Source organism: Lolium perenne, chromosome 1 (assembly GCF_019359855.2).
Source record: "Lolium perenne isolate Kyuss_39 chromosome 1, Kyuss_2.0, whole genome shotgun sequence".
Taxonomy (NCBI): domain Eukaryota; kingdom Viridiplantae; phylum Streptophyta; class Magnoliopsida; order Poales; family Poaceae; genus Lolium; species Lolium perenne.
In genome coordinates, this window is record NC_067244.2 from 196,787,353 (window position 1) to 196,859,441 (window position 72,089).

Below are 72,089 nucleotides of genomic sequence, written 5' to 3' on the forward strand. Positions count from 1 at the left end.
ATATGTGTTATGTATAAGATATCCTATAAGTTGCAAGCCTCATGCATAGATTACCAATAGTGCCCGCACCTTGTCCTAATTAGCTTGGATTTACATGGATTATCATTGCATAACATATGTTTTAACCAAGTATCACAAAGGGGTACCTCTATGCCGCCTGTACAAAGGTCTAAGGAGAAAGCTCGCATTGGATTTCTCGCTTTTGATTATTCTCAACTTAGACATCCATACCGGGACAACATAGACAACAGATAATGGACTCCTCTTTAATGCATAAGCATTCAACAATAGATAATATTCTCATAAGAGATTGAGGATTGTTGTCCAAACTGAAACTTCCACCATGGATCATGGCTTTAGTTAGCGGCCCAATGTTCTTCTCTAGCAATATGCATACTCAAACCGTTCAACTCATGATAAATCACCCTTACTTCAGACAAGACGAGCATGCATAGCAACTCACATGATATTCAACAAAGGTGAAATAGTTGATGGCGTCCCCAGGAACATGGTTACCGCTCAACAAGCAACTTATTAAGAAATAAGATACGTAAGTACATATTCAATACCACAATAGTTTTTAAGCTATTTTTCCCATGAGCTATATATTGCAAAGACAAAGAATGGAATTTTAAAGGTAGCACTCAAGCAATTTACTTTGGAATGGCAGAGAAATACCATGTAGTAGGTAGGTATGGTGGACACAAATGGCATAGTTTTTGGCTCAAGGATTTTGGATGCACGAGAAGTAATCCCTCTCAATACAAGGTTTTGGCTAGCAAGGTTGTTTGAAGCAAACACAAGTATGAACCGGTACAGAAAAACTTACATAAGAACATATTGCAAGCATTATAAGACTCTACACTGTCTTCCTTGTTGTTCAAACCCTTACCAGAAAATATCTAGACTTTAGAGAGACCAATCATGCAAACCAAATGTCAACAAGCTCTACGGCATTTCTTCACTAATAGGTGCAAAGTACATGATGCAAGAGCTTAAACATGATCTATATGAGCACAAAAATTGCCAAGTATCAAATTATTCAAGACATTATACCAATTACCACTTGTAGCATTTTCTGTTTCCAACTATATAACAATTAACAAAGCAGTTTCAACCTTCGCCATGAACATTAAGAATAAAGCTAAGAACATATGTGTTCATATGCAACAGCGGAGCATGTCTCTTTCCCACACAATGAATGCTAGGATCCAATTTTATTCAAACAAAACAAAAACAAGAACATAAAGACGCTCCAAGTAAAGCACATAAGATGTGACGGAATAAAAATATAGTTTCACTAGAGGTGACCTGATAATTTGTCGATGAAGAAGGGGATGCCTTGGGCATCCCCAAGCTTAGATGCTTGAGTCTTCTTGAAATATGCAGGGATGAACCACGGGGGCATCCCCAAGCTTAGAGCTTTCACTCTCCTTGATCATATTGTATCATCCTCCTCTCTTGATCCTTGAAAACTTCCTCCACACCAAACTCAAAACAAACTCATTAGAGGGTTAGTGCATAATTAAAAATTCACATGTTTAGAGGTGACATAATAATTCTTAACACTTCTGGACATTGCACAAAGCTACTGAAAGTTAATGGAATAAAGAAATCCATCAAACATAGCAAAACAGGCAATGCGAAATAAAAGGCAGAATCTGTCAAAACAGAACAGTCCGTAAAGACGAATTTTTCCGGGGCACTTAACTTGCTCAGATGAAAATGCTCAAATTTAATGAAAATTGCATACATATCTGAGGATTACTCACGTAAATTGGCAGATTTTTCTGAGTTACCTACAGAGAATACTACTCAAATTTGTGACAGCAAGAAATCTGTTTCTGCGCAGTAATCCAAATCTAGTATCATCTTTACTATCAAAGACTTTACTTGGCACAACAATGCAATAAAATAAAGATAAGGAGAGGTTGCTACAGTAGTAACAACTTCCAAGACTCAAATATAAAACAAAAGTGCAAAAGTAAAATAAAACATGGGTTATCTCACAAGAAGTGCTTTCTTTATAGCCATTAAGATGGGCTCAGTGATTTTAATGATGCTCTCGCAAGAAATAAGAGTTGAAGCAAAAGAGAGCATCAAAAGAAAATAACAAACACTTTTAAGTCTAACCCACTTCCTATGAAAAGGAATCTTGTAAATAAACAAGTCATGTAAGCATAATGCAATAAGCATAGGAAAACTAGACAAGCGCAACTTCAAGATTTTCAGCAAAAAGAGAGGTGTTTTAGTAACATGGAAATCCCTACAAACATATTGTCCTCTCTCATAAAGATTTTCAGTAGCATCATGAACAAACTCAACAATATAACTATCACATGAAACATTCTTATCATGAGCTACATGCATAAAATTATTACTCTCCACATAAGCATAGTCATTACTATTAATTGTAGTGGGAGCAAATTCAATAAAATAGCTATCATTATTATTCTCATCACCGTAATCATCATATATAGGAGGTAAAGTATCATCAAAGTAAATTTTCTCCTCCATGCTTGGGGGACTAGAAATATCATGCTCATCAAAACCAGCTTCCCCAAGCTTAGAATTTTCCATAGCATTAGCAACAATGGTGTTCAAAGAATTCATACTAATAACATTGCCATTAGCACGCATATAAAGTTCCATAGGTTTTTAAATTTTCTCTTCAAACACCTCATGTCCTAACTCAAGATAAATACTATAAAGATCTCTAATATTTTTGTTGTTTTCCATTAAGCCTAACTAGTGAAATAAAAACATGCATGGAATTAAGTAAAGTAAAACAAGTAACTAATTTTTTTGTATTTTTGATATAATGAACAAACAAAGCAGTAAATAAAATAAAGTAAAGAAAGACAAAAACAAAGTAAAGAGATTGGAAGTGAGAGACTCCCCTTGCAGCGTGTCTTGATCTCCCCGGCAACGGCGCCAGAAATTTAGCTTGATGACGCGTAAAGCACACGCCCGTTGGGAACCCCAAGTGGAAGGTGTGATGCGTACAGCAGCAAGTTTCCCTCAGTAAGAAACCAAGGTTTATCGAACCAGTAGGAGTCAAGGAAGCACGTGAAGGTTGATGGTGGCGGAGTGTAGTGCGGCGCAACACCAGGGATTCCGGCGCCAACGTGGAACCTGCACAACACAATCAAAGTACTTTGCCCCAACGTAACAGTGAGGTTGTCAATCTCACCGGCTTGCTGTAACAAAGGATTAGATGTATAGTGTGGAAGATGATGTTTGCGAAGAACAGTAAGAACAAGTATTGCAGTAGATTGTATTCGATGTAAAAGAATGGACCGGGGTCCACAGTTCACTAGTGGTGTCTCTCCAATAAGAAATAGCATGTTGGGTTGATGCTAGCACGCAGTCGACGTGCCCGTTGGGAACCCCAAGAGGAAGGTGTGATGCGTACAGCGGCAAGTTTTCCCTCAGTAAGAAACCAAGGTTTATCGAACCAGTAGGAGCCAAGAAGCACGTTGAAGGTTGATGGCGGCGGAGTGTAGTGCGGCGCAACACCAGGGATTCCGACGCCAACATAGAACCTGCACAAAACAACCAAAGTACTTTGTCCCAACATAACAGTGAGGTTGTCAATCTCACCGGCTTGCTGTAACAAAGGATTAGATGTATAGTGTGGATGATGATGTTTGCAGAGGACAGTAGAACGAGTATTGCAGTAGATTGTATTCGATGTAAAAGAATGGACCGGGGTCCACAGTTCACTAGTGGTGTCTCTCCCATAAGAATAAGCATGTTGGGTGAACAAATTACAGTTGGGCAATTGGCAAATAAAGAGGGCATGACCATGCACATACATGTTATGATGAGTAGTGTGAGATTTAATTGGGCATTACGACAAAGTACATAGACCGCTATCTAGCATGCATCTATGCCTAAAAAGTCCACCTTCAGGTTATCATCCGAACCCCCTCCAGTATTAAGTTGCAAACAACAGACAATTGCATTAAGTATGGTGCGTAATGTAATCAACAAATATATCCTTAGACATAGCATTGATGTTTTATCCCTAGTGGCAACAACACATCCACAACCTTAGAACTTTCTGTCACTGTCCCAGATTTAATGGAGGCATGAACCCACTATCGAGCATAAATACTCCCTCTTGGAGTTACAAGCAAAAAACTTGGCCAGAGCCTCTACTAGCAACGGAGAGCATGCAAGATCATAAACAACACATAGATGATGGATTGATAATCAACATAACATAGCATTCACTATTCATCGAATCCCAACAAATGCAACATGTAGCATTACAGATAGATGATCTTGATCATGTTAGGCAGCTCACAAGATCCAACAATGATAGCACAATTAGGAGAAGACGACCATCTAGCTACTGCTATGGACCCATAGTCCAGGGGTGAACTACTCACACATCACTCCGGAGGCGACCATGGCGGTGAAGAGTCCTCCGGGAGATGATTCCCCTCTCCGGCAGGGTGCCGGAGGCGATCTCCTGAATCCCCCGAGATGGGATTGGCGGCGGCGGCGTCTCTGGAAGGTTTTCCGTATCGTGGCTCTCGGTACTGGAGTTATTCTCGACGAAGGCTTATGTAGGCGGAAGGGTAGGTCAGGGGGCGCCACGAGGGGCCCACACCACAGGCCGGTGCGGCCAGGGCCTGGGCCGCGCCGCCCTAGTGTGGTGTCGCCTCGTCGCCCCACTTCGTTTCCTCTCCGGAGTTCTGGAAGCTTCGTGGAAAAATAAGATCCTGGGCGTTGATTTCGTCCAATTCCGAGAATATTTCCTTACTAGGATTTCTGAAACCAAAAACAGCAGAAAACAGCAACTGGCTCTTCGGCATCTCGTTAATAGGTTAGTGCCGGAAAATGCATAAATATGACATAAAGTATGTATAAAACATGTAGGTATCATCAATAAAGTAGCATGGAACATAAGAAATTATCGATACGTTGGAGACGTATCAGCATCCCCAAGCTTAGTTCCTACTCGTCCCGAGTAGGTAAACGATAACAAAGATAATTTCTGAAGTGACATGCCATCATAATCTTGATCATACTATTGTAAGCACATGTAATGAATGCAGCGATTCGAAGCAATGGTAAATATAATGAGTAAACAACTGAATCATATAGCAAAGACTTTTCATGAATAGTACTTTCAAGACAAGCATCAATAAGTCTTGCATAAGAGTTAACTCATAAAGCAATAAATTCATAGTAAAGGTATTGAAGCAACACAAAGGAAGATTAAGTATCAGCGGTTGCTTTCAACTTGTAACATGTATATCTCATGGATATTGTCAACATAAAGTAATATAACAAGTGCAATATGCAAGTATGTAGGAATCAATGCTCAGTTCACACAAGTGTTTGCTTCTTGAGATGGGAGGAAATAGGTAAACTGACTCAACATAAAAGTTGAAGAAAGGCCCTTCGACGAGGGAAGCATCGATTGCTATGTTTGTGCTAGAGCTTTTATTTTGAAAACAAGAAACAATTTTGTCAACGGTAGTAATAAAGCATATGTATCATGTAAATTATATCCTACAAGTTGCAAGCCTCATGCATAGTATACCAATAGTGCCCGCACCTTGTCCTAATTAGCTCGGATTACCTGGATTATCACCGCAATACATATGTTTTAACCAAGTATCACAAAAGAATACCTCTATGCCGCCTGTACAAAGGTCTAAGGAGAAAGCTCGCATTGGATTTCTCGCTTTTGATTATTCTCAACTTAGACATCCATACCGGGACAACATAGACAACAGATAATGGACTCCTTTTTAATGCTTAAGCATTCAACAACAAATAATTTTCTCATAAGAGATTGAGGATTGTTGTCTAAAACTGAAACTTCCACCATGGATCTTGGCTTTAGTTAGCGGCCCAATGTTCTTCTCTAACAATATGCATGCTCAAACCATTCAACTCATGGTAAATCACCCTTACTTTAGACAAGACGAACATGCATAGCAACTCACATGATATTCAACAAAGGGTAGTTGATGGCGTCCCCAGGAACATGGTTATCGCACAACAAGCAACTTAATAAGAAATAAGATGCATAAGTACATATTCAATACCACAATAGTTTTTAGGCTATTTGTCCCATGAGCTATATATTGCAAAGATAAAGAATAGAAATTTAAAGGTAGCACTCAAGCAATTTACTTTGGAATGGCGGAGAAATACCATGTAGTAGGTAGGTATGGTGGACACGAGTGGTATAGTGTTTGGCTCAAGGATTTTGGATGCATGAGAAGTATTCCCTCTCGATACAAGGTTTAGGCTAGCAAGGTTGTTTAAAGCAAACACAAGTATGAACCGGTACAGCAAAACTCACATAAAAAACATATTGTAAGTATTATAAGACTCTACACCGTCTTCCTTGTTGTTCGACCCTTACTAGAAAATATCTAGACCTTAGAGAGACCAATCATGCAAACCAAATTTTAGCAAGCTCTATGTATTTATTCATTAATAGGTGCAAAGTATATGATGCAAGAGCTTAAACATGAGCACAACAATTGCCAAGTATCACATTATTCAAGACATTCTACCAATTACCACATGTAGCATTTCTCGTTTCCAACCATATAACAATTTAACGAAGCAGTTTCAACCTTCGTCATGAATATTATGAGTAAAGCCTAAGGACATATTTGTCCATATGCAACAGCGGAGCATGTCTCTCTCCCACACAATGAATGCTAGGATCCAACTTTATTCAAACAAAACAAAAATAAAAACAAACAGACGCTCCAAGCAAAGTGCATAAGATGTGATGGAATAAAAATATAGTTTCATTAGAGGAACCTGATAATGTTGTCGATGAAGAAGGGGATGCCTTGGGCATCCCCAAGCTTAGATGCTTGAGTCTTCTTGAAATATGCAGGGATGAACCACCGGGGCGTCCCCAAGCTTAGAGCTTTCACTCTCCTTGATCATATTGTATCATCCTCCTCTCTTGATCCTTGAAAACTTCCTCCACCCCAAACTCAAAACAACTCATTAGAGGGTTAGTGCATAATCAAAATTCACATGTTCAGAGGTGACATAATCATTCTTAACACTTCTGGACATTGCACAAAGCTACTGAAAGTTAATTGAATAGAAAAATCCATCAAGCATAGCAAAACAGGCAATGTGAAATAAAAGGCAGAATCTGTCAAAACAGAACAGTCCGTAAAGACGGATTTCTAAGAGGCACCAGACTTGCTCAAATTGAATGAAAGTTGCGTACATATCTTAGGATCACTCACGTAAATTGGCAGAATTTTATGAGTTACCTACAGAGAATTATACCCATATTCGTGACAGCAAGAAATCTGTTTCTGCGCAGTAATCCAAATCTAGCATGAATCTTACTATCAAAGACTTTACTTGGCACAACAATGCAACAAAACTAAGATAAGGAGAGGTTGCTACAGTAGTAACAACTTCCAAGACTCAAATATAAAACAAAAGTGTTGTAGTAAAATCATGGGTTGTCTCCCATAAGCGCTTTCCTTTAACGCCTTTCAGCTAGGCGCAGAAAGTGTGAATCAAGTAACATCAAGAGACGAAGCATCAACATCATAATTTTCACAACTTGTCACATTAGGTATCTTAGATGCTATATTATCTATAATGGTATTAAGGGCTTTGTCAATTTTAGGCCTATAATAGTTTTTTGGTTTAGGCACTTTAGAGACATACATGAACTTTTGCTCCTTACCCACATAAGCTTTCTCCTTAAATTTAATAGAAGAAAAAGTTGAACCCAATGTTCCCATAGCCTCTTCAAGTTCACTAATCATTTGGGTTTGATTATCATGAATAGCACAAGCTTCTAAGATGGCAATTCTCTCATTAATTCCACCTAGAGATTTATCAAGTTTGTCAGTGCTATCAAGTAATGCTCCCAAATTAGTCTCAATTCTCGGAAGATTTTGCTCTATTGTCTCCAACTTTTTCATGACATCTTCAAGAGAGATTTCAATTTTAACTTCATTAATAGGTGGTATTCCAAATAGACTCTCAATTATGCAACTAGCTTCTAAAGCGGGAGTGCCTAGGAAATTACCCCCCGCAAGACAATCAAGAACATACCTATTCCAGCTAGAGATAACAACATAAAAATTCCTGAGTAGGATAGTGGTGGAGTGTTTCTTAGTGCACCTATTATGAGCATCACTAATTCTATATACCAAGCATTTTTTAAACATTCTCCCCCTTGTTGCTTAAACGAACGAACTTCAACTTCAGGATTACTCATTTTAGCAATAGTAAATAAAGCAAACTAGATAAAGTAAATGCAAGTAACTAATTTTTTTGTGTTTTTAATATGGAGATTGCAAACAAGACAGTAAATAAAGTAGAACTAGCAACTAATTTTTTTGTGTTTTGTTTTAGTGCAACAAACAAAGAAGTAAATAAAAGTAAAGCAAGACAAAAACAAAGTAAAGAGATTGGAAGTAGAGACTCCCCTTGCAGCGTGTCTTGATCTCCCCGGCAACGGCGCCAGAAAAAGTCTTGATGCTAGCACGCAGTCGACGTGCCCGTTGGGAACCCCAAGAGGAAGGTGTGATGCGTACAGCGGCAAGTTTTCCCTCAGTAAGAAACCAAGGTTTATCGAACCAGTAGGAGCCAAGAAGCACGTTGAAGGTTGATGGCGGCGGAGTGTAGTGCGGCACAACACCAGGGATTCCGGCGCCAACGTGGAACCTGCACAAAACAACCAAAGTACTTTGTCCCAACGTAATAGTGAGGTTGTCAATCTCACCGGCTTGCTGTAACAAAGGATTAGATGTATAGTGTGGATGATGATGTTTGCAGAGAACAGTAGAACGAGTATTGCAGTAGATTGTATTCGATGTAAAAGAATGGACCGGGGTCCACAGTTCACTAGTGGTGTCTCTCCCATAAGAATAAGCATGTTGGGTGAACAAACTACAGTTGGGCAATTGACAAATAAAGAGGGCATGACCATGCACATACATGTTATGATGAGTAGTGTGAGATTTAATTTGGCATTACGACAAAGTACATAGACCGCTATCCAGCATGCATCTATGCCTAAAAAGTCCACCTTCAGGTTATCATCCGAACCCCCTCCAGTATTAAGTTGCAAACAACAGACAATTGCATTAAGTATGGTGCGTAATGTAATCAACAAATATATCCTTAGACATAGCATTGATGTTTTATCCCTAGTGGCAACAGCACATTGATGGCGTGTAACTCACACGTTCGTTGGGAACCCCAAGAGGAAGGTATGATGCGCACAGCAGCAAGTTTTCCCTCAGAAAGAAACCAAGGTTTATCGAACCAGGAGGAGCCAAGAAGCACGTTGAAGGTTGATGGCGGCGGGATGTAGTGCGGCGCAACACCAGGGATTCCGGCGCCAACGTGGAACATGCACAACACAACCAAAGTACTTTGCCCCAACGAAACAGTGAGGTTGTCAATCTCACCGGCTTGCTGTAACAAAGGATTAACCGTATTGTGTGGAAGATGATTGTTTGCAGAAAACAGTAGAACAAGTATTGCAGTAGATTGTATTTCAGTATAGAGAATTGGACCGGGGTCCACAGTTCACTAGAGGTGTCTCTCCCATAAAATAAACAGCATGTTGGGTGAACAAATTACAGTTGGGCAATTGACAAATAAAGAGGGCATGACCATGCACATACATATTATGATGAGTATAGTGAGATTTAATTGGGCATTACGACAAAGTACATAGACCGCCATCCAACTGCATCTATGCCTAAAAAGTCCACCTTCAGGTTATCATCCGAACCCCCTCCAGTATTAAGTGGCAAAGCAATAGACAATTGCATTAAGTATGGTGCGTAATGTAATCAACAACTACATCCTTAGACATAGCATCAATGTTTTATCCCTAGTGGCAACAGCACAACACAACCTTAGAACTTTACATCCTTTGTCCTGTGTCAATGCGGCATGAACCCACTATCGAGCATAAATACTCCCTCTTGGAGTTACAAGCATCTACTTGGCCAGAGCATCTACTAGTAACGGAGAGCATGCAAGATCATAAACAACACATAGACATAACTTTGATAATCAACATAACAAGTATTCTCTATTCGTCGGATCCCAACAAACGCAACATATAGAATTACAGATAGATGATCTTGATCATGTTAGGCAGCTCACAAGATCCGACAATGAAGCACAATGGGGAGAAGACAACCATCTAGCTACTGCTATGGACCCATAGTCCAGGGGTAGACTACTCACACATCACTCCGGAGGCGACCATGGCGGCGTAGAGTCCTCCGGGAGATGATTCCCCTCTCCGGCAGGGTGCCGGAGGCGATCTCCTGGATCCCCCGAGATGGGATCGGCGGCGGCGGCGTCTCTGGAAGGTTTTCCGTATCGTGGCTCTCGGTACTGGGGGTTTCGCAACGGAGGCTTTAAGTAGTCGGAAGGGCAGGTCAATTGGCGGCACGTGGGCCCCACACCACAGGGCCGCGCGGCCAAGGGGGGGCCGCGCCGCCCTAGGGTCTGGGCACCTCGTGGCCCCACTTCGTCTCCTCTTCGGACTTCTGGAAGCTTCGTGGCAAAATAGGACCCTGGGCGTTGATTTCGTCCAATTCCGAGAATATTTCCTTACTAGGATTTCTGAAACCAAAAACAGCAGAAAACAGCAACTGGCACTTCGGCATCTTGTTAATAGGTTAGTTCCAGAAAATGCACGAATATGACATAAAGTGTGCATAAAACATGTAGATAACATCAATAATGTGGCATGGAACATAAGAAATTATCGATACGTCGGAGACGTATCACACATCCACAACCTTAGAACTTTCTGTCACTGTCCCAGATTTAATGGAGGCATGAACCCACTATCGAGCATAAATACTCCCTCTTGGAGTTACAAGCAAAAACTTGGCCAGAGCCTCTACTAGCAACGGAGAGCATGCAAGATCATAAACAACACATAGATGATGGATTGATAATCAACATAACATAGCATTCACTATTCATCGGATCCCAACAAACGCAACATGTAGCATTACAGATAGATGATCTTGATCATGTTAGGTAGCTCACAAGATCCAACAATGATAGCACAATTAGGAGAAGACGACCATCTAGCTACTGCTATGGACCCATAGTCCAGGGGTGAACTACTCACACATCACTCCGGAGGCGACCATGGCGGTGAAGAGTCCTCCGGGAGATGATTCCCCTCTCCGGCAGGGTGCCGGAGGCGATCTCCTGAATCCCCCGAGATGGGATTGGCGGCGGCGGTGTCTCTGGAAGGTTTTCCGTATCGTGGCTCTCGGTACTGGAGTTATTCTCGACGAAGGCTTATGTAGGCGGAAGGGTAGGTCAGGGGCACCACGAGGGGCCCACACCACAGGCCGGCGCGGCCAGGGCCTGGGCCGCGCCGCCCTAGTGTGGCATCGCCTCGTCGCCCCACTTCGTTTCCTCTCCGGACTTCTGGAAGCTTCATGGAAAAATAAGATCATGGGCGTTGATTTCATCCAATTCCGAGAATATTTCCTTACTAGGATTTCTGAAACCAAAAACAGCAGAAAACAACAACTGGCTCTTCGGCATCTCGTTAATAGGTTAGTGCCGGAAAATGCATAAATATGACATAAAGTATGTATAAAACATGTAGGTATCATCAATAAAGTAGCATGGAACATAAGAAATTATCGATACGTTGGAGACGTATCATGGGTGAACAAATTACAGTTGGGCAATTGACAAATAAAGATGGCATGACAATGCACATACATATTATGATGAGTAGTGTGAAATTCAATTGGGCATTACGACAAAGTACATGGACCGCTATCCAGCATGCATCTATGCCTAAAAAGTCCACCTTCGGGTTAGCATCCGCACCCCTTCCAGTATTAAGTTGCAAACAATAGACAATTGCATTAAGTATGGTGCGTAATGTAATCAACACAAATATCCTTAGACATAGCATTGATGTTTTATCCCTAGTGGCAACAGCACATCCACAACCTTAGAACTTTGCATCCTTTGTCCCAGATTAAATGGAGGCATGAACCCACTATCGAGCATAAATACTCCCTCTTGGAGTTACAAGTATCAACTTTGCCAGAGCCTCTACTAGCAACGGAGAGCATGCAAGATCATAAACAACACATATATGATAGACTGATAATCAACATAACATAGTATTCCATATTCATCGGATCCCAACAAACGCAACATGTAGCATTACAAATAGATGATCTTGATCATGATAGGCAGCTCACAAGATCTAACAATGATAGCACATGAGGAGAAGACAACCATCTAGCTACTCCTATGGACCCATAGTCCAGGGGTGAACTACTCACACATCACTCCGGAGGTGATCATGGCGATGAAGAGTCCCCCGGGAGATGATTCCCCTCTCCGGCAGGGTGCCGGAGGCGATCTCCTGAATCCCCCGAGATGGGATTGGCGGCGGTGGCATCTCTGGAAGGTTTTCCATATCGTGGCTCTCGGTACTGGGGTTTTCTCGACGAAGACTTTTTATAGGCGGAAGGGCAGAGTCGGGGGGCTGACGGGGGCCCCACACGCTAGGGCGGCGCGGCCCCCCCTAGGCCGCGCGGCCCTAGTGTGGCGGCGCCTCGTCGCCCCGCTTCGTATCCCCCTCAGTCTTCTGGAAGCTTCGTGGAAAAATAAGACCCTGGGCGTTGATTTCGTCCAATTCTGAGAATATTTCCTTTGTAGGATTTCTGAAACCAAAAACAGCAGAAAACATCAACTGGCTCTTCGGTATCTTGTCAATATGTTAGTGCCGGAAAATGCATAAATATGACATAAAGTGTGTATAAAACATGTGAGTATCATCAATAAAGTAGCATGGAACATAAGAAATTATAGATACGTTTGAGACGTATCATCCCCCATTACCATTTAAAACACAAACATTTGCAATAGATCATAGATAGAAAATTAAACTTAACACTTGCAACAAACAAATGGTTGAGCAACAAGTAAGAGGCACCATAATAAAAGGCTCAACCAAGAAGATATGTGAAAGGCATGATAAAGCATATTATAAGACTATTACAAGGATGAGCAAAAAGCATCATCATAGTCTTCAATGAATTAAATTGCTTAGCATGACCAATCAACACGCAACAAATAAATAAGATATCAAATGGACATGTATCATCTCATATGTGTATAAGTTTCACTAAGTGGACAAAATCACTAAGATGTTTATCCACAAAGAAACATGTACACACAAAATAGATACGCAAAAAATATAGCATGATATCCAAAATGAAGTCATGCAATATACCAATAAGAATTTTTGCTTAATAGCATGGCCAAAGGCTCAATTTTATCTTATTGTACATTCATGAACTTCAACCACAAACATCTAAAATACATCACAAATATCAACAAGGGATAGAAGATAGTTGGGATGCATTGAGAGAGGCAACAAGTATCACAAACGAGGATACCAAAAGAATAACTAAATTTGCACTTTCATCTATAGTGCACACGTGAGAGCCTTGAGGAATTGATATGCAATAAAATTGCTAGATAGGCATAGTTGGGATGGATGAATCATGATCATGATTTAGTATACTTCCCAACAAATGCACTCATCTCAAATTACTCACATTCACAATAAAGAGGTTTCATTAAGACTTTTGCAAGAAGAACAATATTTGCAAATCAAGAGATTCATGCCAAGATGCAACCATAAGGTTGGATACAAGAAAAGTATGAATGAGAAGATACTTGTTACCAAGATAGCATTGGTGTGGATGTAGTAGATATGTGTTCGTTGATAATCCTAGCTTGCCTCAAGTTACCATTGAGTCACCACTTCTTTCCAAGAGTGAGACAAGCATCCAAAGCATATCCATTGTACCTAACACAATGGTAAGTACAAAATGGTCCCCAAACTAATTGGTTCCGAAGTAGTTAGACACACTACAACATATAGGACAAACTCCACAATACTATGTGCATATAGATATGAAATTGAATTTCATGCACATCTTAACCAAATTAGGATTTGATGGAGTTTACCCTATATATTGGATCAAAGAAAGTAACACATGCCATAAGATATACATATATTAAATATGCATGCACAATACTTTCAAGAACCAAAGGAAGATACAATTTGGACAAAACACCGAATAAATCAAGAGACAATGGTTGTCCAAATTATATCAAAGAATCAAATCAACACAAGATTGACTCCAAAGACTTATCTCATTATAAGAAGCTAATTAGACCTAAACACAAAGGAATGAGATAACCAACTCCCAAGATATCAAGGTTTCAACAAATAAACCAAACCCTCGACACTTTTTATGATGGCACAAAGTATCAACAAGAAAATTTATGTCTCCCAAAACCAAATTTTTGATAATGATCAAGAGATGTTAAGCATTATAACAAATATAGGAGAGCTCCCCCAATATTAGTGCATTATCTAGGATTTATCATATGGACACAAAATGCACAAAACTAGGATCATCACGCTACCTATATCTACTAAAAATACAAAGAAAGTTTGAATAGACAAATTAGATACATAAGATGCAAGGAAGACACATGGGAGTCAAAGCACAACAAATTCATGGCAATAAATAAGGAAATTGAAACATAAGAGAAAATGTAAATATGATCAATAAAAATCTACCTCATAATAGATTGCCAATTGTCCTAGGACAAGAGGTATTAGGAAATATTTTCCGGTGGTAGTTTGTAAGTATACATAAGATCATATTTACACCAAATAAAGCATATGGTAAAAGATAAGAGTTAACCATCATGCAAAGAGAGTTTCTTGATAGCTTCAATTAGTCATACCAACATGCAAAGTAATTAATAGCATTCATGCCAACATGCAAAGCAATTAATAGAATGACTTGAAGCACATGGTTTTCCCAAAAGTGTATTGAGGGACACGTTGTGAAAAACCATGCCAAGAAAAACTTTCCAAATAAGATCCACAAAGATATTAGAAATCAAGCCATTTAAGCAAATTGGAACTTGTTTGAGCAAACATGCCACATAAGAGAGAGATAATTTACAATATCAATTTTATGTGAGACAACCTCAAATGTTCACATTTTCTAGACTTGTAATATGCACAAAGCTTATTACTCCCCATAATGTGATAAGGAATTTATTTTCACAAGAGGTAAATAAGATACAACTAGAGATATTAATGGACATTAGAATTTGAATTTCTCATGAAGATGACATACCACATAGCGACTAGATAATCTTGCAATATCAATTCTAAGTGATATTCCTCATGTACACACATTGTTACGATTATGAAATTCCCAAAGGAATATCACTCCCCCAAAATGTAATAGTCCATTAATCGCTCAAAGAGCCATATAAGATACAACAAGATGCAAAGAGGCTCCAACAAAAACACAAATACATGGTGTGCAACCCAACATGCATAGACTTGATTTCTCAAGAAAAGCAAGTAGGAAGCACAACATATACAAAAACATGTTAGGAAAAAAACTAACACATGCAAAGGGGCGAGTAACTTTCAATATAAATGAGTTGAGCACATGTTACCGCAAGGAGGAATATTGGATATATGATATAAGCAAGATAACCAAAAGACTTGGCTTGATATAATATAAATGATGAAGATCCCTTAATTCTTCATGACGTAGCCAAGTCTCCAATGCCCTCCAACAATTACCTATTGATCAAGTTTGGATTGTTGGTCCCCAACTATGTTGGGTCCAAAGAGGTTAGTCACAATAGGCTTGGCAACCCAAATGGTTCTTTTCTTGACACCACTTTGAGCACCAACATATTTGGCAAACACATTGCCACCCTCATCCTTACGAAGAGAATAAACATCATCAATGGTGATAGAGTTGGATGAGGTACCAATAGTTCAAAAGGAGGATATGTGGCCCTTCTCGCGGCATATGTAGCAAGTTCTTTTCTTCTCCTTCTTCTCACTAGATTTCTCCACAATGGGAGCATTGGCTTGATTCTTCTTGGGAAGTGGCATTTCTTCAACTTGAGGTTGAATGTGAGTTTGAGCTTGAGGCCGCTTCCCTTTTTTGCTTCTTCTTCAAAGGGCAAGATCTAACATGATGCCCTTCAATTTTGCACTTGAAGCAAACAATCTTGGTCGGGTCTTTGACTTGTAGTTGGCCCTTCTTAATCTTGTTGTTCTTGGACTTGTTCTTGTTGTTGGAGTTGAATCCAAGTCCACTCTTGTCATTGGGGGATTGTTGCACACTCAACATCTTGTCAAGTTTGCAATTCCCTTCATGACTCTTTACCAAGTCGTTCTTCAAAGAAGTGACTTGGGCCTTGAGCTCTTTGATTTCCTCTACATGGTTAGTAACAACACAAGTACTAGAGGAAGTAGAACCTTCATTATTAGAGCAACAAGGCAAGGAAGATAATTCATCACAAGATTTAGCAATACTATGAGTGGATGAATTACTAGGACTAGCACATGGCAATATAGTATTTTGATTACTAGTGCTAGTATCCACATGAGGCTCACAAGGTGTTGCCTTTGATATGATAGCCTCATGAGCTAACTTTAGCCTATCATGAGAAGCTAGAAGATCCTCATGGGAGCTAGAAAGCTTTCCATGATTTTCTTCCAATTTCCCATAATTGCTAGTTAGCAATTCAAGTTGAGCCCTTAGCTCAACATTCTCCTTCAAGATAGATGCTTCACAAGAAGTAGAGTTAGTAGCACAAGCATCATTATTAATAGCAAGTTAGCATGCTCTTTTAGATAAGAAGCTTTAAGTTGCTCATGCGACTCGGTGAGTTTGGTGAGCGCACTCTCAATGACCCTTGAGCCCTTTTTGAGTTGCTCAAAATCCTCAAGGAGTTTAGCATTAACAAACACAAGCTTATCATTTTTTTAGCTTTAGTTCATTTGCCACCTCAAGAGCTCTATCATGGTTTTCCTTTTCTCTAGACAATTCTAGAGCAAAGGTCTCCTCAAGAGCTTCCTTGGTGGTTTGTTCTTCTTCAAGTTCATCCTTTAGAGATGCCACATCATTGGCGTACTCACGTTCAAGAGCACCCATTTTATCAATGGTGTTCTCATGCAACCAAATACATTTTTGGCTCTCAATAGTGGTAGTCAAGATTTCAAAGAAGTGAGTGCTAGCAATTTTATCTTTGCAAAGAACCTTGAATAAACTCTTACACTTATCGCGTAGAGAGACAACCCAATCCTCTTCTTCATATTCATCCTCATCCTCATCCTTATCATCACGAGACATATTAGGTTCCATGGTAGGAGGTACCGTGGAACCCTTGGCCATAAGGCATATATGAGGACCGTGAGATAAAGATGAGGAGTTACTTGAGGCTCCTTTTAAGATCTTGTCTTGACCAATAGAATATTTGGTTTCCTCTACATTGTTAGTCACATAGAAACTAGAGGAAATATAAGCATTTTTATCATGGCCACAAGACAAAGCAAGCATATCATCATTAGATTTATTCAAACAACTTACACATGATATGCAAGGACTATCAACACAAGCATGTATTTCATTTATAGTGCTAGATGTGTTTAAGTCAAAAGATGAACCATTGCAATGAGATATAGATGAATGATCATCAATAGTAAGTCCAATACCAACATTGCAATTTCCATCACCACTCACCATATCATTACCTTGTGTCTTGCCACACATTGGTGAAGTGGATGAAGATGAGAACTCATCACGGCCAGAAGTGGAAGCAATACAATCATCCTCAATAATATTGGACACATCATATTTATCTTGAAGCTTTGTCCATAATTCATGAGAGCTCCCAAAAGGCATGATTGATGAAGTAACTACATTGCTCACAACAATGGAAAACACATGAGAAGCAAGAGCATCGAGGGAAGAGTTTTTCTTCTCCTCAAGAGATAAATTTTGAGGATCCTTAGGAGAAGAAAAACCCATGCCAAGAAATCGCTCCATGTCCGGGGAAATTCCCCGCAAGATATTAAGCACATAAATTTTCCATAGATCATAATTTGTGCCATCAAATATAAACAAGTTATTGTGCACTAATCCCCTAACCGACATCTTTACTCTCAAGGCGGTGAAGCCTAAGAATGAGAGACCTTGCTCTGATACCAATTGAAAGGACACTGATGTCGCCTAGAGGGGGGTGAATAGGCGGCTTAAAACTTTCACGAGATGGGCTTAACAAATGCGGAATAAAACTAGCGTTTACTTTGTCAAGCCCAAAGCCTATATACTATGGTTCACTTATGTGCACCAACAACTTATTCTAAGCAATGTTTCACCTATGTGCACCAACAACTTATGCTAAGCAATACAAGCAACTTATGTGATAGCAAGATATATATGACTTCAAGCACAATGGCTATCACAAGGTAAAGTGCATAAGTAAAGAGCTCGGGTATAGAGATAACCGAGGCACGCGGGAGACGAAGATTTATCCCGAAGTTCACACTCTTGCGAGTGCTAATCTCCGTTGGAGAGGTGCGGTGGCTTAGTGCTCCCGAACGCCACAATAGGCTCACCTTGAGGTGTGGTTGCTCGATGCACACCAACGCCACAAAGGCCTCACCCCAAGATGCGGTACTCACACCACACACCGAACGCCACGAAGGCGCCTCACCCTATTCTCCGGTGACCCTCGCCACAAAGGCCTAGGTCACGGTTCCACTAAGGGATTTCCTTCGAGGCGGAAACCAGGCCTTACACAAAGATTGGGGCACACATCCACAACTTAATTGGAGGCTCCCAACAAACCGCCACAAAGGCCTAGAATCCGTCTAGGGTTCCAAGAACCCAAGAGTAACAACCTTCTTGCTTTCACCACCACGAATCACCGTGGAGAACTCAAACCTATGCACCAAATGCAATGGAAAGAACACCACAAAGATGCTCAAATCCTTCTCTCAAATTCCAACAAAGCTACAAAAGCTATTGGGGGAATAAGAGAGGAAGAACAAAGAAGAGAACACAAAATCCTCCAAGATCAAGATCTAGTGGGTTCCCCTCACAAAGAGAGGGATTTGATTGGTGAAGATGTAGATGCAGATCTCCTCTCCCTTTTCCCTCAAGAATATGCAAGAATCATGGGAGGAATCAAGAACTAGGGCAAGCTTTGAAGGACAACAATCGAGGGGAGAGAGAGAGAGAGAGTGAACCAACCAGCCCAAGGAGGAAGAAGGGGTGCTTAAATACCCCTCCCATCGAAATAGACCGTTTGGGTATGCTCAGGCCGGATTTTCCGGGCCGGATATTTGCAAAATATCCGGGCCCCGAAAAACGGCTAACGACCAGAAAAAACATGCCCCTGGATGGGGGCCGGATTTTTGGCCGGATTTTCCCAGAGGCCGGATTTTTCGGGGGGGGGGGGGGGGGGATTATCCGCCCCAAACTTGGGCCGGAATATCCGCCCCCGTGAAAACTGGTAGAAACATCAAACTGAAACGGGCATAACTTTAGCATTCGGACTCCGATTTTGATGATCTTGGGCTTGTTTTAAAGCTAGGAACAAGCTCTACAAGATCATGCAGGGAACCATCATAATCCAACAATGTAGGATAGAAACAAATGATGAAAGGTTTGACCTATCTAAAAAAGACATACCGGTAAAAACCTCCAACCTTGAAAATGCAACAAGTGATCTATGCGAAATCCGTTTTCGATGAACTAGAGCTTGTGATGAGAATAAGCACAAGCTCTAAAACATCACATGGATAAAATCCAAATAACGACCAAGAAAGATGATGCAAGGATGCAAAGGTTTGAGCTCTCTCCGAACGATACGATCGAGTTACTCACTCGAGAGCCCTCTTGATAGTATGACAACTAAACTATAAACCGGTCTCCAACTACACTATGAGACCGGTGAGAAAGAAACCCTATCAAGAGCAAACCTTATACTTGCGCATTCCACTTGAGCTCGATGATGACGATCTTGACCTCAACAAGATGGAACGCCTTTCTTGATTGTGCTTGCTTGACGAAGTCTTGTGGATTGCTCCCCCATAATCCACCATGGGAGAGCTTCTTATTCGGTGCATATTCACATATCCATGATCACCATATGGATGGAAAGAGTCAAGCAAAGAATCTCTTCGAGATGGCTCATCTTGAACTTGCACATCATTTCTTCATGGCAAGCTTCAAGCTTATGATCTCTTCGAGTTGGCTCATCTTGAACTTGCACTTCATTCCGTTGATGTCTTGAAGTTAACCTTGAGAGCTCACTTCATCTTCATCTTCAAGACATACTTGACACTTGATCTTCTTCATTTGCTTCTTATTGCAATCTTGAAGCCAGTATACGGTTCAAGCATTGCCTTCAAGCATATGATCTCTTCAAGTTGGCTCATCTTGAACTTGCACTTCATTTCTTCATTCTTCATCATGTTGATGTCTTGAAGTAACTTGAGGGCTCACTCCATCTTCATCTTCAAGACATACTTGACACTTGATATCCTTCATTAATTTATTCTTCTTGCAACCTTGAAGCCAACATATGGTTCAAGCATTGCCTATGGACAACTCCTACAAATATAACTCAATCTAAACATTAGTCCATAGGGATTGTCATTAATTACCAAAACCACACATGGGGGCTCCATGCACTTTCACCAGGCCTGGTCGACCGGCTCCTGAGCCGGCCGAGACCGAGTCTGTCTCGACCAGATCCCGATCTGGGTCGGTTATCTATGTATTTTCTCGAACCCTGGTCGTCCTGAACCCCTATATAAGTGCCCAGGACGCCCCCAAATTAGGTTTAGACCACGTTTAAGATAAAGCCTAGTTCATAGTTGATTGCTTTGCAACTCTATTGAATCCCTACACCATATTGCATTGATTTGGTGTATATCCTGAAAAGTCTTGTGTGATCTGCTGTTCCATTGGGAATTAGACGGTTGCAACTTACCGCTTCGTGGTCGGCGGCTACGTGCGCAAGTGTGTGGAGTTGCGAATATCTTGCAGGGTTGAGAGCTGTTGCATTGGCGACAGGGACCAATCGAGAGATCTCGTTGCGGCATACAAGTTATCATCCACTTCATCATCAAGTTATCTCTGTTGTGTTCATCTCGTGATCATCATCACCACCGTGCTTACTGAGAAGATCGGGCAACCCCATATCACATATATACTTAGTATTTTCTCATCTTTTTAGTTCTTTTTTTAATCTAAAGTTGGTTCTAATTGTCATTATCTTTTCAGCAAAATTGGTTCATATTATTCGTAGTTTGAATGTGAAAGATCGTGTAGTTTTGGTTTAGTTGTTTTAGGTTTTCTATACGGAGACTCTTGTGTCCTTAGACGGGAGACTCAGGTGTGCCAAGACCGGTGACGTTGTCCTAAGCACCCAAAGACTCTGGCCTTGTTGCTAAGTGTTGCATCCAATCACGCAAGGTCATGTTGTCACTCGGAAGTATGGCTAGATACTTCGTTTTGGAGACTCTAACCTAGCTTGGCCAGGCTGGAGACTCCGGTCTCCCGAGGTCAGAGACTGGTGCATGCCAGAGACTCCGGAGTTAAGTTCCTAGAACTGCTAGTTTTTGAACATGCCTATATAAATCCTCCTTCTTCCCCAACTGGAGGTAGCTTCTCCGATTTCTCCCTCCTCCATTGTTAGCCTTGAATAGCTTACCCTATATCTCCATTCCTCCTATGCTTCTTAAATATTTTTGAGGAAAAACTAAGAGGAGATCTAGATCTACTTTTTCACCAATCAAAATCCTCCCTTAGTGGGGAAATCTATTATATATAGATCTTGGAGAAATTTGTTGTTCTCCTTCTTTATTTTTTTATCTCATGTTCCTCCATAGCAGTAATTATTGTGGTGGGATTTGGAAGAGAAGGACTTGAGCACTTTTAGTGTTCTTGCCATTGTATATGGTGCATCGGTTTGAGTTCTCCACAGAGATTCGGGTTGTGAAAGTTTTTGAGATAATTACTAGTGGGTTCTTATACCTGGAGTTTGTTCCTCTTGGTTCTTGAAACCCCTATATGGCTTTGTGTCTTTGTGGTTCCATGAAGATCAATCATTGTGGTGTAAATCTCGTGATGGAGTACTTGGAAGATTTCAATTAAGTTGTGGAGATCGGTCCAAGCTTGTACATGTTCGGTGACCGCCCTCAAGCTTGGGGTAATACAAGAGGAGACATTAATTACTGTAAGGTTATTACATACCACGAAAGTGATGAGTGACTATGTAGAATTAATTTCGACGACACCTATTTGCACAATCGTTGATGTATCACGTTGCAAACCCTACGTGTTGCAAACATGTTTTTGTGGCAGCTAGCTAATCGCCGTGCTAACCAAAATGTCGTGGAAATATTATCGGCCACGCGCCTTTTCCTTTGGCTCTCAGTGAACACCGCTCAAACTATTTCCGATGCACTTGACATCTAGCTCGGTGAATATAAGTCTCTTCTCTGAGTGAGGCGAGGATTCCTTTTCTATATATATCACTTGGTAGTGGGATTAGAGCACAACAATAGTGGGTGGAGTTGTTGAAGGGCTCCTATTAGGAGCATGAAAGGATTAAGAACCTCGGAACTTATTTCCTAGCTACCACGACACATGTATGCCACAAAAATATGTACTACGACATATTTTGGACTCCAGGAAGACCGTAATTGTTTGGAAAGCTTCTCCGAGACATCATAAGCATCCTCTGCAGGATCCCGTGCTCGGATCCTCCATCTCCGAAATTGTCTGGTTGGTTCACTGGAATGAGAGGGGGACACAGACGTTCCTTTCCACATCATGCGTGAGTGGACCCGGTCTACCCAAAACGCAATGCATGTTCGTCTCCTTCCTGCTTCGTTTTTGTGCAGGTGCTCGCAAGACACCACAAATGGTCTCACATCTATCACTGCATCGCCCAGACCTATGGAGATGGAGAGGAGTCCTCCACTAGCTGGTAGTCGCATTGTTGGGCTCTCGCAACACCGCCCCCTTGGGTGGGGAGAGAGAGGGGGGACAGGGGACACCCATGGCAGGCCCCTCGCTTATCTAGATCTGTTTCTCTCCGCCATGAGAGGAGTGTGTGGCGCGCTTTCGAGATGGAGGACACAAGTGTGAAATCATCTGGGGTAGTATTACACTTTTTCTGTGGTAATTTGGGATGGCGCCATCTTATGTAATCGCCCCTAAAGGAGTATCATGCATGTTGTAGTGAGGTTCGTGTTCATCCTTTGGCCTCATCGTTCTGTTTGGTTGGTGCCCAAAACAACCCTACCACATCTTCAAAAAGAAAAAATTCAAATCTACCAAAAATTCAGCGACGATCTCAAAAATAATATCGGCTAGCACATACAAACATTGGCCACTATGGCCCACCTGCAAACGGCATATAATTTCACATATATACGAGTCAAGGAATATCTAGCATAGGAATTTTACCAGCCCTATTTAGAGCTTTCTAGACAAATCTCCAACTCATTAATGTAATTTTGCGGGGTGACGTCGCAGATGAATGACCCCTATGTTACATCTTAAAAGTTCGTCCTGGTACATCACGGAGAATCATACATGCTACAACTCTGCCAAAGACAGTAAATCATGCGATAATACAAATTAACTGAATAAACAAGTAACAGAAGAACATACATGCTACAACTCTGCTAAAGACAGCGTAAATCATGTGATAATACAAATTAACTGAATAAACAAGTAACAGTCAACATGACATGTTTGACATACAAACATAATCTGAACAATATTAAGGTTGCAGACGTAATGGAAATACATGCCTATTGCTACAATATACGATGTACAGTGGAAACTCAAACTTAATATAGATTCACCTAGCTATGTTGTGGGCTCTTCCTTTTCGAAAAGAAAAAAACTGGCTATGTTGTGGACTTTGCATCGCCTATGCAGAGGGACAGTAATCCATTTTTCATGTTCTTCAGCTTTGTGGCCACATCGTTCATTGCCAGCCTTTGCTCAGGTGATTCGCTCGAACACATCAGACCCAGCTCAAATATTGACACAAGAAGGTTGTTAGTCATGCTAGTTGGAGAAGTCCCCAAAGAAATGTCGGTCTGGTGATCAAAGCAAAGATTAATCTCTTCATCTTGCAGTAGCTTGTCGTCCACAACATCAATAAGAGTTACCGGAAATGCTTGGGAAACCCATTGCCTCAGGCTCAATTCTCCCGTGAACATGGGGTCACTGGGTTTTTTCCCACAAAAGACTTCGAGCAGCATTATTCCAAAGCTGAAAACATCACTTTTCCGTGATGCTTTTCCCACCAAAGCATACTCTGTTCATGAAGTAATTGAACAAAAACACATTTGTAAATAATGAATGAAAACTGCCTATCGATCTTACCAGACAAGGTGCTCAACTAAGAGTGATTAGTGCAAGTACCTGGTGCCATATAGCCAATTGTCCCCGGCATACTCACTGAAACCACAGAGTTGTCATTGCCTAGAAGTAATTTTGCGATGCCAAAGTCAGCAACATGTACTGTCATCTCCTCATCAAACAACACATTGCTAGGCTTCAGGTCGCAGTGTAGAACAACTTGATAATGATGATGGTGCAGATACTCCATTGCCTCTGACACGCCGATCATAATATCCAATCTCTTGATGAACCCTAATGGTTCCCTATATTCAGTGTGCAAGCGTGCCGCCAAGCTACCATTGGGCATGTACTGAAGCAGCAGTGCTCTGAAATCCATGTTGGAACAAGTATTTAATATCCTTATCAAGTTACGATGCCTAGCCATCCGCAACACTTGACATTCAGCATCAAAGCTCCTCACGGCCTGCTCGACTTGCATATTGAGCACTTTTATCGCAATTACTGATCCATTGTCCAGTTGGCCCTTGAAAACTTTGGCGAAAGTCCCAACTCCAACTAAGTTACTTTCGCTGAAATTTTCAGTGGCACGAGCAATCTCGTGGTAGGATACTAACCTGTGGCCAATCACATCAGCCATGTCAGAAGAAGCCATAGCATCTGGTTGCTTCTTGTTTTTCTTTCTGAACATTAGGTATAAGCAAGCTGCGAAGGCACCAACCACAATGGTGACAGCTGGGACTACAAACTTGACGATGTGTCGACCATGAGTTGGGTCAGACTTGTCGAGACATGGTGAGAATCCTAGACGGGGAGCACCACATAGCCCAACATTCCCCATCAAACATTGCAATGTGAGATTTGAGAAAACACCTCCAGTTGGTATTTGGCCTTGTAACTCATTGAAGGAGAGATTTAGATTAATAAGGTAGGTGAAGTTTGGAAAGTAATTGGGTATAGTACCCGAAAGTTTGTTAGATGATAGGTCCAAAGTTGCTAAACTGGTTAAGCTACGGAAAGAGGCTGGGATGGAATTTTCGAATGAATTGTGTGACAGATTTAAGTATGTTAACATCGCGAGCTGTCCAAATGAACTTGGAAGGCTACCAATTAAGAGGTTAGAAGACAAATCTATTTTGTCAATAGCTTTCATGTGGACAAGATCAGAAGGCAATTCACCAGTTAGGGAGTTATGTGACAAGTTTAGTCCGACAAGGTTATTAAGGTAAAACAAGCTTGATGGTATGGTGGAAGACAGAAGGTTACAAGATATGTAAATGTACTCTAACATGGTGAGGTTAGCTAGGCCATCTGGTATGCAGCCAGAGAATTTATTATCGTTGAGTAGCAACATAACAATTTTCCTTAGCATGCCAATTCGTGCCGGAATTGAGCCAGACATGCTATTTCTAGACAGATCAAGTGCTTGGAGATTCTCCAACATCATGATGGACTCTGGGATTTCTTTTGTTAGTTGGTTGTTGGCGAAGCTTATTGCACGGAGATCACTTAGATTTGATAGTGTAGCTGGAAGCCCGCCTGTTAACTTGTTGTTGATTCCTGTAAATTCTAACAGATTTTTCGAGAGATTTCCAACATAGTTGGGCAGAACCCCAGTGAAGGAATTGGTTGATATGGCAAGGATTTGGAGCTGCCTGCAATTGCAAAGGCCGGCCAAGAATTCAAGATCCCCATGGAGGTGATTCATTCGAATATCAAGGCGTGAAAGGTTCTTGATGTTTCCAAGTGTTGATGGTACTGATCCAGTCAACATGTTTGATTCTAGTGCCAAGAAATACAGTTGAGACATGTTCCCAATAAAGGTGGGAAAAGGACCCGTAAGCTGATTGTACGAAAGGTGGAGGTAGGTGAGCTGTCTCAGTTTTGCCAATTCCACCGGAATCTGTCCGCTTAGGTTGGAGAATGAGAGTTCAAGCACACTAAGTTTAGTGAGATTGCCGAGCACAGGTATGATTGGACCGGCGATGCCATTTTTTGCTATAGAAAGTTGGGTGAGCTGTGGCAGTTTAGCCAGCCAAATCGGCATGACATCCACAAATAGATTTCCCCCGACGTCAAGTGTCTCAAGGTGCTGGCATGCCGCAAGGGCTGATGGAATTCGACCAGTGAATTTGTTTCTAGAAAGAGATATTACTCGCAGCATAGGCAGGCTAAAGCTTTCGTTGCTAGGTATAGGCCCTGTTAGATTGTTGAACCCTAGGACCATATCCACAAGCCTAGACATGTTGAAGATGTTAGGAGGTACTGGACCGGTGAGCTGGTTACGCCTCAAGTCAAGAACCTGAAGCATGAGCAAGGAGCCAATACCATCCGGTATTTGCCCAGAGAGCTCATTTGCGCGTAGAACAAGGGCTTGTAGCTTTGTGAGGTTTCCTATGGTATGACAGATGGTGCCTGACAAGCTGTTAAAGCTAAGATCAAGAATGGCGAGACGACTCAATCTACCAATATCAGACGGGATGGAGCCCGAGAGATTTGTGCCAGTGAGGTTTAGGACAAGGAGGAAAGAGAGGTTACCGAGATAAGGTGAGATCACCCCTTGGAGGGGCATGTCTGGCAGTGCAAGAGCGGTGACGCGCTGTCGGCGCCGGCTGCAAGAGACACCGGTCCAGTGGCAGAAGGATGTATTAGTGGTCCAGTTCCTGCCAAGGATGCCGAGAGGATCGGAGAGCTGGGCTTTGAAGGCTAGCAGCGCACCAAGGTCTGTGCCATTATTGCGAAGGAGGGAAGGAGCAACCAGCAAGGTAGCTGGCTGCAGCAAGAGCAGTGCAACTACTATGAGAAGGAGAGGAAAGGCCGTGGGAGCCATGGAAAGTACTAAGAACTTGGATATTCTGTGAGTTATAGAGCCTGCTACATAAGATGGTGTTACTTCTTAATGGTTTACTTATAGAGCTCTTCTATGGTAGCCTGGTAGGTACACTCCAACAAATAAGAGTCATGAAAAATCCCAGCAATTGATTGACCTTGACTTTATAAAGATTGTCTAAACATGTAAAGTGCTAACCATCTTGAAAGGTATTGCCTTAACTCTCATCTGTCTTTCATCGGGAGAAATAGGTTCTTTCCTCCTCACCAAATTGTAAAGATCTTCTGCAGTCATACATGTTGTAATCATATTGTAAAGCTGTCGTCAATGCTATTTTTCCGTCATCATAGTCATCTTATTGAAATACATGCATCTCAGCTGAGAAAAAAGTTGAGCTCCTCTCAAAATTTCCACTGTGCATCTGGAAGGAAAGAAATAAAATGTTCTTTGCAAAGCAGGAAATCATCTACAAGTGTTGTCGCCCGGTTGGACTGTAAAATCTTTTTCATCCGTTAATTGATCGATCTACCAAGATTCCACCCTTACAAAAAAAAATGGAGAAGATTATACAGGTTTTTTTTTGAGCTGAAAACTGTAGGGGAGGCCCCGACAGTAAATATTTTATTAAAAGAGATAAAATATGTACAAGAGGAGAAGAAAGGAGGGAATGTACAAAAGGTCCTAGCCCTGGGCATAACCCAAAGAGAACTACAAAGCGTCTAGCCAAGCTAAGAGAGGGGTTTTTTGGTCATCCTTTATTCTGTAACAGAGAAGGAAGATGTCCCTCTTAAAAGAAAAGGACCAAGCTCTAATAGAACGTGTTACATTGTCAAAAATAAAAGCGTTCCTTTGCTTCCATAGATTCCAGGTGGCAGTGGCAAACACTTCAAAGAAAAAAAGGCTTCCTGAAGATTCCTTGTGCAGTAGCAATCATCTCAGAGAGTTCTATGTTGTCTTCAAGAGTGATGCCAATGGATTGCCAACAACATTTACTGAAGTTACAATTCCAGAAGAGATGGTCCCTGGTTTCTAACAACCCATCATCGCAGAGACGGCATATTCCGTTGTCATTGAGTGAAAAACTTTTCCTTGTAAGCATATCCTTGGTGTTTAGGCGGTCGTTAGCGAGAAGCCAGAAGAAAGATTTAATCTTGGGGGTGCACTTTGATTTCCAGATCCATGAAGAGAAGGTTGGGGCTTGAATGTGTTTGAAGGTTAGCTTATAAACCTTGTTGGCGGAGAAATGAGTGCCCCAACTATAAAACCATAGGTCTTTTCCATCAGCGTTCCGAGTGGATCTGGTCTGGTGTATAAGGTGATTGAACTCATGAAACTCCTCGAAGGCTTGGGCGGACAACGGGAGATGGAAAGCATCAATAGGGTCGTCCAATTTGAGAATATTTTTCACAAAAGCTAGCTTATTAATAGCGATGGAGTGTAGCCTAGGGAACCTTGTCATGAGGACATCCGAAGCCCAATTGTCGCTCCAAAAGAGTGCAGTGTCACCAGTACCAATCGCGCATGAGGCAATCCTCTTGAACTTTGAACAAAGCTTGACAATGTCCCTCCACCAAAAAGAGCTTGAAATGTTAGAGGCTTGTGGAGTGGAATTATTATAGCTCTTCCAAATTAGATGGACCCAGGGAATGTTCGCCTTATTGAAAAATTTGTGCAAAAATTTGATAAGAAGAGCCTCATTGTGGGAAGCAAGGTTACTGATACCCAGACCCCCTCTCGATTTTGGTCTACATACTAGGTCCCATGCTGCCAAAGATTTGGGCTCTGTTGGAGTTATCCATTTTACCCCATATTCCAATTCTTCTACTTTTATCCACAATTTCAATGGCTCCATCTGCAATTTTGAGAGTGGAGAGGTAGAAAGTGGGTAGAGAGCTGAGAATGGCCTTAGTCACCATTATTCTACCATCAAAAGAAAGGAAGGAGGCAGTGGCAGCAAGGCGATGATTAATCCTCGAATATAGCGGGCCGAGGTCACGAATGCGAGGTCTGCTTAGGCCAAGCGGGAGGGCGAGATACGTGAAGGGGAAAGTTTCTAGCTTGCATCCAAAGAGGCCAGCCAAGAGGGTCGCTTTCACATTAGAAACATTAATCGGGAGTAAGCAAGATTTGGCGAAATTAACCCTTAAACCCGTTGACTGGGCAAAGGTTTCCAGGATGCTTTTAAGACATAGAAGTTGCCGAGAGCAAGTGTCATCCGCGTATTGGATTATTGGAAACTCTCCGTTCACCGATGGGATGGGGTGTTGAAGGAGATTGATTTGGCTAGCTTTGTCGATGACAGTTTGAAGAAGATCAACTGTAGATACATATAGAAGAGGAGATAGAGGGTCGCCTTGTCTTAGCCCTCGTCTGCAATGGAAAGTTTTCCCTGGAACGCCATTGAGAAGGAACGCAGAAGTGCCAGAAGAGATAATACAATTAATCCAACCGATGAACCTATCATCCAAGCCATACTGTTTCAGCATAGATATGATCGCGTCATGTTCGATCATGTCAAAAGCTTTAGTAAAATCAAGTTTGAGGACAATGATCTCTTTTTTAGACTGATGGCATTGATGGAGAAATTCGAAGCTCCAAGCGAGGCAATCCTGAATAGTCCTGCTTTTGATGAAACCATATTGGTTTTGATGAACGATCTTGAGGATCACCTTTTGAAGGCGATCAGCAAGAAGTTTAGTGAGAAGCTTAAGGCAGGAGTTGAGAAGCGAGATAGGTCTATAGTCTCCAAGATTTTCAGGGTTGAGAACCTTTGGTATAAGAGTAATAAGAGAGTTATTGATGCTTTGGAGGTTCACATTGCCATTGTAGAAAGCATGACAGAGTGCATGAAAATCATCCTTAATAATATGCCAGCACCTTTTAAGAAAGAGGCCATTGAAACCATCCGGACCAGGGGATCGATCAGTCGGAAGCGATTTGATGATATTATCAATCTCCTCAGACGTGAAGGGAAGAGAAAGTGATTCCAGCCCATCAATCCTAGCAATGAGGTCTCCAAGAGGAAAGTGCATGGTTGGTTTATCTGTGTGGCCTAGCCGCTTGGAGAAAGTGTTCCAGATTATAGCTGCTTTGGCTTCATGATCATTATATGAGATGCCGTCATTTGAAGTAAGAGATGGGATTTTATTCCTTCTATAGGACTTTGTGGCAGCAACATGAAAGAATTTCATATTCTCCCCTCCCAATATTACCCATCTAATGGTGCATCTATTCTTCCAGTAGATGCGCTTACAATGTAAAAGATTAGCAATGCGCTCTTTGATTATATTACGGAAGTTGAACTCTGGTAGCGAGAGCGGTCTTTGCTCTTCCAAACCATCGAGGAGATTCAGCACCAAGTTGCATCTGTCCATCCACATGGAGAGACGGGAAGTGTTTTTGCTCCAATTTTTAAGCGCTTTTCTTGTATTCTTGAGTTTCGAAGAAATTATACCCGCACAGTATCTAGCCCTGCAAGGGATTGCCCAAGCATTCTCCACCACATTCATGAAGCCTTGACAATCTAACCAGAAATTTTCAAAGCGGAAATTTTTTGCTTTAGGGATATCAGTCCCAATTGATATCAGGAGGGGGACATGGTCTGATGTGTTGCGGGTGAGGGGTTTTATCTCAGTATTTGGAAAGGTCGAGGTCCAGAGTGCCGAGGAGAAAATCCAGTCTACTTGTTCCAATAAGGGGCTCTGCTGCATGTTGCTCCATGTGAAGGCTCGGCCTAAGATAGGGATTTCAACCAGCCCATGGGAGTTGATGAAGTTGTTAAAAGTGCACATGTCCTGTAGGTTCCCACCTTCCCTATTCCTGTTTTCTTCGGAGCGGTAGAAGTTAAAATCCCCAGCAAGAAGCCAGAGTTCATTATCCGGAATTTCCAAGTTCATCATCCATTCGACAAAAACGTCCCGAGCTTCACCGGTACATGGGCCATATATATTAAGAAGATGCCAGCTTTGTCCAGAGACCAGCGATGTGAATTTGATGTGTACAACGAATTGCATAGATTCTATGACCTGGCCATGGAAGAGAGATCCATTCCAAATAGTGATAATGCCCCCCGAGCTTCCACACGAGGGGAAGTATGCAAAGTGATCAAAACGTTTTGGTGCGAATTTACGGATGTATGAGTGGTCAAAAAAGTCTCTTTTTGTCTCTTGAAAACATAAGATAGAGCAATTTGACTCATCTATTTTTTCCTAATCGCATCTTGTTTGACTTCAGCACCAATGCCTCTAATATTCCAATTCAGGATGAACCTCGATGGCTTCCAGAGCCAAACATGGCATAAATAAACCAAGGGCCAGCCAAAACCAGGCCAGAAGGTAGATATTAAGAGGGAACTCAATCCCCACAACAGGTTCAGTACACACGAGTAGCTTAATATAGTGCTGAAGTTGCAAATAAAAAGGAAGAGACCACAACATAGCAAAAGGTAAAGCTGGCCGAAGTCATGTCCCTGCAGTGCTTCTGCAGGCTGCGGCGGTCTTCTACTTCTTCAGTCCACATCTTCATTGGGAATGATCAGATGGAGCAGCTTATCATCGGCAATCTCCTCAGGAGGGATGCCACAGAAGCTAGTCCCAAGTGGGTGTATAGTCTCTACCGGCAGATGTGGGGATGGCTTGCGATGAAGTGGAGAGACGTTAGGGATAACAGCCATATTGCTATTCTTGTGTTCAGGTAAAGAAGCAGAACTGATCATCTTTAGTTTAGGAGAGCTCCTTTTGAAGAGTGTATTCTGACGTGCTTCCATTGGAATGCTTTTGCAGAACTTCTGGGAACCAACATCAGAGGTGAGTCTGTATCCGTCTGCACGGTTGTTGAGACGGGGGCTCCTTCGCACGGTGTGGACTGAAATTGGAGTGCCATGGCGTTTGCGGCGATGGTATGTGATGAGGATACCCTGCCTGTTGCAGAAGCGATTGAAAGCAGGGGGGTTGGGATTGCTGAAAGCTGGTCCGGAGATAGACAGCGGGCTGAAAGCAAGTTTCTTGGTGATTTTTTTGGCTTCAGACATATGGCACCCCAGATTTATAGTGGCAGAGAGCTTCTTAACAAACTGATCTGCCAAAGCCCTTTTGTTCTGTGTACTGATAAGCATGCTTTTTAGAGGCCCTCCGGAAAGATTAACCAAGAGATCTTGCAAAGTAGTGAGGTTTCCTTCATCAGCCGGAGTGAGTGTCTTGCATAAAGATAAAAGGGCATTTGCTGGAGTAGAGCCTGCATGAAGATTCATGAAGTGACAGGAAGGTGTCCACTTAGAGGTACAAAGGGGGGAGCCAGACACGTATGGGAGTCCAAACTTTTTGAAATCCTGAAGAAAAGAGGCAATCTGGTCATCACTGTATCCAGCACTATTCAGGTCCTTGGCAGCTTCAAACATATTGACGGGCAGCTTTGGCATCCAAGGTCGAGATCCAGGATAATAAGGTTTACCTGAGCACTTGAATTCTTCAAGAGTAGCCAAAATTTCCACTTCAGCGTACCCCGCCAATTTGAGATCCTTGGCAGCTTCTGCAAGGTCAATTGGTTCAGACCGCTCAGAGCTTGATTCCTCAGGGGTCTTGAGAAAAAATCCTTGATTATGATCATCATCTTGGGGAGAGACAACAACAGAGGTATGCCCACCACCTAGGGAGGGAGTAGGAGCAGCAGAAGTGACAACCGACATAATCCTGTCCACCGGTCGCACATTGCCAGCTGATTGCTCTGCATTATTGGCACCATTGGCAGACCAAAGAGCGTTCCATGCTGCATCAACAGGATGTTCTGGGAGAACTGGACCTTGGAAGGGGTGTGCATCAATGTTGCCACGGTGGGGACAAGGCTCTGATGGTGTTAGTCTCGTTGGTGCTTGGAAACCAGAACTAGGAGACTAGTAGCTGTCATGCATGTGTGGAAGACTGACTAATTGGTGGCCAACACGCATTGGTGTTTCCTAGTCATAATAGATGCCTACAATGAAGGGAATGTATGGAACACTTGAAGAGCTTAATTTTCTTACTTTTAGCTGTAAGATCAATTTGGTGGTATCCCATCTTAAATAAATCTAGGACTGGACTTAAGACACTTCAAACTTAGTCTTCTAGACAAATTTGTCTCAGTTTATTTTCCCTCAATTAGCCACTCAAGTACTGAAGTGATGGACCTCCAGGAAAAAGAACAGTACTTGAACCCAAACGAAGTGTATTTTTTAGAACAAAAAATGCTCTATCTACAAGAATTGGTTTGATCAAGACGAAATCAAATTGAGGGAATCCTTAAACTTGTCTAGAAGAATAAGCATGGATCAAGTGCATCCTAATTAAGATTTTTTGCGAAAGACATCCTAATTAAGCTTAATTCTTTCTTCAAATCAAGTACCTGAGCTGGGTCGATTATGTTAGAACCTGCAAATTATGTATGCAATATATAATGCAATTGATGCTACCAAATAGTGCCCAAAACTACAAGTTAAAGTGATCAACGGTTGTATGTGGTGTGTTCACTGTTGAAGTGATCGACAGTTCAACACTAGCTAACGGGAGACCATGACCTGTGAGTCTGTGACTAAAGGGAAGCCATGATATCACTTTGCTCCTACGACATGAAAGCACTTCCTCCTAGTATAGCAGTATAGCACTTTGCTCCTAAGTGTCTTGACTCTGGAGGGGAATACCGTGAGCCGTTTCAAAGAGAAAAGTCTGCGGACATTGTTTTCAAGATCAACAAACTCCACTTCCTCCTAGTATAGCACTAACTCAGGTCTATTCCACAAACGTCAGGGAAGCATCGGGCACACCTGTAGAGGTAAAACTCGCAGCAATACGATGTCGCAGCGACATATCATTTTACTGATCTGGAAGAAATGCATCCAGGCATCAAACTTGATGCAATTTCTACAGCGCATATTATTTTCTAATGACAGATAGTATTTTTCATGGGAACCACAAGCCATCGCACCAGGGATGATGCCAAACATCCGACTGTAAAATTCCACTCACTGTTCAAGGAGCGGCGGGTTGTGGGTACCGTGATGTCATGCAGAAGCGACCTCACCTGGCAAGCAGATAAGGATCTCGGGCACCCCATGAACGCCGCTTGCAGCTGCTTGGTCTCGGAGATGTGGCAGGTGGCGGCCGGAGTTCAGAGGGATGGCTGGCGTTGGGAAGAGGAATACCTAGCGTAGGAATACGGCGAGCCCGATAAGGGCTTATTACAAATCCCAGCCCAGCCCACTAAACTAATTTTGTGGCCCGAACAGATGGCCCATCCTAGCTGAGCTAAAAAAAAACGTGTTTGTTTCAGAATATTGACCATTACCAAACCCACGCGAGCCATCATCTTTAACACGTAGAAAATGGCAGAGAACAAATTTATACTTCACATTAGATCATAGGAAGTACTACATAAGTTATGCAAAACAAAACAAAAACTTGTAATCATATATAACCCTGGCATGCATAGGTTTTAAAAAACGCGATATTTCTGCGTTAATAGCACGCTATAACATATTTGGAGGGTCTACGTTAAATTTTAGTAATTTTTCTCGCTCTCGCGCTATTTACGAAATAGCATGCTATATTGCGCTAAAAACTTTATAGTGTTAGCGCGCTATTTTTCAAGCTAAGTTCTTTCACTTTTTCGTGGTGATGAACTACAATCTGTTGGTTCTTCTTCTGAATCAAAAGATAATATCGCTAATGCTGATGATTCTTAGTAATAATCTATAATATCTATAAAGTTGATCCCCACTATGTTTATTTAATGTTTGCAAGCTGCACATGCAAGATGGCCACGTCACCTGATTAGCCTTGGCTATTAGATTGGGCTTTGAATCAATTCTAGCAATGGATTCTTATACCATACGACAAAACAGAATAGTTGATCCATATTGCTCATGCAACACTTTCAGGTCACCACAACTCCCATGCAATAACTCTGATTAAGCTTCACCGATGGCCCTCTTCGTCTCCCCTTCACCGCAATGAAATCCAAGTCTTCAACATGCATCTTCTCCCTTTCCCATTCCAATTTAAAGCCATGTTTTTCCTCTCTATTTATAACTGCAGCAGGCGATGCATATACTCACTTCCATTTTCCGACCGGATGAGCGCCGAGTGGTACGTCGCTCCTCCGGGCGCAGCCGAACTGCCGAACGACGGTGATTCCACCACCACTTCCGCAGCTGGCTTGCATGTTGCTGACGCTTGCAGGCTACAGCTGCAACGGACAAGAGGATGATGCCATCTTCAGGGCGCTGGTGTCCTCCAACGGATTCACGTCCGCCAGCTGGTAGTCTCATGGTAGAGCGGACGAGTGAGCTTCTGCAGTGTTACATCATCGAGCACATATAGGACCGGAATCGGTACTTAGCCGAGCGGCCGCCGGCTGTCTTCAATTGATCGTGTGCATGCATATTAGCGTCATCGTCAGGTTTCAAACATCAACTAATCACCGCTCCATTTTACCTTTTTATTCATATCCTACGTTCTGTCATATTTCCTTCTGTATATATGATTCATCCTTTTTTTCTCTTTCCAACAGCGAGCGACTGATTGCGAATTGTCGCACTATATCCAAAAGAATGCCATATTTCCTTCTGTATGGCTCATCTTTTTTTTTTTCCAACAGAGACAGACTAAATACGAATTGTCGCAGTATATCCACGAGGACAAATTTTTGTAACTGGAATTTTTCTATTATCCACCCGTGATCTATATCATTCTCACGCTATGCCTCCTCAAACCACCCATATATCGATTAATTAGATTTGATTTACTTTTTGGTCAGCTTATGTTATTTACTTGAGAGAGTTTAGATAAAATCAAGTGCTTAAGAGACAGAGCTCCCATATATTTGTATTGAATTCATGTAAACACCACACGGGGCGCCTGTGCAGGCTTCTATTTTTGCGCGTAGTGACAACATGATGTACTCAGTACTGCCTATATGCAACGCATTGGAAATTATTAGTTCACCATTATTAGGAATTTACAATGAATTACATCTCTATTTGTATGTCAGTACCGATGCTCTCTTCCGTTTGTCCGTAGGTGACACAAGTCTCCATTCTCTTAAGTTTTACATTTTGAGTGCAAGACAAATCATATGTTTCCTGGATCACATTCACTATCAATTCAGGGGTTGCACGTCAACGATAATTAGTTAAATTGTCGTACTCCAGCATATTATTTTAGAAATTTCCGCAGCAACGCGCGGGGTTTTCATCTAGTTTATACTATGTTGTTGCCTTGTGGAATGCTCATGTTAGCCTTCTGAAAAATTGTAGATCTATTTTTTGTATGTGGTTATGTATGTATGATTCCGTCATTTTTGGACTATATATCCAACCTTTTTAGCGAAATCCTTTATTTTTAGGCTACATTTGGTATTTTTTTTCAAAACGCTAATTGAAATATAGCATGCTATTACCATGATATAGCGTCCATAGCGTTTGAAGTAGGCTGCCGCTATTTCATTTAGCACGCTATTTAAACCTTGATGCATACCCAAAAAACGGTGTAAGCTCCAAACTTTTGCTGATTAACCTTGGTTGACAGAATTGTGATTCCTAATCATATCGGAACCTCTATGATAGGATCGTAAACCGTAGGATCGGAACTATCAAAATCATAAAACCATATAAATCCTACTTAATATAATCTTAGAATTGATCCACACAATTTGAATTGTAAAGTTGTAAAATCGCATAGTTGAATCATGATTCTGATAACTATGGATGAACTCATGTCGAATAATTGGGCTAGTGACATCCACACAAACCTGGGCTTGCACGAGATCGTGCAATACATGTTGTTGTGGCGAGAACTAAGTTGATATGCACAATTTTTGAGTCGCCTCCCACCTCTGCGCCACGATTTTCATAACAAAGATTTGCAACAATATAACTAGCAGAGTTCACTGCATGTCCAGAATTCAAAAGAAAACTGCAGTGTTCAGTGTACTGAAACTAGAATGGAGAAGGATGCATAAACTGAGAACAACCTTCATGGTAGAATTATTATTCGAATTTCAGATAACCTTTTCGACTTCAGAATTTTGCACCCTAGTGTACTCATCAGAGAATTAACTGGGCCAACACAAAATGGTAAGTCTAGGTTGCTGTTGTCACACATAACGAACAAAGAAGAATAGAAAGAAAGGGTGCTGCCTTTGGTTGGAGTGAAACTTCATACAGCACAGGTAAACTCAAATGCTACATCCAAGATAAATGCAGCTAACAGAAATGAAGTTTTTGCCAGAATAAGAACGCGGCCATTACAGATCAATGTCACTGCTTTATTATTCAAACAGGTTCTGAACTTTTAGAACCGTTAGGTCAAAGCAATGTCACTAGAACAGATAAGTTTCGCCAGAAACACAAGAGCCAGAGAGTTTTTCTCAACCTATATCTCTATGCAAAAAAAATTAAGATTTCTCATGTTGCAGTTTCCGAGGCAGCGACACTTCTGAAGAGGTGAACTCTAAGGCAAGGAGACCTACTCTGTTCTTTCTCTACTCTGCATTGAAATCCGGGTATCGCAGCCCGCCGTTTACTGAATTAGGAGAAATAGTGAAGCAGTATTTAGCAGAAATGAGAGAAAAATTTAGGCAGCATGCCACATGAACTGCAACTGTTGCAACAGATCAATGATCCCATATTGTTAAAACAAGTCAACAGCAAGATCAAGAAAACAGCTGATGTATAAAAACCTGTAAATAATTTAATGTGCAGAAACTAGCTTTCATGTAGTGCTGCATTGAATTTTGCTCACATTCATTGAAAACAATTACAGTAGGCCAAAACAATTACAGTAGTATAAATCAGTGTCTTCTTTGTGAAGCTGAACTGAGGTGAGTGGGCTGATTTGGGTTTTCAAGTTCCAATGTTTTTCAGTAGCAGCAAATGTCATTAAATTGAAGAACTGAATCATATGAACCTGGGACAGTTGTTTCAGACCCATTAATTTCAAGTGACTGGTGAAATGATTTTCCCCAGCAACCAACTAGCTTTAGGCAACTTTCTAGCATACACAGACTGATAAATCCAAAAGGCACAATGTAAATACCTATTGTTTAGGTTCAGCTAACTTCAGTACTCGTATCTACAAGACTACAACAGTTCATACCATTCCCAAGTCCTAACTGAATGAATTCAGTGACAGTTTCAGTACACTGTTCTCAGACTAGGATTCCCGAGTTCTAATGACTACAATATATAGTTTCTTGACACTAACATTTAGAATAATCTGATCCGAACTGTAACGGTTTCAGTATAAGCTTTCCAAGCACGGGTAGATTTTGTAGATAAAAAGCACATGCAGATTAGCACACTCCGGTAATACAAACACCAAAAGATCATGGCCATGCAGCAAATAGTATCTGCCAGTTCCAGTACATATATCAGGATCTCTCACCTGGCTCCGGCGTGATTACGAGGGTCTCTCTGCTGCGGGATAGGTTGACGACGAGTGGGGTATTGCGACCGTATCTGCCCGCTCGGACGTACATGACGAGTTCGTTGGAGACGTTCCCTGGGATGCCCAGCCGGCTGACCAGCTCGTTCCTCAGGCGGTGCACGGACCTTCCCCTGAAAGTGAACGAGATGTCGTTGGCGTACAACCCTTCGCCGTTCCCCGTGAACATCACTACCCGCGAGTGCTGAAGAACGGAGAGGTGGAGCTGCGTTGCACAGAAGCATGGTTATATTCAGGAAGGCGCAGGAAGTCAAGAAACAGAGGCGGCAACCAAGAATTGCTCCCAAGCCCCAACGGAACAAGGATTGCTCCCAGGCGAATGAATTTAGCACCATTTCCGATCCCCGCGGTTAAATTTCCGACGAAGGTTAACGACAATCTAGATTATGGAACCGCCCCCCTAAACCCCGAAAGCAACTCGAGAAGAATCCAGAAGCGGGCGGGCATGGCGAACTCACCCTAGTCGGACGTGGAAGGCGGGGGATGCGGTCGGTGATGGGGACGGGCTCCACCACCCACCGCATCATGGTGCTGATTTTGTCGACGTCGTGGACGCTGGCGACGCTGTCGTTCCAGATGAGGTACTTCCCGTTGCCGCGGAGGTAGCCGTAGCTGTCCGGGCCGCCCTGGGCGACGTGGCGGCGGAGCAGGATCTCGCCCCGGGACCCGACCCTGACGGGCTGCCACCTGATGGCCTCATCCTCGAGCCCGTCGTAGCTCCGCTGCGCGACGCGGAAGCCGAGGCAGCCGAGCGGCGCCGGGGCGTCGGTGGCGTAGAGGTAGCGGCCGTAGGCGGCGCTGTGGAGGAGCACGTGCTGGTAGTCCCCGTAGTAGCGGTGCACGAACCACGCCACCTTCATGGATCTCCGACGGCGGCCGAGGGAGACGCCAACCCCGTCCTTGTCGGCGCGGAGGTAGGTGCCGTGCACGGCGCTCCGCAGCCGCACCGGGTACCCGTCGGGGAACTGGTCCATCTGCCGCCGCCGGCGCTGCTGGACCGCCGAAGAGCAGAGGCCGTGGGAGTGCGAGGTGGAGGGAGAGGTGGCGCTCCGGCGAGGGGGTGAAGAGGAGAGGAGAGGCGAGATGTTTGTTGAGAGTTGAGGCGGTTACCTTCGGGCGCCAAGGATTTCAAGGTGCCAGCCTGACACGCCACCGCCGTGCCGGGCTTTGGGCACAAGGTGGGTTTGTGGGCTGTTTTCTCGGCCTGGCCCGCCAGGCCCAAACCCTCACGAGCGCGGGTCTCTCCGGCGGCGTCGGCCAGGGCCGGCTGCGCTGCACCACCCTTCCCTTCCCCGGAAGAGCCTCTCCTGCCGCTCCAGCGCGCCGGCGCGGCGACGAAACGGCCGGTGGCATTGCTCCCTCTTCTTGCCCGGCTGCCCCCGCGCGGCCGGTGCACGGACGCCGCCACGCCCGCCGGCAGGCACCAGCGAAGCGAGGCAGCGCGACGACGGCGAGGAGCGAGCGAGCCACCATCAGATCCAGCTAGGATGTGTCTCCCTCCTCTCCGTTGCTGGCTGTGGCTAGTCGCTAGCAGCTTCGTTCGTGAGAGTAAAATTGTGACATGGTAGTGCGTTGCGAACTTGTCGTGGTCGGCTGGCTTGGCTCGACCAACGCAGCACGAACACGGCACACTGCTGATCATCTCTCTCTGTAATTATTATTTTACTTGTAACAATCCACTTTATTGAATTCGAATATTAAGGATTTCAATCTGCTTGGATTGGATGGCAAGAGCTCTACAGAAATGGGCCAAAGAAAGAATGAAGGAAACCATGGCTAAAGGCGGATATTACACATGAAGTGATCTTCCAACTAGACTTAGCTCCTTGTATTTTTCTGATACAAATAGACATATTATTTCTTGTATTTGGATTTGTAGAACTTAAGTTATGAATTTAGCAAGTCTTAATGTTAATATAAGCATTGTAATTATTTGACATGTTTTAAATTAGTATAACAAGCCATGCGGCCCGGTGGTGCAAACCGTGAAAATAGAGAGCTGTCACAAGATGAGCTACTGCAAAGAAAATTTCTGTAGAGCTCATGGGAGTAGGGAAAACCATATACCGAAATTAATTGGGCGGCAAATATAGGTTAATGAACACAAATACAAAGCACAAATTCTCTTCAACCATTTCCAGAACCTCATCGGCACTCGGGGCCAACGAAGTGTGGGCCCCAATTGGGATGCCTTGGGGATCCCAGCCCTTGATCTATCACATCTTGAGGTACCTTTCTCGGATGAGGAAATTATGACTACACTTATGGATATGCACGGAGAGAAGTCACCTAGACTAACGGTTTCACCCTTTTTTCAAGCGTTGTTGGGAATGCATCAAGAATGATATGAGTGTTGTATTGGGATAGTTACACGAGCTGCATGCAAATAAATGGAATCTCTCGAAAGCAACAGGATTGCTTTTACACATCAGTCTGATGCATGTGATGGCAAAGATTGCATGCAAAATACTTGCAAATGTGCTAGCTCCAAAGCTGAATATTCTAAAGTGTGATCATGGAAGCCAATAAAAATACCCTTTGTTGTTCCTCAAGTTGGACATCACCAAAGCTTTTGACTCGGTTAGGTGGGGCTCTATTTTATATGTTATGATGGGATATGGATTTGGCAAGAAATGGTGTGATCTTGTCTTCATTGTGCTTGCAAGTGCATCCTCCAGAGTATTAGTCAGCGAAATCTCGAAGACCATTCTGGCACAAAAGAGGGCTATGTTATTCATCCTAACCATGGAACCCCTGCATCAGGTTTTTTGAAAAATTCACAAAGCATCATTTTCTCTTGCAACTTGGATAGAGATATGCATCCATTCTCACCAGCCTTTGTGCAGATGATGCCGCCTTGTTTTGTCAAACCTGTGAAAGAAGAGATTAAATTATTCGATGCAATTCTTGAAGTCTTCAGTGCCACATTTTTGGTCCACGGGGTAAATTTGCACAAAAGTGATCACCTACCACATTTAGTGCAAAAATTAAGATCTGGGTGATCTTTTGTTTGTTTTCATTGGCAAGGCTAGCGCTCTCCCTTTTCAATACATGGGGCTTACTTTGGGCATCCACAAGCCTACCAGAAAAATATGCAAGGCTGATCGGCCGCATTGCCAGCAAGTGAAGTCATGGGAGGGGAAGATGATGTCGAGACAAGGAAGACCGGTGCCAATCAACTCCGTGCTAACATCAACATTGACCTATCCTAAAAGAGCTCTAAGAACCTAGGGTTTTGAGCTCCTCTCGGTGATCGTGATGTGGCGCTTGGTCGTCCCTACATGGCGGTGTATGGAACTCTCCATAACGCTTGCCCGTCCCTTGAGCTGCGACGCACCAACCAGCCCAGGTGGATTCAAACAGCAAATCTGGTATGCACACGACAGTGCCACGCACCACCCCACAGCCTTTGAATTGTCTGCAACGACAACAACCACTTCTCTACAACGTCTCGCTCGCCATTTCTTTCAACCTGCAACGGCAGGAGACTCGGCATGCGCATCACCCGCCTCTCTCACGCGTGCTCAAGAGAGTTCCAAGCCATGATTTAACACTGCGCCAACACGGTATGCTCTGTCACATGTCTTGAAGGTTCCCTTATTTTTTATGCATGTATATCAGCCAGAGTGATGAGAGTGGTGTCCCCAACCCCCAGACAGGTCATTCTTGCTCTTGCTTCTCCTCGTATTGACCATGAACACATAGAGGTGGTCATACATGTTGATGGCTCTCAACCAGAGGTGGACTGCACTCATGGAGTCTGGATCACAAGTTGAAGATGGTGATGTTGGAGCTGGTGAGACCCCTCTGTCCAGGTTGTTAGAGATAGCTAAAGATTGGCTATGCAGCCCAACATTAACATGGTTGTAGAAGAAAGAGCTCAACTCCATGTTGCCTCAGAAAACTTGAAGGTACCAATATTGACTCTCGTAATTCTTTTGTTTTTCTAGATAATGATACTATATATTCTAGATCTCTTGAAATGGGAGTGGGATCCTAGCTCCTTTTCCTTTGAAAATATTGACTGCATGAAAGATCTGAAATTTCTAGACACAACATGGGTTTGAAACAAAAATATTCATTGCCACCCGAGAAAGAATGTATTAATAATATGTTGTTGCTTGGTTTTGGGGAGGATGATGTGGATGAAGAAGGTTTTACGCCTGTTGTATCTAAAATAATTAGGAAAAGAATAACTCTATTGTCAAAATAAATTTGGTTGAGTCCCACTATGGTACCAACATTTTTGTTGGAGGCGCACAGTCAAAATCAAGTGTGTTGCCTTGGTGAAAGTTCACAATAACCACCCTTTCTGTGGGATTGTGTCTAGATCCAAAGGGAGGAAATAAAATTCTAAATATTTATGATAGGAGTCAGCTTAAATTGTAGAGCACTACAAGAAAAGTTGCCATGGCCGACGAAGTTGAAGTCGCGCCGTGGTTGCTGGTGTACCATGGCCGACGATTTTGGGTCTGTCCGTTGTGCATGTCAAAACGTTTTTTTTTCTCGTTTTTGAGGCCACCTAGCCCGACGAAAACGGCCAAAACGTCGCGTATGGTGGCCCGGGACGTGGTGCATCTCGAAATCTCGGGTTCGCCGGCCGAGTCAACGCAAATCCGCACCGCCGAGGGATGTAGGGCCTAGATGGCAGCCTCTCTGGCATTGTTTTTTTTCTCGATCGCGCCATCTTGTTCAACGTTCTCCGATCGAGCCGTTTACGATGCAGGATCATGGGTCCCGCATGTCATCCTCTATGAACCAAAATTCTTTCTATTCTTGGATTTTTTTTTTGACCCCCTGATTTCTGGCTACTTCCTTTTTCTTTTGATCCCTTGCCGCCTTGGAAACGTTGAGACCGCTGCTGCTAAATGGGACCCGCATGTCATCCTCTATGTGCAATCAACTTTCTTTTCTTGGAGTTTTTTTTGGCACCTCAAATTTGGTCACTTGCCTTTTTCTTTCGATCCCTGCCGCCTCTCAAACGGTGATACCGCTGATGCTAATCGGGACCCGCATGTCATCCTCTATGTACTATAAAACTTTCTTTTCTTGAATTATTTTTGGCACCTCATATTTGGTCACTTACCTTTTTCTTTCGATCCCTGCCGCCTCTCAAACGGTGATACCGCGCTTGCTAAATGGGACCCGCATGTCATCCTCTATGTACTATAAAACTTTCTTTTCTTGAATTATTTTTGGCTCCTCATATTTTTTCACTAGCCTTTTTCTTTCGATCCCCTGCCGCCTCTCAAACGGTGATACCGCTGCTGCTAAATGGGACCCGCATGTCATCCTCTATGTACTATAAAACTTTCTTTTCTTGAATTATTTTTGGCTCCTGATATTTTTTCACTTGCCTTTTTCTTTTGATCTCATGCCACGTTTGAAACGTTGAGGAACCTGCAGGCTCATGGGACCCGCATGTCATCCTCTATGTACTATAAAAGTTCATTTTCTTGGTTTTTTTTCACCCACTGATTTTTGGCAATTTCTTTTTTCTTTTGATCCTGCCGCCTCTCAAACGGTGATACCGCTGTCGCTAAATGGGACCCGCATGTCATCCTCTATGTACTATAAAACTTTCTTTTCTTGAATTATTTTGGCACCTCATATTTGGTCACTTACCTTTTTCTTTCGATCCCCTGCCGCCTCTCAAACGGTGATACCGCTGCTGCTAAATGGGACCCGCATGTCATCCTCTATGTACTATAAAACTTTCTTTTCTTGAATTATTTTTGGCTCCTCATATTTGGTCACTTGCCTTTTTCTTTCGATCCCCGCCGCCTCTCAAACGGTGATACCGCTGTCGCTAAATGGGACCCGCATGTCATCCTCTATGTACTATAAAACTTTCTTTTCTTGAATTATTTTTGGCTCACGATATTTTTTCACTTGCCTTTTTCTTTCGATCTCATGCCACGTTTGAAACGTTGAGGAACCCGCAGGCTCATGGGACCCGCATGTCATCCTCTATGTACTATAAAAGTTCATTTTCTTGGTTTTTTTTCACCCGCGGATTTTTTGCAGTTTCTTTTTTCTTTTGATCCTCGCCGCCTCTCAAACGGTGATACCGCTGCTGCTAAATGGGACCCGCATGTCATCCTCTATGTACTATAAAACTTTCTTTTCTTGAATTATTTTTGGCTCCTCATATTTGGTCACTTGCCTTTTTCTTTCGATCTCATGCCACGTTTGAAACGTTGAGGAACCTGCTGGCTCATGGGACCCTCATGTCATCCTCTATGTTCTATAAAAGTTTATTTTCTTTAATTTTTTTTCCCCCACAGATTTTTGGCTATTTCCTTTTTCTTTCGATCCCCTGCCGCCTTGGAAACGTTGGGTAAGCTGCTGACTCATGGGACCCGCATGTCATCCTCTATGTACCATCAACTTTTTTTTTTTTGATCTCAAGCCGCATTTGAAACGTTGAGACCGCTGCTGCTAAATGGGACCCGCATGTCATCCTCTATGTACAATAAAGTTTCTTTTCTTGGATTATCTTTGGCTCCTGATATTTTGTCACTTGCCTTTTTCTTTCGATCTCATGCCGCCTTTGAAATGTTGAGTAAGCTGCTGGCTCATGGGTCCCGCATGTCATCCTCTACGAACAATAAAAGTTTGCTTTCTTGGAGTTATTTTTGACCCCTAATTTCTGGCTATTTGCCTTTTTCCTTTGATCTCCTGCCCCCTTTGAAACGATGAGGACGCTGTTGGCAGGTCGGTCCCACATGTCATCCTCTGTGAACAATAAAAGTTTCCTTTGATGGATTTATTTTGAACCCCTAATTAATTTCGGGATATTTCCTTTTTTTTCCTTTGATCCCCTGCCGCCTTGGAATCGTTGAGGGTGCTGCTGCCTCATGGGTCCCGCATGTCATTCTCTCGTAACGGTAAATGTTTTTTCTTGGATTTTGTTTACCAAATGATTTTTGGCTTATTTTTTCTTTCGATCTCCTGCCGCCTTTAAAACGTTGAGGACGCTGCTGGCTCACGGGTCTCACATGTCAGCCTCTATGAACAATAAACGCTGATGATGCTGCTGCCTCATGGGTCCCGCATGTCATCCTCTTAGAACGAAAATGTTTCTTTTCTTGGATTTTGTACCAACAGATTTTTGGTTTATTTTTTCTTTCCATCCCCTGCCGCCTTTAAAGCGTTGACGACGCTGCTGGCTCATGGGTCCCCGATGTCAGCCTCCCCGTACAAGAAACATGTGATATCTTGATTATTTTGCAGACAATAAACAGTGTATTTCGCTCTGAGCTATTGCAAACGGATAAATTAAATCTTTATTTTTACATAAACAAACTTATATGTTGAATCTCCTTGTTTTGTGTTTTTGCGAAGCATAGGACTTTCCTGTTTTTTTTAGAAAAATCCGAACTTTCCTGTTTTGGAGTGGGTTGAAATTGTACGAGTCAAAAGGCCCAGCAGGATAGTTCGAAGGCCCAGATGTCCAGATGCAGCCCAATTGAAATCTTTCTTTTCTTGGATTTTTTCACCCCCTGATTTCTGGCTACTTCATTTTTCTTTTGGTCCTGTGCCGCCTTGGAAATGTTGAGACCGCTGCTGCAAAATGGGACCCACATGTCATCCTCTATGTACAATAAAATTTCTTTTCTTGGATTATTTTTGGCTCCTGATATTTGGTCACTTGCCTTTTTCTTTCGATCCCGCGCAGCCTCTCAAACGGTGAGACCGCTGCTGCTAAATGGGACCCGCATGTCATCCTCTATGTACAATCAAGTTTCTTTTCTTGAATTATTTTTGGCTCCTGATATTTGGGCACTTGCCTTTTTCTTTCGATCTCATGCCACGTTTGAAACGTTGAGGAACCTGCTGGCTCATGGGACCCGCATGTCATCCTCTATGTACTATAAATCTTTCTTTTCTTGAATTATTTTTGGCTCCTCATATTTGGTCACTTGCCTTTTTCTTTCGATCTCATGCCACGTTTGAAACGTTGAGAAACCTGCTAGCTCATGGGACCCGCATGTCATCCTCTATGTCCATCAACTTTATTTTCTTGGATTTTTTTTACCCCCTAATTTCTGGCTACTTTCTTTTTCTTTTGATCTCAAGCCGCATTTGAAACGTTGGGACATTTGCTGCAAAATGGGACCCGCATGTCATCCTCTATGTAAATAAAGTTTCTTTTCTTGGGTTATCTTTGGCTCCCCGATATTTTGTCACTTGCCTTTTTTTCGATCTCATGCCGCCTTTGAAACTTTAAGTAAGGCTGCGGCTCATGGGTCCCGCATGTCATTATCTACGAACAATAAAAGTTTCCTTTCTTGGAGTTATTTTTTACCCCTAATTTCTGGCTACTTGCCTTTTTCTTTTGATCTCCTCGCCCCTTTGAAACGATGAGAACGTCATTTGTTGGCAGGTTGGTCCCACATGTCATCCTCTATGAACAATAAAACTTTCCTTTGATGCATTTATTTTGAACCCCTAATTAATTTCTCGGATATTTCCTTTTTTTCTTTTGATCCCCTCGTCGCCTTGGAATCGTTGAGGATGCCGTCGCCTCATGGGTCCCGCATGTCATCCTCTCGAACGATAAATGTTTATTTTTTTATTTTTTTACCAAGCTGATTTTTGGTTTATTTTTTCTTTCGATCCTCTCGCCGTCTTTAAAACGTTGACGACGCCGTCGGCTCATGGGTCCCCGATGTCAGCCTCCCCGTACAAAAACATGTGATATCTTGATTATTTTGCAGACAATAAACAGTGTATTTCGCTCTGAGCTATTGCAAACGGAAAAAAAATCTTTATTTTTAAATAAACAAACTTATATGTTGAATCTCCTTGTTTTTTGTTTTTGCGAAGCATAGGACTTTCCTGTTTTGGAGTGGGCTGAAACTGTACGAGTCCAAAGGCGTCAGCATGATAGTTCGAAGGCCCAGACGGCCAGATGCAGCCCAATTGAAACCTTTCTTTTCTTGGATTTTTTTGACCCCCTGATTTCTGGCTACTTCCTTTTTTTTTGGTCCTGTGCCGCATTGGAAACGTTGAGAACTCTCGCTAAATGGGACCCGCATGTCATCCTCTATGTACAATAATTTCTTTTCTTGGATTATTTTTGGCTCCTGATATTTGTCACTTGCCTTTTTCTTTCCATCTTATGCCGACTTCGAAACACTGAGACCGCTGTGGCAAAATGGGACCCACATGTCATCCTCTATGTACAATAAAAATTACTTTTCTTGGATTATTATTTTTGGCTCCTGATATTTGGTCACTTGCCTTTTTCTTTCGATCTCATGCCACCTTTGAAATGTTGAGGAACCTGCTGGCTCATGGGACCCGCATGTCATCCTCTATGTACTATAAAACTTTCTTTTCTTGGATTTTTTTCACCCTCTGATTTTCTTTTGATCCCCTGCTGCCTTGGAAACGTTGAGTAAGCTGCGACTCATGGGACCCGCATGTCATCCTCTATGTACAATCAACTTTCTTTTTTTGGAGTTTATTTTTGACCCCCTAATTTCTGCCTACTTCCTTTTTCTTTTGGTCCTATGCCGCCTTGGCAACGTCGAGACCGCCGCTGCATGATGGGACCCGCATGTCATCCTCTATGCACAATAAAAGTTTCTTTCGTGGATTATTTTTGGATCCTGATATTTGTCACTTGCCTTTTTCTTTCGATCTCATGCCAACTTTGAAACGTTGAGAACGCTGCTGCAAAATGGGACCCGCATGTCATCATCTATGTACAATAAACGTTTTTTCTTGGATTATTTTTGGGACCTGCTATTTGTCACTTGCCTTTTTCTTTCGGTATCATGCCGCTTCTGAAACGTTGAGGAAGCTGCTGGCTCGTGGGTTCCGCAAGTCATCCTCTATGTAGAATAAAAGTTTCCTTTCTTGGAATTATTTTTACCCCTGATTTCTGGCTACTTATTTTTTCTTTTGATCCCGTGCCGCCTTGGAAACGTTGAGACCGCTGCTGCAAAATGGGACCCGCATGTCATCCTCTATGTACAATAAAGTTTCTTTTCTTGGATTATTTTTGGCTCCTGATATTTGGTCACTTCCTTTTTATTTCGATCCCGTGCCCCTTGGAAACGTTAAGACCACTTCTTTGAAAAATGGGACCCGCATGTCATACTCTATGTACAATAAAGTTTCTTTTCTTGGATTATTTTTTGCTACGATGTTTTGGCACTTGCATTTTTCTTTCGATCTCATGCCGCCTTTGAAACGTTGAGACCGCTTACGCAAAATGGGACTCACATGTCATCCTCTATGTACAATAAAAGTTTCTTTTCTTGGATTATTTTTTGCTCCTGATATTTGGTCACTTTCCTTTTTCTTTCGATCTCATGCCGCCTCTGAAACGTTGAGTAAGTAGCTGCCTCATGGGACCCGCATTTCATCCTCTATGTACAATAAAGTTTCTTTTCTTGGATTTTTTTTTACCCCCTGATTTTTGGTCACTTGCCTTTTTCTTTCGATCTCATGCCACCTTTGAAACGTTGAGGAACCTGCTGGCTCATGGGACCCGCATGTCATCCTCTATGTACTATAAAACTTTCTTTTCTTGGATTTTTTTGGCACCTCGTATTTGGTCACTTGCCTTTTTCTTTCGATCCCGTGCAGCCTCTCAAACGGTGATACCGCTGCTGCTAAATGGGACCCGCATGTCATCCTCTATGTACACTCAAGTTTCTTTTCTTGAATTATTTTTGGCTCCTGATATTTGATCACTTTAAAAACAACTTGTACGTAGAATGTCCCTGTTTTTTTGTGGTGAATCATAGTATCCGTGTTGTATTAGAAAAGGGGCCGAAAGTGTTTGAGTTGCCCGTTTGTAGTTATTGGGCATTATAGTCCTAGTAAGTAGGCCCACATCAATTACCATGTAGACGGCAACCCAAAAGGGGAAATTTTGGCCCAAGCGGGGGAAGTTGTACTTTTTTTCTATTGGTAAGGTTAGCCTCACACACAAAAAATGTCTGGTTACATGGGGCAGTGCTGGAAGCCTGATCGTTACTGAAGGTTGCACATTTGCGCCTAATATGCTTGTCAGCAGGAGGTTTGCTATTTGTTGGAAAACTATGGAAGGGGAGTTTGTTGGTGCATGCATACGTTTGCGAGGAACCAAATGCAGCATTTTGACTTCACCAGACAACTGAACAGCATGTGTTCTTCACAATACAAACCAACACAAGCATTAACTAATGTAACTAGAGACATTGAGTACAGATTGAGCCTTCATGTTTAACATAACATTGTGTGTGGAGGAGCCACGCACATAGTATATAAGAGTACCATCATGTTGACCACAAATGCATCATCGAAGAGAGTGGTAAATATACTTATTGACCACCTCTCTACAAAAAAGTGGTAATTAGAACCAAACATGCACCACCTTATTTGAGCTGTGATCCATATTGTTCCTCCAGTGGTGCATGATTGCCTTTACACTTGATGACCTTCTCGCAGTTTTCGTGATCAAATACGAGCACCTTCAAGGATCTGGTGTCAATCCTCTTGAATACTGTGAAGTATCCTATCTTCAAGTCATGTGCTTTGACAAACGCTGACCAGCGTGCATCCATAACAATCTTGCCATCTTCCTCCTTCAGGCCGACCTCCCAGATGCAATCGGTGGAGATCTTCAGCTTGATGGTCTCTGGCCACAAACCTTCAAACCAGGGCTTAAAAGCACTGGGGATGAGCCCATCCAGTAACTTGCAGAAGCTGCCAGGGCGGGTCTGCTCACTGGCGTTTGGTGGCCTGATCATCGTGGCAGCTCCCTTTTTTCGAAGATGAGCTCTCTACAAGCTTGATCTTGTTGCACGAACAATGCAACAACAAAAATGGACCCAAATGGTATACTTATGAAGCCCACAATCTGAACATTATGCCTCTGGATCTAGTTTGGCTATTTCGTAGGAACGGTATATCAGCTTCAACTCATAAACTGGGAAAAAACTAAGCAACAGGAATAGAACTATAGATAGCATGGCATGGTGGATGCATAGCCCGTGTTTGCAAATAGTTTGTGGGTAGCCCACACTTGCAAGTTCATATCAACATATATTTTCCCCAGAAATTATTGTATTGCAATTTCGACGATTCGCACTTGATCATACTTTTCATCGGCTGCCCAGTTTGGCTGACCGATTTGTTTATTCGCTAGTGTCCTCCTTCCTATTCCTAGACACCCAAGTCCATCATCATGGGCACTGACAAGGTGTAATATAAGATATATGCCACAAAAATAATACGTAGGATTGATAATGAAAATAAGTTTCCAATGGTCCGTGTCCAACAAGGGACGAGTAGTTTCTCTCCACTTCATCCTGACGTGTGTGGTGAGCAAGCCCTCCCATCAGTATCAGAGGAATTTAATTTGACAAGGGCTACAGGAAGACATCACCAAGAAAGGGTGATGCATGTCTCCTTCAACAAACACAGCAGTACATGTCTGAAGCAAGTACATGAACACAAGTACACCACCATAATAATACTACATGAACACAAGTGATGCCGGCGGTTGGGGAGGCCTAAATAAAACTTAAACTTAATCCTAATCTAATGGACATCGGTTGGGGCGCGCGACGGGTCTGCCTCGTCCTCGTTCTTCGCCTATGCCGCCTACGTCCATGCCCGCTTCTGGTCCCATGCTTCGCGATAGGGGCGGCCCCAGGGGTATTCTTGCGTATGCAACTGAATACCCAAGATTTTGACAAAACCTTAGAATTTCCTCATAAATCAGGGAAAAATTTGGCAAATACATGAGGATTTTGGCAAAATGAATACACAGGTTGAAAATGAATACCCAGCACTTCAACACTGGCGCAGCCACTGTTCGCGCTCCAGGCGGTCGAGCATGGCGGACGCCGTCAAAAGACCTTGCCGGCGGCGCTGTCCCAGCGGTTCAGTCCTTAGCCGAGAAATCTCCTTCCGGAAGAAGAGTATCGCTTGCTGGCGGGCGAACGCCTCATAATGGCGATGAGCCCTGTCCTCGCAGAACTTCTGTTGGGAAGCCTCCAAGATCCGGAGGTCGTGCTCGCTGTACTCCTCCTTCAACCGTGGGTCCTCGTCGTTATCGGAGCTGTACTCCGCGTCGGACTGCGGCTCCGGATCCGGCTCCGGCTGCGATGGTGGTGGAGGCTGCGCGCAGACTTTGAGGCCAAGCCTACAGAACCTCGTTTTCCGATGGCGCGGCATTTTTGAGGTGGAGAGGAGAGAATGGAGCGTAAGCGGTGGTGGAAATGAGAGGATAGCACCGCGGGGGTGGACGGCGTAGTAGGTACTTTATGCTGGTGGTAGGCAACTACCCTCATTTACGGCGGGGTAGGCGACTGGACGCCGCGTGTCCGGCCGCTGCCCTCGTGGCCGCCTAGGTTTAGGCGCGGGAGACCATTAAACGCCGGGGACTACCAACCTTCCCGCGTCGCCTTTGATGCGAACAGTCGCGTCCTCCCGCTGACAAGGCGGCCCCACACGCGAAAACCGTCGTGCCGCGAGGCGCCGACGCGCCCGATTCGCGCCCTTCGCCGGTGTGAGCCCAAAAAATGCAACTACTACTACTGTACTAGCGTATAGGGTGAGCAGGCCCTCCCATCAGTATCAGAGGAATTTGACAAGGGCTACAGGACGACTAGTTACATCACCAAAAAAGGTGATGCATGTCTCCTTCACATGGTCTTCTTATGTCATATAGTAAGGCACTAGCAATGATCGGCGCGGCGTGTCTAACTAATATACTCCCTCTATCTCAGAGCTTAAGGCGTAAAAATAAATTCGATTTTTGATCAAAGCATAAGGCGTAGGGTGAACTCTATCCTATTTCTACCGAAGATGCCCCTCTCAGCCGTTTCTCGTTTGCTAAAAACAGGGAGACGATTGACCCAGCTATGGCATGCACACGGTATTCACGCTGAATTAATCGCTCCTCCAGTCAATCTCCTCTAAAACCGGTGCCTCATTGGTTGTATACGGTGCATGCATGAGATGGTAGTTAACGAGGAGTCTCGATGCAGCTACTTTAGGGAAGAGAGAGAAATACGGAGTAAAAGGAGTGAGTTATTAGAGATTTATGAGGGGCAAGTATGGAAGCTAATTTCCACGCCAACCCTACTTAATCCTAGCGCCAATTTATTTACACCTTAAGCTGTGAGATGGAGTAAATGTTTAGCAGTTGTAAATATTTATGGGATTTTCATCAGCAATGATGATGGCACAACATGAAGTGAAGTTTAGCAGTTGTAGCATGATTTTTTTGAATAAATGATGCTCAAACTCACCGATTCTCAAACTGCCCTTACAACGTTAAGGGAGCTGATATTAGGCACATACCCAATTTCCCTAAGCCCCGAGACAACGCAATCAAACATCATGCTATCCTAAGTCTGAAACAATCTCAACCGTGAAGAGATCAACATTTAATTTAACAAAACAGTCTAATCCCGATGTGTAGAGAACGAATCCGTTGCACATATTGCTGCAACTCATAAATAGATCACAACACAACTTCAGGATTATTTTTTACGTAACACAATTTTGTGATGCCATTTGTTATCACTTCTTGGTGTGTATCTTGTGCAAGATCGGTTAAATTTCTAGGCCATCTACTAATACGATGGTTCATGTCTCCGATTGTGAAAGTAAGAGTTCATATACTTAGCCAAATGCTCACTAGCTACCCCATGTAGGAAACTGACCGTGGGAAGGTAATTGCATCCTTCTCGAATTTGATCTATTAAAAGACATCCGAAAACAAAAGATGGCTACCCCAAGTAATTGAGTGTAAGATGAAATACTAAAATTGCTACACCGACAAAAGTGGACAATTGCCTCATCTAAGCTGGTCTAGTGTACATCCATGTTTAACATGTGAAGATGTGAGCGTATGAATTAGTAGCCAAAAACAACAGACTATTTTCAGGGAAAGCACGGCAAAGTAAATGCAGATAATTCTACTTTAGCAATCGTCTCACCTTGACACATGTAATATGAACTATAGTTTCATGAACAGTAATTAGTAAGAACAGAGAAAAGTAACAACTGCCTTAGTTGATATAATCTAAAAATAGTAGCTGCCCATTTCAGCTAATGATTTGTCCAGGATGAAAAGCCCAACAGAAACTAAGCATCGAAACGTCTCAATAATATATAGAAAATAACTCTACATCAGGATAAGAATGAATTCAGTAGCTAACTCTATTTGAGTCTTTCTGTTACTTCGACTGATGTTTACATACTAAAGTGGTACTGCAATAATGTTTCTGTGACTGACATCGAGCATTCTTGCAGTTTAGCATTTGTGTCATCTAGGTTATTATTGATGCCAAAACTAGACACTAGTTAGTGTATACACAGTTATATACTACCTCTGTCCCACCGAAAGTGTCTGAGATTTGTCCAAATTCAGATGTATCTAGACAGTGAAAGCATATAGATAGATTCAAATTTTGACAAATATATATCATCTTAAGTTTAAGTCCTGTGCTGTAGTTAATTCCCTTTGTCTTAAGTGATCTATTAGAGAGCTTCCCTGTGACCACCCGAAGGGTAAGAAATGTTTAACTGTATAAGTGGATTGCCTAGACCTTTCCATCAGTTCGGACTTTTGGTTGCGTTGGCTAGTCGATGAAGCTTGACATGGTGTCAGAGCCAGGGTCTCGAGTTCGAGTCCGGGCTTTCGCAATTTATCCTAAAATTGCCGCCCTTGCGATCAGTTTGGACTTTTGGTTGTGTTGGTAGTGCATTAAGCTTGACAAGAAAGAAATGCCTTTTTATAGCTAACCCCAAGTCTGGTAACATTTGCAAAATAGGTATCAGATGCAGCTATCCATTCAGTAGAAGAATTTGCATTTTAGAGTTGAAGGTTCATAATCTCTTCTCTACTATTGATAGTTAAGGGTACACAGGGTATTTCTTTACCTCATTTTCGCGTTCTAAAAAAGGTACGCCATATGGTTGTGCTAAGTTAAACTGATTTAAGTCTGTTCAAGTTTATCGAAAGTTATACTACCAACATCTAAAACATCAATATAGGCTCATATATTACAAAAGATATTTAGATTTTCTTTTCTCGAACACATGCCTAGTCGTGCATCATTATATATTAGAGCATACAGGGTTGTAGCAAGGCTACGAAAAACTGAGAAAGCAAAAAGAAAGAACTATACAGGGGACTACAGGCAGCTAACTTTGCTAGGCCTGCAGGTGCTAAATCTTATATATATATGAGGTTGTAGATATTAGTCGTAAACTTACTCAAACTTAAATAACACTTGATTAGAAAAAAGATAACCTGAGTTATTTTGAATGAGGGGACGTCACAATCACTAATCAAAGATAATTGTGGGAAACTGAAATCTATTCAAGAAAATGGGAGAAATAATGTATCAAACACAAAATTAATTATACCATTTTGCAGATTGTTCACCGATATAAACAAAGAACTGTTTGATCTGCATGTAGGTACATCCAATCAACGCTTTTTCCCTGATCTCTAGAAAATATAAGCTACACATGTAATTACAAACGATTTTCTTCTATTTTTTCTGTTTCTACGTTAACATTTGAGATACTTGTTAATTACATCCATATTCTGCAGTTGCATAGAGTTACTAATTCAGGAATGCATTCACATACGGAGTATACTATGTTCTTGATGACTGACTAGTACTAATTCATTGCAAGCAACGGTTCATTCATATTCAGATAAAGGATGTGATCGTTAAGTCATATACTTATGAAAGTCCTTATGCATCTCTCTGATGCAGATGGCGGGGGTCTCTCATCCTCCTTTTGGAGGCAAAATCAATTAGTTATATATGAAACAATGGGTGTAAAAGGTTATCAAAAAGGGTGCCTTCATAGTGCTACGTTATCTTTTGAGATACTGGTTAATTACATCCATATTCTGCATTGGCGTAGAGTTACTAATTCAGGAATGCAATCACATACTGAGCATACTATGTTTGTTGGTGGCTAATTAGTACTACTAATTCATTGCAAGCAACGGTTCATTCATATTCAGCAAAAGGGGGTGTGATCATTAAGTCATTTAAGAAAGGTAAAATATAAACAAGGTAGTTCATTAATAACTTCATTGGTTAAGGCAGTGTATCATGCAATGCAAAAGGACTGAAAAAATACCATTTGCGGTGTCCCAGAAGTACGTGGAGCTGTCAGTTTCGTCCACCGCAAAAACGTGGCCACCGAGTTCAATGGCATCACAGTAATTTGGATAATCAGGTGCAGGTGTAAGGGCCTCCAGCATGGGCATTCTCCAGTCGCCACCCCCTTCAAGGTAGAAAATCGTTTTGTCGAACAAGGCGATGAGCTTGTAATCTGCGTACCTCCCACCTTTTGTGGGCACTTGGCAGATTACAATCTTCAACAAATCAATTGCTGGACCCCAGTTAAAAGAGTATGCAGGTTGATATGAAAAACTACTATGATCGATCTTCGAAGCAGGTAGGGATGGAAGGGGGATATGTCGCTCGGTGTAGACGTTCACGAGGCACCACTGGTACCCATGATGATCGGCGGCGGCGATCCAGTCGCCGTTCGCGCCAAGCCATTTTCTGTCGTGCATGAACGGCAGGGCGACAGAACGGCGAGGATGGTCGAGGGGCACCAGGTCGTACACGGTATCATGCAGACGAGATGCTGTCACCCAATCCCAGTGTTTATCGAACCAATAAGCAGGCGGAGGCATCAGCAGGCAGGGTTCACCCCAATGATGCATCTTACCTTCATCCTTGCTGATCCGGTCGTAGAGCTCCCTGGAACATGCGGCAAGTCGGACGGTGTAGGTAACGTCCAGATGCGCAGCGATGAGGTCGGTGTTGTCGCCGGTGAGAGCCTCCCAGTGGCCTTCCCCGCCGCCCCGGCAAAGCCTAGAATAATTCATCACGTGAAGATGGATTTAGGTGGATGGCGGATGCAACCGCGCTTGGGGATTTCGGAGGAGAGGGCGAGCGGAACGATGCGGCGTGGTGGGGATCGAGATACTGCGCGTGCGCGTGATTCTGGGAGGGTGAAGAAGAATATGATAGACATGCAAGGGGCAAAAACTAGGTAGTACTCTAGGCTGCTGCTGCGACTGGGCGCCGATTTGACTGTTGGTATACTAGCACGCCACCCATCTATAAATTTGCGACGACGTTTGGTGCAGTGATGTCTCGTCACATCAGGTTGACCAGAGAGGTTTTTTTTTACAGTTTCCATTTCGATATATTTTTCGCCAATAATCGTAGTTCTCTACATGCCAGAGACACGTACCTTAACACGTGGGCGGCATGCAACTGCGCGAGCACCAAAATGGAATGAGAGATGTTTTAGAGCAGAACTTCATTTTCAATGCCTTTCTTAGCTTGGTTTGGAAACCGGACAGAGCTTCAGCGACTTGATGCTTCCAAGATACATTGTGACTATGTGCCACCATCTACCATCCATTTGAGATCCAACGTTCCAAACTATTTCTTATTTCGAAGCTAAAAAAACTATTCTGAAAATTTTGAAAAAATCCAGTAATATGTAGATGCCTTGTTTTAAAATCTATGAAGCTTGTGATTAAATAGCTTCTTACGTACTCGAGCACTAGTTCAAACTAAATATATATTTGCTCACAAACCTATAATTCAAATCGAATGAAACTATGTGTGTATATATATAGTAATAATATTAACTTTCGCCATAACTTGGGTCCCATTTATCTTGTGAAGTTTCCCACTATGTATGATGAACTGAACCTTAGCATTAAGATGGGACCAACATGTATATGCTATTGGTGTACCCACATGCACGACAGAGGAATGAGAGATAAATTATTTTTGATTGCTAGTTGTTTGATTCTACGGGATTTTTTCCTACACCAGCTAGTTGTTTGATTCATGGGAACATATCCTATAGGAAATAATCCTATAGAAAATAAACATGAGGTCATATCTCATTGATTCATTTATTTTTTATTTTATGCTCATTTGAATATTGGTCAAATCCTAGGTTTGACCAAGATTTAAACAAGATTAAAACATCAAAATGAAAGGGTAAGCCTGGATTCTTCTTATGCACTCTAAAATGAAGCTTTTGGGTTTTTTTTTAAAATGATCCTTCTTAGTCCATGTTTGAAACCCGAAACCACTTCTCTTCATGCTTGACTTCATAAGACAGAGTTTAATTAGGGGTTAGGGGTATAGATACATGATTTGTCTGGTTTGAATATGTCTAGACCTTGTTTAACAACTTGAATGCTTACTATATGACATAAGAAGACTATGAACTTTGGTTTTTCATTTTTTGATTTTTTGTAATTTTCTGCCCATTTGAATCTTGGTCAAATCCTAGGTTTGAACAAGATTTAAACAAGTTTAAAACATGAAAATAAAATGGTAAGCATGGATCCTTCTTATTCTCCCTAAAATGAAGCTTTTGGGATTTTTTGAAATTTCCATGTTTCAAACCCAAAACCGCCACTTCTCTTTCATGCTTGACTTCATAAGACAGAGTTTAGGGTTAGGGGTAGATATATACATGATTTTTCTGGTTTGAATATGTCTAGACCTTGTTTATCATCTTGAATGCTTACTATATGACATAAGAATGCTATGTGCTTTAGTTTTTCATTATTTTGATTTTTTCTGAAGAATCTTGGTCAAATCCTAGGTTTGACCAAGATTTAAACAAGTTTAAAACATGAAAATGGGAAGAGAAGCCTGTATCATCCTTCTTAGTCACTCTAAAATGAAGCTTTTGGGAGGTTTTTGAAATTTCCATGTTTGAAACCCAAAACCACCTCTCTTCATGCTTGACTACATAAGACAAAGTTTAGGGGTTACGGGGTAGATACATGATTTGCATAGTTTGAATATGTCTAGACCTTGTTTCTCAACTTTAATGCTTACTATATGACATAAGAAGCTTTTGGGATGTTCTTGAAATTTCCATGTTTGAAACCCAAAACGACTTCTCTTCATGCTAGACTTCATAAGATCGACCGAGTTTAGGGTTAGGGGGTAGATACATTATTTGTCTGGTTTGAATATGTCCAAACCTTGTTTATCAACTTTTGAATGCTTACTATATGACATAAGAAGATTATGTGCTTTCGTTTTTTATTTTTTTATTTTTTATTTTATGCTCATTTGAATATTGGTCAAATCCTAGGTTTGACCAAGATTTAAACAAGATTAAAACATGAAAATGAAAGGGTAAGCCTGGATCCTTCTTATGCACTCTAAAATGAAGCTTTTGGGGTTTTTAAAATGATCCTTCTTAGTCCATGTTTGAAACCCGAAACCACTTCTCTTCATGCTTGACTTCATAAGACAGAGTTTAATTAGGGGTTAGGGGTATAGATACATGATTTGTCTGGTTTGAATATGTCTAGATCGACCTTGTTTAACAACTTGAATGCTTATTATATGACATAATAAGACTATGTACTTTGGTGTCATTTTTTTCATTTTTTTAATTTTCTACCCATTTGAATCTTGGTCAAATCCTAGGTTTGAACAAGATTTAAACAAGTTTAAAACATGAAAATAAAATGGTAAGCATGGATCCTTCTTATTCTCCCTAAAATGAAGCTTTTGGGGTTTTTTGAAATTTCCATGTTTCAAACCCAAAACCGCCACTTCTCTTTCATGCTTGACTTCATAAGACAGAGTTTAGGGTTAGGGGTAGATATATACATGATTTTTCTGGTTTGAATATGTCTAGACCTTGTTTATCATCTTGAATGCTAGCTTACTATATGGCATAAGAATGCTACGTGCTTTGGTTTTTCATTCTTTTGATTTTTTCTGAAGAATCTTGGTCAAATCCTAGGTTTGACCAAGATTTAAACAAGTTTAAAACATGAAAATGAGAAGGGAAGCCTGTATCATCCTTCTTATTAATTAGTCACTCTAAAATGAAGCTTTTGGGAGGTTTTTGAAACTTCCATGTTTGAAACCCAAAACCACCTCTCTTCATGCTTGACTGCATAAGACAAAGTTTAGGGGTTAGGGGGTAGGGGGTAGATACATGATTTGCATAGGTTGAATATGTCTAGACCTTGTTTCTCAACTTTAATGCTTAGTACTATATGACATAAGAAGCTTTTGAGATGTTCTTGAAATTTCCATGTTTGAAACCCAAAACGACTTCTCTTCATGCATGCTAGACTTCATAAGATCGACCAAGTTTAGGGTTAGGGGGTAGAGATACATTATTTGTCTGGTTTGAATATGTCCAAACCTTGTTTATCAACTTGAATGCTTACTATATGACATAAGAAGACTATATGCTTTTGTTTTTCCTTTTTCTGAGTTTTTTTTTTTGAATTTAATGCCGATTTGAATCTCTTTAATTGTCAGATCCTAGGTTTGACAAATTAAGATTTAAACAAGTTTAAAATATGAAAATGAAAAGGTAAGCATGGATCCTTCTTAGTCACTCTAAAATGAAGCTTTTGGGAGGTTTTTGAAATTTCCATGTTTCAAACCGAAAACCACTTCTCTTCATGCTTGACTTCATAAGACAAAGTTTAGGGTTAGGGGGTAGATACATGATTTGTCTGGTTTGGATATATCTAGACCTTGTTTATCAACTTGAATGCTTACGATATGACATAAGAAGACTATGTGATTTGGTTTTTCATTTTTTCTGATTTTTTTGAATTTTGTGCCCACCCATTTGTATCTTGGTCAAATCCTAGGTTTGATAATAATTTAAACAAGTTTAAAACATGAAAATGAAAAGGGAAGCATGTATCCTTCTTAGTCACTCTAAAATGAAGTTTTTGGGAGGTTTTTGAAATTTCCATGTTTGAAACCCAAAACCACTTCTCTTCATGCTTGACTTCATAAGACAGAGTTTAAGGCCGGGTTAGGGGGTAGATACATGATTTGTCTGGTTTGAATATGTCTAGACCTTGTTTATCAACTTTAATGCTTACTATATGACATAAGAAGACTATGTGATTTAGTTTTTCATTTTTTGTTTTTATTTTATTTTTCTGCCCATTTGAATCTTGTTGGTCAAATCCTAGGTTTGACCAAGATTTAGACAAGTTTAACACGTGAAAACGAATAAGTAAGCCTGGATCCTTCTTAGTCACTCCAAAATGTACCAATTGATAGATGTGTTAACTTTGCTTCATGGAAAAAATAATGTCATGTAATTAAATGAGTTAACTTGGATTTCCTACGCTTGAATCCATAGGAAACTTTGTTCTAATGCACTATAATAATCAACCGAGTTTTTACACCAACAGGTCTGTCACTTACGTGTGGTGCCCACGCGTGAAGTCCCACACTTCAGTGAGCACAAGTCACGTGCAATAGGTACGCAAACTCCCAGCCATCTTCTTTGTCAAGAGAAGACGCATCAGGATGCGTATTGGAAGTCTCTGGGTCCTTCAGGATCCTTCGGGTGTCCCTCTCACACACAAAAAAAAAATCTCTCTCATTCTCGGCCTCGCTCGACTCGCTCGCTCGCACCTCCCTGCTCACTGACAAACCCTGCACAATAGTCAACATCGTCACCCGAAAAAGGGGAGACACCATAATGCTCTCCCTTCTTCTGACCTTCCGAGTGAATGAGTGATCCCTCTTCCTCCGAGTTTCACTAGCTAGACGGGCAAACACACATGTGCTGCATAGTAATAATAAAAAGGTAGAAAAATCGATATACGAATCTATAATTAAATAGGTTAAACTAGGGTTTTGCCCAGTACTACAGATCAAGGTTCAAAAAATCCAACTACGGGGTTCGAACAACACGATTCTAATCCAAGAATTTTTTCTACCTCATCCAAATGGCCTCAAACTATAGGGTTAGCATCTATCTAGTGCAGTATGTGTGAAAATGTATGCACTATGTGTGCTATAACTTGTATGTCTTTCAAATTTGAACCAAACTTGAATAAGTTTGAAATATTTGAAAAGGGGCTTTTGGCTTAAACGTTTGAAACCCAAAACGACTTCTCTTCATGCTAGACTTCATAAGACCGAGTTTAGGGTTAGGGGGTAGATACATGATCTGTCTGGTTTGAATATGTCTAAACCTTGTTTATCAACTTTAATGCTAACTATATGACACAATAAGACTATGTGCTTGGGTTTTTCATTTTTCTGTTTTTTTTTATTTTATGCCCATATATTTGAATCTTGGCCAAATCCTAGGTTTGACAAAGATTTAAACAAGTTTAAAACATGAAAATGAAAAGGGAAGCCTCTATCCTTCTTAATTAGTCACTCTAATATGAAGTTTTTGGGAGGTTTTTGAAATTTCCATGTTTGAAACCCAAAACCACTTCTCTTCATGCTTGACTTCATAAGAAAGAGTTTAGGGTTAGGGGGTAGATACATGATTTGTATGGTTTGAATATGCCCAAACCTTGTTTATCAACTTGAATATGCTTACTATATGACGTACATAAGAAGACTATGTACCTTGGTTTTTCAGTTTTCTATTTTTTAAAATTTTCTGCCCACTTGAATCTTGGTCAAATTAATCCTAGGGTTGACCATGATTTAAACAAGTCTATAACATGAAATGAAAAGGTAAGCATGGATCCTTCTTAGTCACTCTAAAATGAAGCTTTTGGGATGTGTTCTTGAAATTTCCATGTTTGAAACCCAAAATGACACTTCTTTTCATGCTTTGGTTTTTCATTCTTTTGATTTTTTCTGAATTTTTATGCCCATTTGAATCTTGGTCAAATATATCCTAGGTTTGACCAAGATTTAAACAAGTTTAAAACATGACAATGAAAAGGTAATTAATCATGGATCCTTCTTAATTAATCAGTCAGTCTAATTAAAATGAAGCTTTTGGGAGGTTTTTCAAATTTCCATGTTTGAAACCCAAAACCACACTTCTTTTCATGCTTGACTTCATTTATAAGACACAGTGTAGGGTTAGGGGTAGATGACTTGTTTGATTTGAATGTGTCTAGACCTTCTTCATGAACTTTTGAATGCTTACTATATGACATAAGAAGATTATGTGCTTTCGTTTTTTTATTTTTTTATTTCTTATTTTATGCTCATTTGAATATTGGTCAAATCCTAGGTTTGACCAAGATTTAAACAAGATTAAAACATCAAAATGAAAGGGTAAGCCTGGATCCTTCTTATGCACTCTAAAATGTGAAGCTTTTGGGGTTTTTAAAAATGATCCTTCTTAGTCCATGTTTGAAACCCGAAACCACTTCTCTTCATGCTTGACTTCATAAGACAGAGTTTAATTAGGGGTTAGGGGTATAGATACATGATTTGTCTGGTTTGAATATGTCTAGATCGACCTTGTTTAACAACTTGAATGCTTACTATATGACATAAGAAGACTATGTACTTTGGTTTTTCATTTTTTCACTTTTTTAATTTTCTACCCATTTGAATCTTGGTCAAATCCTAGGTTTGAACAAGATTTAAACAAGTTTAAAACATGAAAATAAAATGGTAAGCATGGATCCTTCTTAGTCTCCCTAAAATGAAGCTTTTTTTTTGAAATTTCCATGTTTCAAACCCAAAACCGCCACTTCTCTTTCATGCTTGACTTCATAAGACAGAGTTTAGGGTTAGGGGTAGATATATACATGATTTTTCTGGTTTGAATATGTCTAGACCTTGTTTATCATCTTGAATGCTAGCTTACTATATGGCATAAGAATGCTATGTGCTTTGGTTTTTCATTCTTTTGATTTTTTCTGAAGAATCTTGGTCAAATCCTAGGTTTGACCAAGATTTAAACAAGTTTAAAACATGAAAATGAGAAGGGAAGCCTGTATCATCCTTCTTATTAATTAGTCACTCTAAAATGAAGCTTTTGGGAGGTTTTTGAAATTTCCATGTTTGAAACCCAAAACCACCTCTCTTCATGCTTGACTACATAAGACAAAGTTTAGGGGTTAATTAGGGGGTAGATACATGATTTGCATAGGTTGAATATGTCTAGACCTTGTTTCTCAACTTTAATGCTTAGTACTATATGACAAAAGAAGCTTTTGAGATGTTCTTGAAATTTCCATGTTTGAAACCCAAAACGACTTCTCTTCATGCATGCTAGACTTCATAAGATCGACCATGTTTAGGGTTAGGGGGTAGAGATACATTATTTGTCTGGTTTGAATATGTCCAAACCTTGTTTATCAACTTGAATGCTTACTATATGACATAAGAAGACTATATGCTTTTGTTTTTCCTTTTTCTGAGTTTTTTTTTGAATTTAATGCCGATTTGAATCTCTTTTAATTGTCGATCCTAGGTTTGACAAATTAAGATTTAAAAAGTTTAAAATATGAAAATGAAAAGGTAAGCATGGATCCTTCTTAGTCACTCTAAAATGAAGCTTTTGGGAGGTTTTTGAAATTTCCATGTTTCAAACCGAAAACCACTTCTCTTCATGCTTGACTTCATAAGACAAAGTTTAGGGTTAGGGGGTAGATACATGATTTGTCTGGTTTGGATATATCTAGACCTTGTTTATCAACTTGAATGCTTACGATATGACATAAGAAGACTATGTGATTTGGTTTTTCATTTTTTCTGATTTTTTTGAATTTTGTGCCCACCCATTTGTATCTTGGTCAAATCCTAGGTTTGATAATAATTTAAACAAGTTTAAAACATGAAAATGAAAAGGGAAGCATGTATCCTTCTTAGTCACTCTAAAATGAAGTTTTTGGGAGGTTTTTGAAATTTCCATGTTTGAAACCCAAAACCACTTCTCTTCATGCTTGACTTCATAAGACAGAGTTTAAGGCCGGGTTAGGGGGTAGATACATGATTTGTCTGGTTTGAATATGTCTAGACCTTGTTTATCAACTTTAATGCTTACTATATGACATAAGAAGACTATGTGATTTAGTTTTTCATTTTTTGTTTTTATTTTATTTTTCTGCCCATTTGAATCTTGTTGGTCAAATCCTAGGTTTGACCAAGATTTAGACAAGTTTAACACGTGAAAACGAATAAGTAAGCCTGGATCCTTCTTAGTCACTCCAAAATGTACCAATTGATAGATGTGTTAACTTTGCTTCATGGAAAAAATAATGTCATGTAATTAAATGAGTTAACTTGGATTTCCTACGCTTGAATCCATAGGAAACTTTGTTCTAATGCACTATAATAATCAACCGAGTTTTTACACCAACAGGTCTGTCACTTACGTGTGGTGCCCACGCGTGAGGTCCCACACTTTAGTGAGCACAAGTCACGTGCAATAGGTACGCAAACTCCCAGCCATCTTCTTTGTCAAGAGAAGACGCATCAGGATGCGTATTGGAAGTCTCTGGGTCCTTCAGGATCCTTCGGTTGTCCCTCTCACACACAAAAAAAAAATCTCTCTCATTCTCGGCCTCGCTCGACTCGCTCGCTCGCACCTCCCTGCTCACTGACAAACCCTGCACAATAGTCAACATCGTCACCCGAAAAAGGGGAGACACCATAATGCTCTCCCTTCTTCTGACCTTCCGAGTGAATGAGTGATCCCTCTTCCTCCGAGTTTCACTAGCTAGACGGGCAAACACACATGTGCTGCATAGTAATAATAAAAAGGTAGAAAAATCGATATACGAATCTATAATTAAATAGGTTAAACTAGGGTTTTGCCCAAGATACTACAGATCAAGGTTCAAAAAAATCCAACTACGGGGTTCGAACAACACGATTCTAATCCAAGAATTTTTTCTACCTCATCCAAATGGCCTCAAACTATAGGGTTAGCATCTATCTAGTGCAGTATGTGTGAAAATATATGCACTATGTGTGCTATAACTTGTATGTCTTTCAAATTTGAACCAAATTTGAATAAGTTTGAAATATTTGAAAAGGGGCTTTTGGCTTAAACGTTTGAAACCCAAAACGACTTCTCTTCATGCTAGACTTCATAAGACCGAGTTTAGGGTTAGGGGGTAGATACATGATCTGTCTGGTTTGAATATGTCTAAACCTTGTTTATCAACTTTAATGCTAACTATATGACACAAGAAGACTATGTGCTTGGGTTTTTCATTTTTCTATTTTTTTTAATTTTATGCCCATATATTTGAATCTTGGCCAAATCCTAGGTTTGACAAAGATTTAAACAAGTTTAAAACATGAAAATGAAAAGGGAAGCCTCTATCCTTCTTAATTAGTCACTCTAATATGAAGTTTTTGGGAGGTTTTTGAAATTTCCATGTTTGAAACCCAAAACCACTTCTCTTCATGCTTGACTTCATAAGAAAGAGTTTAGGGTTAGGGGGTAGATACATGATTTGTATGGTTTGAATATGTCAAAACCTTGTTTATCAACTTGAATATGCTTACTATATGACGTACATAAGAAGACTATGTACTTTGGTTTTTCAATTTTCTATTTTTTTAAATTTTCTGCCCACTTGAATCTTGGTCAAATTAATCCTAGGGTTGACCATGATTTAAACAAGTCTATAACATGAAATGAAAAGGTAAGCATGGATCCTTCTTAGTCACTCTAAAATGAAGCTTTTGGGATGTGTTCTTGAAATTTCCATGTTTGAAACCCAAAACGACACTTCTTTTCATGCTTTGGTTTTTCATTCTTTTGATTTTTTTCTGAATTTTTATGCCCATTTGAATCTTGGTCAAATATATCCTAGGTTTGACCAAGATTTAAACAAGTTTAAAACATGACAATGAAAAGGTAATTAATCATGGATCCTTCTTAATTAATCAGTCAGTCTAATTAAAATGAAGCTTTTGGGAGGTTTTTCAAATTTCCATGTTTGAAACCCAAAACCACACTTCTTTTCATGCTTGACTTCATTTATAAGACACAGTGTAGGGTTAGGGGTAGATGACTTGTTTGATTTGAATGTGTCTAGACCTTCTTCATGAACTTTTGAATGCTTACTATATGACATAAGAAGATTATGTGCTTTCGTTTTTTTATTTTTTTATTTCTTATTTTATGCTCATTTGAATATTGGTCAAATCCTAGGTTTGACCAAGATTTAAACAAGATTAAAACATCAAAATGAAAGGGTAAGCCTGGATCCTTCTTATGCACTCTAAAATGAAGCTTTTGGGGTTTTTAAAAATGATCCTTCTTAGTCCATGTTTGAAACCAGAAACCACTTCTCTTCATGCTTGACTTCATAAGATAGAGTTTAATTAGGGGTTAGGTGTATAGATACATGATTTGTCTGGTTTGAATATGTCTAGATCGACCTTGTTTAACAACTTGAATGCTTACTATATGACATAAGAAGACTATGTACTTTGGTTTTTCATTTTTTTCACTTTTTTAATTTTCTACCCATTTGAATCTTGGTCAAATCCTAGGTTTGAACAAGATTTAAACAAGTTTAAAACATGAAAATAAAATGGTAAGCATGGATCCTTCTTAGTCTCCCTAAAATGAAGCTTTTTTTGAAATTTCCATGTTTCAAACCCAAAACCGCCACTTCTCTTTCATGCTTGACTTCATAAGACAGAGTTTAGGGTTAGGGGTAGATATATATACATGATTTTTCTGGTTTGAATATGTCTAGAACTTGTTTATCATCTTGAATGCTAGCTTACTATATGGCATAAGAATGCTATGTGCTTTGGTTTTTCATTCTTTTGATTTTTTCTGAAGAATCTTGGTCAAATCCTAGGTTTGACCAAGATTTAAACAAGTTTAAAACATGAAAATGAGAAGGAAGCCTGTATCATCCTTCTTATTAATAAGTCACTCTGAAATGAAGCTTTTGGGAGGTTTTTGAAATTTCCATGTTTGAAACCCAAAACCACCTCTCTTCATCCTTGACTACATAAGACAAAGTTTAGGGGTTAATTAGGGGGTAGATACATGATTTGCATAGGTTGAATATGTCTAGACCTTGTTTCTCAACTTTAATGCTTAGTACTAAATGACATAAGAAGCTTTTGAGATGTTCTTGAAATTTCCATGTTTGAAACCCAAAACGACTTCTCTTCATGCATGCTAGACTTCATAAGATCGACCAAGTTTAGGGTTAGGGGGTAGAGATACATTATTTGTCTGGTTTGAATATGTCCAAACCTTGTTTATCAACTTGAATGCTTACTATATGACATAAGAAGACTATATGCTTTTGTTTTTCCTTTTTCTGAGTTTTTTTTTTAATTTAATGCCGATTTGAATCTCTTTAATTGTCAGATCCTAGGTTTGACAAATTAAGATTTAAAAAAGTTTAAAATATGAAAATGAAAAGGTAAGCATGGATCCTTCTTAGTCACTCTAAAATGAAGCTTTTGGGAGGTTTTTGAAATTTCCATGTTTCAAACCGAAAACCACTTCTCTTCATGCTTGACTTCATAAGACAAAGTTTAGGGTTAGGGGGTAGATACATGATTTGTCTGGTTTGGATATATCTAGACCTTGTTTATCAACTTGAATGCTTACGATATGACATAAGAAGACTATGTGATTTGGTTTTTCATTTTTTCTGATTTTTTTGAATTTTGTGCCCACCCATTTGTATCTTGGTCAAATCCTAGGTTTGATAATAATTTAAACAAGTTTAAAACATGAAAATGAAAAGGGAAGCATGTATCCTTCTTAGTCACTCTAAAATGAAGTTTTTGGGAGGTTTTTGAAATTTCCATGTTTGAAACCCAAAACCACTTCTCTTCATGCTTGACTTCATAAGACAGAGTTTAAGGCCGGGTTAGGGGGTACATACATGATTTGTCTGGTTTGAATATGTCTAGACCTTGTTTATCAACTTTAATGCTTACTATATGACATAAGAAGACTATGTGATTTAGTTTTTCATTTTTTGTTTTTATTTTATTTTTCTGCCCATTTGAATCTTGTTGGTCAAATCCTAGGTTTGACCAAGATTTAGACAAGTTTAACACGTGAAAACGAATAAGTAAGCCTGGATCCTTCTTAGTCACTCCAAAATGTACCAATTGATAGATGTGTTAACTTTGCTTCATGGAAAAAATAATGTCATGTAATTAAATGAGTTAACTTGGATTTCCTACGCTTGAATCCATAGGAAACTTTGTTCTAATGCACTATAATAATCAACCGAGTTTTTACACCAACAGGTCTGTCACTTATGTGTGGTGCCCACGCGTGAGGTCCCACACTTCAGTGAGCACAAGTCACGTGCAATAGGTACGCAAACTCCCAGCCATCTTCTTTGTCAAGAGAAGACGCATCAGGATGTGTATTGGAAGTCTCTGGGTCCTTCAGGATCCTTCGGTTGTCCCTCTCACACACAAAAAAAAAACAAATCTCTCTCATTCTCGGCCTTGCTCGACTCGCTCGCTCGCACCTCCCTGCTCACTGACAAACCCTGCACAATAGTCAACATCGTCACCCGAAAAAGGGGAGACACCATAATGCTCTCCCTTCTTCTGACCTTCCGAGTGAATGAGTGATCCCTCTTCCTCCGAGTTTCACTAGCTAGACGGGCAAACACACATGTGCTGCATAGTAATAATAAAAAGGTAGAAAAATCGATATACGAATCTATAATTAAATAGGTTAAACTAGGGTTTTGCCCAGTACTACAGATCAAGGTTCAAAAAAATCCAACTACGGGGTTCGAACAACACGATTGTAATCCAAGAATTTTTTCTACCTCATCCAAATGGCCTCAAACTATAGGGTTAGCATTTATCTAGTGCAGTATGTGTGAAAATGTATGCACTATGTGTGCTATAACTTGTATGTCTTTCAAATTTGAACCAAACTTGAATAAGTTTGAAATATTTGAAAAGGGGCTTTTGGCTTAAACGTTTGAAACCCAAAACGACTTCTCTTCATGCTAGACTTCATAAGACCGAGTTTAGGGTTAGGGGGTAGATACATGATCTGTCTGGTTTGAATATGTCTAAACCTTGTTTATCAACTTTAATGCTAACTATGTGACACAATAAGACTATGTGCTTGGGTTTTTCATTTTTCTGTTTTTTTTTAATTTTATGCCCATATATTTGAATCTTGGCCAAATCCTAGGTTTGACAAAGATTTAAACAAGTTTAAAACATGAAAATGAAAAGGGAAGCCTCTATCCTTCTTAATTAGTCACTCTAATATGAAGTTTTTGGGAGGTTTTTGAAATTTCCATGTTTGAAACCCAAAACCACTTCTCTTCATGCTTGACTTCATAAGAAAGAGTTTAGGGTTAGGGGGTAGATACATGATTTGTATGGTTTGAATATGCCCAAACCTTGTTTATCAACTTGAATATGCTTACTATATGACGTACATAAGAAGACTATGTACTTTGGTTTTTCAGTTTTCTATTTTTTTAAATTTTCTGCCCACTTGAATCTTGGTCAAATTAATCCTAGGGTTGACCATGATTTAAACAAGTCTATAACATGAAATGAAAAGGTAAGCATGGATCCTTCTTAGTCACTCTAAAATGAAGCTTTTGGGATGTGTTCTTGAAATTTCCATGTTTGAAACCCAAAACGACACTTCTTTTCATGCTTTGGTTTTTCATTCTTTTGATTTTTTTCTGAATTTTTATGCCCATTTGAATCTTGGTCAAATATATCCTAGGTTTGACCAAGATTTAAACAAGTTTAAAACATGACAATGAAAAGGTAATTAATCATGGATCCTTCTTAATTAATCAGTCAGTCTAATTAAAATGAAGCTTTTGGGAGGTTTTTCAAATTTCCATGTTTGAAACCCAAAACCACACTTCTTTTCATGCTTGACTTCATAGATAAGACACGGTCTACGGTTAGGGGTAGATGACTTGTTTGATTTGAATGTGTCTAGACCTTCTTCATGAACTTTTGAATGCTTACTATATGACATAAGAAGATTATGTGCTTTCGTTTTTTTATTTTTTTATTTCTTATTTTATGCTCATTTGAATATTGGTCAAATCCTAGGTTTGACCAAGATTTAAACAAGATTAAAACATCAAAATGAAAGGGTAAGCCTGGATCCTTCTTATGCACTCTAAAATGTGAAGCTTTTGGGGTTTTTAAAAATGATCCTTCTTAGTCCATGTTTGAAACCCGAAACCACTTCTCTTCATGCTTGACTTCATAAGACAGAGTTTAATTAGGGGTTAGGGGTATAGATACATGATTTGTCTGGTTTGAATATGTCTAGATCGACCTTGTTTAACAACTTGAATGCTTACTATATGACATAAGAAGACTATGTACTTTGGTTTTTCATTTTTTCACTTTTTTAATTTTCTACCCATTTGAATCTTGGTCAAATCCTAGGTTTGAACAAGATTTAAACAAGTTTAAAACATGAAAATAAAATGGTAAGCATGGATCCTTCTTAGTCTCCCTAAAATGAAGCTTTTTTTTTGAAATTTCCATGTTTTAAACCCAAAACCGCCACTTCTCTTTCATGCTTGACTTCATAAGACAGAGTTTAGGGTTAGGGGTAGATATATACATGATTTTTCTGGTTTGAATATGTCTAGACCTTGTTTATCATCTTGAATGCTAGCTTACTATATGGCATAAGAATGCTATGTGCTTTGGTTTTTCATTCTTTTGATTTTTTCTGAAGAATCTTGGTCAAATCCTAGGTTTGACCAAGATTTAAACAAGTTTAAAACATGAAAATGAGAAGGGAAGCCTCTATCATCCTTCTTATTAATTAGTCACTCTAAAATGAAGCTTTTGGGAGGTTTTTGAAATTTCCATGTTTGAAACCCAAAACCACCTCTCTTCATGCTTGACTACATAAGACAAAGTTTAGGGGTTAATTAGGGGGTAGATACATGATTTGCATAGGTTGAATATGTCTAGACCTTGTTTCTCAACTTTAATGCTTAGTACTATATGACATAAGAAGCTTTTGAGATGTTCTTGAAATTTCCATGTTTGAAACCCAAAACGACTTCTCTTCATGCATGCTAGACTTCATAAGATCGACCAAGTTTAGGGTTAGGGGGTAGAGATACATTATTTGTCTGGTTTGAATATGTCCAAACCTTGTTTATCAACTTGAATGCTTACTATATGACATAAGAAGACTATATGCTTTTGTTTTTCCTTTTTCTGAGTTTTTTTTAATTTAATGCCGATTTGAATCTCTTTAATTGTCAGATCCTAGGTTTGACAAATTAAGATTTAAACAAGTTTAAAATATGAAAATGAAAAGGTAAGCATGGATCCTTCTTAGTCACTCTAAAATGAAGCTTTTGGGAGGTTTTTGAAATTTCCATGTTTCAAACCGAAAACCACTTCTCTTCATGCTTGACTTCATAAGACAAAGTTTAGGGTTAGGGGGTAGATACATGATTTGTCTGGTTTGGATATATCTAGACCTTGTTTATCAACTTGAATGCTTACGATATGACATAAGAAGACTATGTGATTTGGTTTTTCATTTTTTCTGATTTTTTTGAATTTTGTGCCCACCCATTTGTATCTTGGTCAAATCCTAGGTTTGATAATAATTTAAACAAGTTTAAAACATGAAAATGAAAAGGGAAGCATGTATCCTTCTTAGTCACTCTAAAATGAAGTTTTTGGGAGGTTTTTGAAATTTCCATGTTTGAAACCCAAAACCACTTCTCTTCATGCTTGACTT

General features: G+C 40.9%; 2 protein-coding genes across 4 annotated transcripts; both read right to left on the reverse strand.

Annotated features, from left to right (window-relative positions):
- Positions 1-23,570: 23,570 nt before the first annotated feature.
- On the reverse strand, positions 23,571-27,381 carry LOC127317872 (probable LRR receptor-like serine/threonine-protein kinase At3g47570). Of its 2 annotated transcripts, XM_051348480.1 has the most exons (3): positions 26,835-26,960; positions 24,360-24,913; positions 23,571-24,252 (listed from the first exon to the last, which is right to left on the reverse strand). In XM_051348480.1, exons 2-3 carry the CDS (start codon positions 24,775-24,777, stop codon positions 23,837-23,839), a joined length of 834 nt encoding a protein of 277 aa, XP_051204440.1. In that variant the 5' UTR covers positions 24,778-24,913; positions 26,835-26,960; the 3' UTR covers positions 23,571-23,836. The 2 variants fall into 2 exon arrangements, with proteins under 2 accessions (XP_051204440.1, XP_051204433.1); XM_051348473.2 differs by having other exon boundaries at positions 24,360-27,381.
- Positions 27,382-37,274: 9,893 nt separating this feature from the next.
- On the reverse strand, positions 37,275-40,214 carry LOC127317886 (uncharacterized). 2 transcript variants are annotated; one of them, XM_051348498.2, is made up of 3 exons: positions 39,056-40,214; positions 38,538-38,802; positions 37,275-37,640 (listed from the first exon to the last, which is right to left on the reverse strand). In XM_051348498.2, exons 1-3 carry the CDS (start codon positions 39,569-39,571, stop codon positions 37,636-37,638), a joined length of 786 nt encoding a protein of 261 aa, XP_051204458.1. In that variant the 5' UTR covers positions 39,572-40,214; the 3' UTR covers positions 37,275-37,635. The 2 variants fall into 2 exon arrangements, with proteins under 2 accessions (XP_051204458.1, XP_051204451.1); XM_051348491.2 differs by having other exon boundaries at positions 37,275-37,676; positions 39,056-40,213.
- Between the last annotated feature and the right edge of the window lie 31,875 nt (positions 40,215-72,089).

Bases quoted from the DNA above. Each gene is read 5' to 3' on its own strand.
- LOC127317886 (XM_051348491.2), bottom strand. From the start codon at position 39,571: ATGGACCAGTTCCCCGACGGGTACCCGGTGCGGCTGCGGAGCGCCGTG. The intron at 38,803-39,055 runs GTGAGTTCGCCA...TGTGCAACGCAG, and splicing joins GCCTTCCACGTCCGACTAGG to CTCCACCTCTCCGTTCTTCA. The intron at 37,677-38,537 runs GTGAGAGATCCT...CTCCTAATTCAG, and splicing joins CGTAATCACGCCGGAGCCAG to TAAACGGCGGGCTGCGATAC.
- LOC127317872 (XM_051348473.2), bottom strand. From the start codon at position 27,126: ATGGCTCCCACGGCCTTTCCTCTCCTTCTCATAGTAGTTGCACTGCTC. The intron at 24,253-24,359 runs GTACTTGCACTA...CTTCATGAACAG, and splicing joins AATTGGCTATATGGCACCAG to AGTATGCTTTGGTGGGAAAA.